The 72,089-nt window shown below is 35.1% G+C and overlaps 1 long non-coding RNA gene across 1 annotated transcript; it reads left to right on the top strand.

Moving 5' to 3' along the window:
* The first annotated feature begins 15,467 nt into the window (after positions 1-15,467).
* Positions 15,468-67,266, top strand: LOC310898719. The gene is made up of 4 exons (XR_014583590.1): positions 15,468-15,604; positions 44,715-44,835; positions 46,325-47,525; positions 47,989-67,266. It is a non-coding gene; the product is annotated as an uncharacterized lncRNA (long non-coding RNA).
* Positions 67,267-72,089: the final 4,823 nt, after the last annotated feature.

The following is a 72,089-nucleotide window of genomic DNA, read 5'->3' as shown; positions in this document are numbered from 1 at the left end:
ATAATCATTTGGGATGTTAGAGGGTACATTCCTACATATTCAGTTTAGTAACCCTTGATTATGGATCTGTTGTCTGTGAAAGTGCAACCCCATTTCATATATCTTGATGATAACCCTTGGTATCCAAATGCAAATAATTTCCCTCTATTTGAGGTGCTAAATATTACTCCCCTTTCTGACACCTCTGGATTTTTTTCTAACTTTATTCTTCTGCTAATTTTCAAACTTTCCCTTCTTCAAAAGGCTCCTTGAATGCAGTCCTACATTTCTGCTCTGTATTCTGTAGCAAATAAGACAAGTATGAAACCCACAGTCAAGGTACAAACAATAACGTAGATGATGACTGTATAAATATCTGACAAACTTCTGGCAAAATTGTCTTCAGAGATCCCTCACACAAAAATCCCCAAATCATGACTGCATAGATATTCTTAAACTCCACAAAAACTTCTTCCTGGTCTCAATAAAAATAAATAAATAAATAAATAAAAACAATCAAACAAACTATTTTATTTTCACTTCCATCCTAAACACTACATTTTTTTTTTTTTTGAAATACCCATGTTTCTTTCTTTCTTCTTTTTTTTTTTTTTTTTTTTTAAGGAAAGGAATTTGAAGTGTTAGATCTCCTCTGAGGATGCCATTCTCAGCAAAGGGAAATTCATAATGAATGTTCATTAATGTTCTTTATCAGTTCATTAAGGCTGCTTGTGCACTATGTTTATGAACATCTTTGATAAACATTTGGATTTGTTGTGCATGAACTGCTGATGAATAGTCATTAAACTGTCCCTAAGTTTATTCATTATGAGTGCTTATTAATTTCTCATGAATTATTATAAAATTCAAACTGCTCTAGGAGTCATCCATAAAAAAGAACAATCTTTCACAGTATGTATTACTTATTAGAAATAAATGAAAAATATAAAACTATTTCTAATGATTAATGTACTTCTAATTATTAATTTCTAATGATTAATGTACTTATTTCTAATGAAAACGTACTCTGTTCTTCAACTTAAATCTAAGGATATTTCAGAGTACTACTGAAAACTACATTATAGTTTGGAAATACATCTAACAGCTAAATTTGATCCATATTGCTGCAGAGTAACACTAAATTTCTTGAGTATGTGTGTAAGGATATCCAGATTTATCTAGCATGTTGAATATCTCTCTTCTCCATATAAGGGGAATTCTTTCTTTTCTGAGCAGAAGTAACACACACTCTTTGCACTTTTGTATTACCTAAATAGTAAGTAAAGCAAAACCTTGTGCTCAAAAAAAAAATAAAAAAATAAAAAAATAAAAAATAAAAATCCAAACACATCAGAATTACAGCAGTGTATGCAATTTTAATTTCCTTGTCCTGTGCATACTGTCACTGTTCAATCACATCATTTTTTTTCCTATTTCTATAGCCTCCAGAGTCTAGTGGTGTTATATTACTTTGACTGTAAGGCAGATCAGAAATTTGTGAATTAGATTTATATTATTTAATTTGTATAGTGGTAATAATTTTATCCTTGCAAAGCCTTATGCTGTCACAGATACATCTATGGCTAGCACCTGGATAGCTCAGATATAGATAAATTAAGGCTAGCACCTGGATAGTTCAGATATAGATAACTTAAGGCTAGTTCAGTTAAGTCTATACTATATGGTATGTGTAGTCATCTCCACTGCACTGCCAGCACAACCATTATAAAGCTGTTTTCATTAAAAATTTATTTTATTAACCAAAAAAAATGAATATTGAAGGTTTGTTCGATTTTCATTAATAAACTGTCTTCCACCCTGATTCTGATTTTTGGTTTTGACTGGTTATTGTAACAAAGAATATTTTTCACAAATGTTATGAACAGACCTTCTGTACTGTTTCTATTCAGGGAAAGAAAGAAGTAATGAAAAGACTGCAAGTAAAAGAACGTAGTATCTCACTGTATCAGTCTCACAGCAACAGCTGCAACTGGAAAGAAGTCAGGTAGGCTACTCATGATAAATGCTATAAAAAGGCCAAAAAGGTCAAAAAGATGTGCTAGTGAATACTAAATAAATGTTCACACATTGTAGTTTCTGAATAACTGGGCAGTAGCAAGAGATATGACTTGCAGAACAAAGAACACAATCAACATAAAGGGATCACAAACAGATAATTTAAAAAAAAAAAAAAAAGCTGAAGTTTGATGAAATTCTCTGTAATAAAACACTAACTGAGATGAAATCCTTTAGGCTTCACTGTCATTATATTAGTTCTACAATCCAGTATTTCTTCTGACTTCAATAATAACTTCTAATCTCCAGCAATATATTTGTGTAAGTAAATACTATCTACACTAATAAATATTCAGCCATTCAGAAATGTCATTGTTTTCTATTCCTCAATAGACTATTCTGAAGTCTACAAAAAAAAGTCATTATAAAACTAGCAGTTAGTATTCCCTTTCCTCCCTTTAAGGAGCCTACTCATTCACATAGAAAGGATGTAGAGCATGTGAGACAGGCTCTCTCATGACACATACAGGGCCACACACATCTCAAATCTTATACACAGAATGTGCATTACACAGACATTCAAAATCACTTGTAAAGCTGTACATCCATTGGAGTTTCACTAGATTAATGTAAATGAGAAGGAACTCAAACATAGTGTATTGGGGAGGATTCAATCAAATTCCTTCTCTTTCCCTTATATGCTATTTTGTAGCCTTTTTCTTTTTGGAGAAATTATCTTTTTTATCGGGAGTCTGAATTTTATTATTATTATTTTTTTCCACACAGTGACTTCACCTCTTTCCTCTTTTATTTTTCCAAAACCTAAATCAAAAACTCAAGGCTTTGAATCCACTCCTTCAAATCCAACACAATTAATAACCTTAATAAAAATTTGCAAACAGTATATTCATTAATAGTCTGTAGCTGAGACCATGCTAGGAAATTGAGTTAGGCATATGAAAACTAATAAGCTTATCAGCAATAGCGTTTCTGTAAAGAGAAAGATGACTTACTTCTCAGTTTCTATTCAGTTGCAAAAGCTCTGAATGGGGAAAGAAAGACAAGGACCTGCCAAGCAACCAGGGCAGTTGACAAAGGAGCACACATTAACATCCTACTTCAGTATTTAAGACATGAGGTTTTAGTAAGCCACCTATCTAACAGGATCTTGCAAACAATTCTGTAAGGGGACAGTCCCTGCTCACATTTTCTCCCCAGAAGTGTAATAAAGCAAAAAGAAAATTATAATAATTTTACTGAAAAGTTCAGTTCTAATACCTGAACACCTATTTCAGCATATGTTTAACTTCAAAAACTAAAAACATGTTGTTTGCAAAGCCTCCTTTAATAATCTAAAAGCTTTACAGCAGTTCAACATCTACTCCATAATATAGAAAAAAGGGGTATTTTCTCTCAATATTTGAAGTGAAAGTTCCCCTAATGTTAACAGGAGTTAAGCTTGTACATTAAAAGGCAGCATGAGCTAAAGCTACTTAATTTAATAAATTAAGCACTTTTGTCATTATTTAATTATCTAAGAGTAATCAAAATTGATAATTGCATTTTCATAGATAAGGAAGTAATTCAAGAAATAAGGCTGATTGAGCAAGACTACCTCATAGATTCTTTTTCTGGAATAAGCTAATTTGATAAGTAACATTTGCCAGAGCAAATCATTAAAATGTACACATGTGGAAGTGGTAACTGTAAATTAAAGTTGTGAAAAAAAGACAACCAATCAGATAAAATACTCGGAAAGAAAAAGAATAGTACAACTTTTTAACCCTTGAAGAGTTACTTAGAAAGATGCAAGTCCTTTTAGATGTGTGGGTGCTATTTTCCCTGTATTATAAATTAACTTTCACATTGGCTGCTACTTACTTTATTAGAGGCAGAATAGCTAATAGCTCTTCCATATTTATCTGACACTTTTTATATGAAATGTTTTTTCAGGCGCTGGGAGTTTTTACAAAGGTTGGTTTTCAGTATTATTGCAGGCACAGGGAGGATTTGTCTGACACAGGCTGGAATTTGAAATGTTTCCAACACCTTCCACATTGGTTTAGGGAAAATAAAATACTGGGATTTAGAGACACATTAGAGTTTTGAGCCTGAATGCATGGTTTATCTATATTGATAGTGTTTAGTCCAGAACTGTAGTGAAAATTCTGCCATATGTCTTTTAATGATCTAGGCAGAACTTGAGATAACAGACTTTCTTGTCTGTATTTTCAGGTCCTTCCTGTTCTACCGAGGAGAAAACAGAATGTCGTCTTTCTGGATCACAAGCTGGCCACAGGGTACGGAAATGGAAATGGGGGCAGGGGAAGATGGAGCTGGCATGTGGAATTTAAAAGAGACTGTCAGCAGGGCAAGGAAAGGATTAAGGAGACAAAGGCAAAATGTTTCTACTTTAAATAAGTTAAAAAGTGGTGTACTTGCATTTGTAAAAGCACCTTCTTGTACAGGCAAGGGTGATACAATGCATTGCTTTCATTTGCTTGTGTCAAAAGTATGCATTGTCTACCAGAAATCTAAACCTTATGAAGTCAATACATTCCCATGAAATTGACTTTTTATCCTCTTGGTATGATTTGTAAAAAACTACACTTAGCAAAAATTGCTGAGACGTGTACTCTGAGAGATCTGAAAATATCAGAAATACCTTCCGTACAGTAAAAACTGATTTTTCCTTATCTGAATTAGTGACTATTCAGTTTGCCCACGCCTTTTTGTTATCCATTTTACTCTTCAGCTACAGGCACTAAACATTCTCCAAATACTGATGGAATTTAGAATTGTCTCCTTTTCCATTATATTTCTAATCCTCCATCCTAAGAGATGTTGAGCCCCACACATGCACTCTGTAACACATAAAGCCAAATTAGGGTTTAGAAAGGAAAGGAAAGGAAAAACAAAACAAAACAAAACTGTTAGGAGAGATAGACTGCCCAACTGGGAGGATTCTAGGAGTAATGAAACTTTGGAAGTTCAGCAGTAGGCCTTTTGGTGGAAGGGGCTGGGTGTAATAATCTTGACTGCTCAGAGATATCTTCTTGGGATCACAGTAGAGAGGCATTGCTAAAGAAGTGTCTCTTTATCCTCCATGACAGCACTCAGAAAAGTCCAGAGCTACACCCCAACTCACACTTTTCACCCTCAGTTCTGGAGGGGCAGCCCTAACAGAGTCCATTGTAAAGCACGATTGCACTATGTAGGAGTTTGTACAAACACATAAAGAAAAAAAACATTCCTGGCATCAAAGAACAATAGTAGCTCTGTTGTTAATAGTGTGGGAATAGAAATGTTGTTTTTGCAGTGTTACATTGTTTAGAAGGAAGGAATGTGGTATTGAGATATGCTTACAGTGATAAGAAAGCTCAGCAGGTGACCTCGTAAAATGCAGACAACCAGACTCCTTAGAGCAATCAGGTGAAAATCATTATGTTAAGTCAAGCCAGATAAGGGGAGAAAACATTATCATCTCAAAAACAGGCCGGAAACTGAAGGCCAGGCATTGTCTGTGAAGCATCAGATAGATTGTGAATCTGGATTACCCACTCCAGTGGGGAAACAGGGTAGGGTCCTGTCATCAAAAAGTATATAAACTGTGTTTTGGAACTAGTAGGTGCGCTCTCCTGCTTGTGGGGCGCCCGCCATTGCAATCGCGAATAAATTACTATTTCACTGAGATCCTCGCCTGAGCCTAAGTTATTGGCTACGGAGTGTGTCTCACAATAGCATCATCTTTAGTTATTTTCCAGTCTGAAATTAATTTTTCTCTCCCTCAATGTTTGCCTCCAAGTTTTAAGAGTTCACTCCTCAGAAACCACAATTCTGGTCTTATCCCACAACTGACAGCACAGTATAAGAAGGCAAACATCTAGAAAATTATCTGGATGGCAGAAAGGACAATTTCTTTTGTCCTTTTTCTTTTTGAATGGGAGATTATCTGAGTGACCAAACACAGATAACATCATCCACACTGGCAGGAATACAAATGCAGACACTGCTGTGATTTACTTAAAAAAAACTGTTGACTCACTTCAGGTAGCAGGTCATCCAGCTGAGATGAGAACAGATAAAATTAGCCATCAACTATTATCTCAAGGATGAATGGACTCATGCACAAGGAGTGAAGTGAGTTCCTCTGCCCCTCCCCTGCCCCCCCTACCCCCTCATTGTTTAGATTTATGAATAAACAAAACTCTGAAGTCAGATTACATTAGTTTTTGAACAGCAAATAAATTTGTATGAAAACCTTTCAAATAAGCAGCTTGCTTATATAAAATTGATATTTTTTCTAAGATTTTGCATCTACTAGCAGTAGGAAATTTATTGTCCTAATTACTCTTTATAATGAAATATTAAGCCCTCCTCAAACTCTCTACATAATCTGATTCAATTGACAATATGTCAACCATCTATATCAGAACTGAACTAAATTAGTAATAAAATAACTGTTCCACAATTCATCTCTATCGTTTAGAGTAAGAGAAAGCATTAATATTCCCCAGCAATTTGAAGAAAACTATTACTCCTGCTTCCAGATCTGGAATGTGTCTAGTTCTAGAACAGATTAATTCTGATTCAGTACACAGAGCAAGTTCATATCCAGTGCAATATGCTCAAACTTTCACTCTAGGAGTCTGAATGTAGGTGTTCAGACTTTTCAGACAGGCTGCTCTTCAAGATGCCCAATCCACTACTGGTCCAAACCAATCTGGATTTCTCTCCATCACTGTGCTGCTAGTTAAGCTTAACTGAGCAGTCAAGAATCAAAGATAACTGCTTCAAGAACTAAAAGGGAGCCCTGGAATACATGGAACTTACCACATCCCACAACTGGGAACATGGGATACCTGAACTTCCCACAAATGGTATCAGCTTAACTACCCACTTTCTAAATCAGCCACAAAGACCTGTATTCACTTGTCTACTCCAACAATGTTCTGTTATCTGCTATGTGATTTCATATCTGATACTGTCAGTTAAGCATGAGGAAGATGTGGGAAAAACAAAGAAAGAAATTTAGAGTGGAAAAGAAACAACAGGATGTAACTTACCGGGATCTGTTACAAAAAGTAGGGACATGAAGACAGATTGGCACTAGAGATTAGGTGAACTCAGGCTTCTAAAACTATGTACAAAGTGACTGGTGGGTCAGAGATATCATGTATCAGAAAACAACTTTTAAAATGGTAGGATTTCCTGATTCTGATCCTTGTCCCAGATACTTTGGATGTCAAGTTCTGTGAAAGGAGGATAAAAACAAGTACAATTCTAAGATATTTTCTGTTAATATACAAAAATAGTCTTCTGGTATTACTCTGCTAATTCCAACCACAACAAAGCCAACACAGCCATAAAGCAAGGTGGACTGACATCAAGAATGTAAGCTGTAATGACAGATACTTCTCCAGCCTGCTTTTGTACCCCAGGGTGTCTGTCTCTCTTCATCCTTTCATCTCAATGAAAAATGGTGAAATTTCTTTAGGGTAGGAATTGTCACAAATATCGATTCCCTGATCTCTGTGGACCCATAAGATGGGTTCTAATTTCTACTGAAGAAACTATTCAGTTGGTGAAAGTCAAGAGGGGACAGTCATCTCAATTCTCAGTAACTGCCCCATTTTCCATTAAATGTGTAATTGTACAATAAAATGAAAATACTCTTCTTATTTTTGGTCTGACTATCCCAATGATTTCCACGACAGTAGAGACACTGTTCTCACATCTCTATATTTAAGTCCAATTCTCAAGTCATTCCTTTCTCCTCAAGTAGATATTGAGGCAAGCTGTCAATTAAAGATTTCTAGTAGAAGACTCCTAACTTCAGTATCAAACTTTTTCTGCTGATGCAAAGGACTTACAGATATCTATAAGCACTGGGCAGGAAAGAATGGTTCATTTTGATGTTTGATCTAGCAATGATCCCTTCAGAAACCTTGGATAATTACAAAAGGCTAATATCAGAAGTGCCTTTGCAAGTTAGCAACCCAAATTCCATTAAAAGATGAAAGAACTTCTAAAGCCCAAAGTTTTAGAAAATCTTCTTTTTAAAAGCAAAGGAAAGAGACATCTACTTTTCAGAACATGTTGCTCTTTATACTACTAAACACATCTGTCTCCAATGACTGTAGGATCTGGGCACACACTAGTCCATGATCTACATTGAGAAAGTTAAGTTAAAGAAGACTAATTCCTTTTTTAAACTATGAGTCATAAAGACATAGACAGACAAAGTAATTAGCACAAGGTCATCCTGTAGCTGAACTTGGAACAAAAATTGTATCATTAAAGTACCTAGTTCACATCTTGCCTAGGAATCTATCCTATTCCTCTCTCCAATACTGTCTTTTAAATAAATTCAAACTCATATTTCCATCTCAACAGAAGCTTATGTGTTAGAAGAAGGCATTCTTCAGCCACTGGACTCTCCTAGTAATTAGTTGATCTTTCAACCAGGCTCTTTACATTAGGGACTACCACTTTCTTTGCTTTGCCAATCTTAGACACCACCTGCACATACCTTTAAGTTACACCAAATGAAGAAAAAAAAAATGAGGGAGGTGGGTTCTACAGAGGGATTGTTTCATCCTTATTCCTGTGGTTCCAGTTTACACCTCGAGGCCCAAAGAACCACATTCATGTGTGGACCACAAGTCATGAGTGTAAGCCCTGGTGAGCCACCAGCTCAGAAGTACTGTGGAAATGCTGACCACATTGTGTGCGCAGGTGGAGCTTCTCCCCCCTATGAGTCTTCTGATGGAGGGTGAGGCTAGAGCTGCGTGTAAAATGGTCACCACACTCTGAACACTCAAAGATGCGTTCCCTCCGGTGCACCTCCTGGTGCCGAGTCAGAGTTGAGTTGCGGCTGAAGCTCTTCCAGCACTGTGTGCACTTGTAAGGCTTCTCTGCTGTATGGCTATGCTGGTGCTGGAGAAGGTTTGAGCTAGAGTTGAAACTTTTCCTGCACACAGTACACTGATAAGGACTCTGCCCTGGTGAAGTTCTCCCTGAGACCACAATGTCCTGGAATTCTTTCACGTTACAGCATCTCTTCTTGGACACGCCTGTCTGTTTGTCCTCAAAGGCTATTTTCAAACTGGCATTTTGAGCCTTTTCACCCTTCTGACAAGCTACGTCATCACTTTGGCAGATGTTTTTTCTTTGACCTCCTGATGACACCTTGTGCTCTTGTGCATGTGTAAGCCCTTCCTGTTCATGACTCACCACTTCTTCCCCAAATCTATCAACAACTGCAGATCAAAAAAAAAAAAAAAGTATTAAAAAACATGATAATAAACAATGAAGTCTAATCAAAAAATAAGTTTTGCCACCTCAGTGGCAAAAGTGAACCTTTTATCTTCAGATTTCAGAATTTAACTCACAGTTGCAGAGAACGAAACGGTTCTGGGGAGCAGACCTATTTTGTGTGGAAAGGAACATGGGTAGGAGGACCAGGAGACAGGACAGTTTCTGGAGAGGCAAAAACTAACTGACCATTGGCTTAACTATTTCTCCTTAAGTAGCAATTTAAATATAGAATCATAGAATATCTGCTCACATATATCAAAATCTGAACTGAATCCAACAACTAAGACCTCGACTTTCATTGTGTTCAGTACTACAAATGGAGTAGAAATCCATTACCCAGCTCTGGAAGGACCTGATGGTCTTCTTTAACAACAGAGAGCAGATTGCATTTGAGTTCTGATTCTTTGCTTTCTGCTGCCCCATTCTGGGATGGTTGTTCAGGCTGTGGCCTGTTAAGCTGAGAGCTGGAAGACTCCCATAATTTCACAGCATCTGCCATCTTCATACAAGTCACTCTTCAACCTTCAAACGCTCTGTAATGTGGAAATAAATCAAACACATCACTGTAAAGATAAGGCCTGAAATCACAAGGAAAAGTCAGATCAGGCAGAAAGAACACTGTTTCATTCCCAAACAAGGAATACACGCTGCTTTATCCTAAGCAGCATTTCTTCAACTGAATCCACACTGGAATATATGTCTTCTCTCAGTCTGCTGAGTCAAATTTGAATTCATTTTCAAAATACAGTGCATGTAAGATTCTGGTGCTAGCTTCTCAACCTACTGTGAGTAATGCTGAGTAGTTGTAGAGAATCCAAGTAAAGATTTCTAATCCAGATCTTCCCATCTCTGTCACTTCCTCACATGTGCACTCTTAGGTGAATCACTTTGGGATTTTATTTCCAAATACTTCTAAGTCCCAGTAAAGTTACTTTTTAAAATGCCCTTTTACTTTTTGTGCTTCCAACTTCTGCTTGTACAAGGGAGATGACAATCCTTTTACTTTTAGAATGTAATTGAGTTTAAATGCATGAATATTCACAAAGTGCAAAATATGACAGAAATAAATGCACAAATGAGGGGTTAGTTATATATTTTAGAAATTTTAGGAAAAGGAGTTTCATTTCTATTTTTCCTTCAACTTCTGGTTCTTCAATGAAAGAAGTAGAACAGCTCATCTTATATTTAAGTTTTCATCAAAGTGCACTAGGTAAATTCAAGTTACCTAGCTTGCTTCTTTGTGACAACTGGTATGCCAGAGCCCTAAACCTTTCTCTTTATTGCATAGGGCTTTTTCCATGTTTCCGCATAATTCATGCCATGCTCAGGACTCCAGTTCCATCTGGCAAGTAAGATGAAAGAAGTCCTCCTGTAGGTATTAAGCTGTCCTACTTCACTTTGTATAACGGTCATCAGGATCTCATGGGATCCTGCTACTTTCATAGCTCATTGAATTTTCAGTCCCTAAAGCTCTGAGCTGTCCACATGAAAAACTACAGATGATTGCACTTTGGGAAAAACTAAGATGGCAAAACTTTAAAGGCCTACTATATACAAATCATTATCATGGCAAGAAGGAGTCGCAAAAGCCTGACATTTCCATCGTCCTCCTCCTGCTTTAGGGATAAATACTCTCACCTTGGGCTTCTGGCTGGTCCTGGATGGGAACCTTAAGCCACAACAGTTGTCTGTATGCAGCTACCTAGACCACATTCCCAAACCCAGCTCTTCTAGGAAGATATGCAGGAACTGTTAGAAAATATGCATGTTCATGATCTGCTCCTTTGCATGTCTCTGACTTCAGGTTATAACTCCTTATAGTTGCTATAAGGCCCCCAGCCTACAGGCAGCATAATTGTCTGAACAGCTGGCATTGCTTCCCCAGGCTGACACTTTCCTCTTGCAGGATGGCTGTCTTGACTCTGCCATGATCTCCCCTGTCTTCAGTGTTTAGGCTACTACAGATCTATCAGCCATGTCTAGGTGATCAGCAAGCTCGACCCATTCAAAGTTGGCCAAATAACCATCACTTAGCTTAAGCTGTGGCAGCTACAAATTCACCCAAGCTGAGACAAAAGGAGAATGCAAGGTCTGAAATACCTGATGGCACTGAGTATCTTGACATTTTGCCATGCCAACAAAGCTTGACTAATTACTTCATTCATGTGGACCCTACTTTTCTCATAAATTAATGACCGTGTCTTACTGATCCGCAAGATTTCCAGTTTATGTCAGTCTCCTCCCACATTTCAATCCTGCCTCTGTTCTTCATTATTATGTTATATTAAATCATAATCTATCTCCCCTGCAATGGCATCTAGTTCTAGCACTCAGTCTGTGTGTCTGGTAGGCAGTCTTTTCTTCATCACACCCAATCTGCGCAAAAATGGCTGATCTTTTGTATTTAATACCAGGTGAAAGACAATCAAACCTACTCTTGTATCTTCAGTCAGCAACAGCAGGAACGAGTACTGAGGAACTGGCCAGGGCAACAAAACATATGCACATCAAGAAATGTTATCTGATTTTTTCACACACACAAAAAAAAGAAGAATTATAATAAAAACAATTATATGAGACCTTACTGTCACCTTCCACAAGATTAAAAAATTAGAAACAAACAAGAATTCCTCCATACAATAAGCACCACATGCTCTGAAACAGTGATCATAAGCTTTCAATGAAAAAAATGCTATCTACAATTTTTGGCTTCTTTGGATGTAATCCAAACATAAAGTATGTGTTAATTCACGTCTACAATTTATGAAGCACTATTTAAAAGTTACACCACATGAATTTTCATACAAAATCTGAATGACATACACAGACTTTACAACTCATCTAATATTTAGTGCATTTCTAAAAGCAATTCTCGATGGAATTCCACAAACATATTTTTAATTTATAGAATTAAAATTTAGCCTGATTATTTCAAACAAAAGCTTTAAAATGGAATTTAAATACATTTTGATAGAAAAGGACGATGCATAAACTAAATACAAATAACATCTTTTTTATCATCTCATTAATCCAGCTTTACAGTATTAGAACACTTCTTTCACGATCCCTAGAAGTTGTAATGTTATTTACATAATTCATACTACACAAATATAACTTTAAATGAAATCTCTAAGAGTAATAATGTTAAAAACATATATTCTTCTCTTGCTGTTATTTAGAATTTGCATTTGCAAAAAGCTGAGTGCTCTTCCACCTGTGACAGCTGGAAATCTATTAATACCAAACTGTCAGAGAAACTGAGACAGTGGATCTTCAGTCTCAGCTAGCGTGGTAGTTTTTATGAGCTGAACTTCGGAAGACATATAAAAACTGTCAGCAAACACTGTCACATGTACTAGCTATAGACTCCTCTATTACCAGCTGCAAGCTGTGTTTAAAAATACAGCATGTTATGCTGTCTCAATCTTTAAAAGGAAGGTACACTTAGTAAACTACTGCAAGAGCTAACATAAGGCCGATGCACGCAAGTCCTGCAGTGGAGAAGCATGTACAGATAGACTGGCAGAACAGAAACAGAAAAGTTTGAAAGTTCCAAAATCATTTCTACCTCAATAAGGAGAAACTTTTAATCTGACCTAACCATTAATTTATTCTACTTTTCTAGATGGTATAACTTGACATACGCAATATTTCCTCGTAACAGTTTGACTTCTAGCACATTTTAGGTATCATAGCATTAAAATTTGCTTAAAAACAAACAGAGATCAATATAATCTAGTATGCAAATACCTTGCTGAATTGTCTTCCAAAACTGTCATGAAATTTGTACTGCAGGAGAGTTTTTGACACGAAGGCCTGTGACTCGAGTACTTGCTGGGTCCTGTGTCGACACTTACATGAGAGCCAGGACTCCCAGACTTCAGGTCTGATCTGGGAAAAGGAGACCAAGATGGGGTGCGTGGGACATGTCCCTGCTAAGGCACATGGGACACAGCCTAGTGAGGGTGTATGGGGCCGTGGCCTGGGCTCAGTGTCTCTCCCTTGTGTGAGATGCAGGGTCCCAGGCCCCACAGGTTAGTGCCAGGTGTGACTGAAGGGACAGTCCTGGGTTCCCTCTCCAGGTGTAGGAGACCTGGGGTGGCTGGGTGAGGGTAACCAGGGTGCAGTACCTGCCGCCTCAGGAGGGGGTTTGCGGTGCCACTGGGAGAAGCTGCGTCCACCTCAGGTTTCAGCTAGACTTGGGTTCCTACATCTGGAAACATGGCTGGTATTCTTCAGATGTTCATATTAAATGCCATGGGGTGGCTATGACGGGAAAACAGGAGGTGCCAAATCCCCCTTCCTACTAATAGACCTAGGAATAATTTTTCAAACTGCTCAGCTCCTTAACACTTCAGTCAGTCACATTTTCAATTTTGCAGAGATTGCCTCTTTGAAGAAACTGTTCTGTGTCCCAGACAGAAAACATATGACCATGACAGGCCTTTCAGAAACTTAGGAGTGCTAATTATACATCCAACATGAGCTCTGAGTCCACGATATCTCTAGAAATTTTTCTCCTTTTTGCAGTATGTTGCTGCATCCCCTCTCCAATTCTCCCTCTCCTCAGACACTTTGGGAAAGCAGATTTGAAACTTTGAAAAAATAAGCTTGACTCAAGCTGTGAGTCAAGCTAATCTTGATGTCCCAGCCTAGCACAACTCTTCTAGCTGCCGAAGCGCCCACTGAGGTGCCTCATCTCTAGCTCCAGCTCCCCAGGGCGTGGGGGGATGAGCTCTGCCATGGGCCTGAACTCCTCAGTTCCTCCTGGGCACACTGCACAGGACTGCTTTTCATCTGCCTGCAGCATTCTGCCAACTAGCAGGAAAATCTCTATGAGGCAGTCTTATGTGAAAGCCAAGGTTACTTCCTTCATGAAGCACTTAATACTCGAGGGTATGATGAGGATTGGTGATAGATGAGTCTCTACGGCTAGAAAGAAGAATCCTGTTTCTAAGCCTAGTCAGGCTCCTCAGGCCCTGCGCTCCCCCGTCATGTTCAGCTACTTCCTAGACAAATCTTTCTTTAACACTTCACTACAAGATTTTACCTCAGTACAAGTGAAATCCAAGCCTCGATGACAAATACCCACACACACCCTCCCCCTCAGGTAAAGCAATGAAGGGCTACCCAAGCTATGAAAATAGCATTGTTGTTCATCATTAGTCCAGCTGGACATTCAAGGCCCTGTGTTGCAGGTTTTCTCTTTAAAATGGACAATATTTAGGCCATAACAGAAAGATCGTAGGATACGGCAATCTACACACAAGAGCTTTCCAAAGAGATCTCTTAACTCTGATGGAAAAACTATAAATAGAAAAGAGAGCTGATTATCACTGACAGAGTACACTCAAATAAACATATGCAGCACTTATGAAAAACATCGCAAAATCTGCAACACCATCACTTGGAGCTCTGTTCACACATCCTTAAAACATTACGAATCTTCCACATCTCGTGCCACACTTGTCAAAGCTTTTTTGCAGCCATTCTTCTATCTGTCTTACACACAGTGCAGTTCACACAGGGAACCAGGCATGGGACCATAGTACATCAGTTCCCTGTTAGGAGGAAATGCATAGCATTTTTCTAATGGTGTGAAGTACATTAGGAGCAAGACAAACAGATACAGCTGTCTACAAACCATATAAATGTTTGAACACATAAAAAGTTGTTGCAAATGAATATAACTACGTAGATATATATCAGTTAAAGAAATAGAGATTTATGAGATTGGCATGTTGAGGAGACTGACAAATGAGGCCACTTTTAAACATTAAAACCAAGCCTTACTGAATTCATCCACGCCGAGCACACTTACTGCCAGTGATCAGGTCTCACACAGCATTAAGCACCATCACCACAAACACCGACCTTATGGTCCCCAGTGTCTCGGTACCGAAGGGGGGTTGGAGCCTGGAGGAGACTGCAGGGCTGCGGATAGGCAAGCAGGGAGCCCAGGCTGGTGGACTGGGAGCTTCTTTCTCTGCTTTTCCTGCCTCAGGCCTGCTGCTTTTAGGCTCTGGGCCCCCTGCCCTGCCCTGCCCCCGGTGCTCCTTGTCTCCAGCTCTTTTGTCTTGCCAATCTCCTTCCTGTGTATTGGAGGTGCCCTCTGCCTGGTGGCCCGGGCCCCCTAAACGCCTCCCGCCTGCGGTGCGCCCATCGCTGTCTGTTGGCCATCTCACTGCTGCCCTGCTTGTGCAAAGCTGCGCTAAGTGGCTGTGCCACTGCAGCCTTACACAATACTTGCACGCTGCCCCTGGTTACACAGGCTGCATGCATGTTCAAGGTAAGCTAGTATTTGCACGCTGCTTAACACATTTTTATAAGGAGATATTACTGGCTATGTTTTGGCTACCATGCACATATTCCTCCAGTGAGTGAAGCAAATAGACTATACATTGTTATTTTTTAACTTCCCTAAAATAGTTTCTGTAACTGTCTGTTAATGTATTTAATGTTAATGAACATGAAACCCTGAATTTATGTATTTGTTAACACTTCCTATTCATATAAGCAGTTGTCTCATATGTATCGGAAAAAGCAAACCAGCATGCTACTGCAAATTGTAAAACAAATAGTTCCAGGGTCAGTATATGACATTACATCTTATATTCTGAAACATTAAGAGCAATCTTGGATCCTTTTCTTGCATGAAGAAAGCACACAAAATTTAAAATATTTATTATGGGTTTATAGTGGTTATGTTGCTTCTAAATTAGCAGCAGGTAGCAGTGATTGATTCCTGTTAATGGAGAAAGTCTTCTGAGTCAAATATGTGTATGGAATTCCATCACGCTTCAGTTTGACATGCTTTTTAAGGAGCGCCAGTGCAGAAGATCTATGATGGCAAATTTATGGAGTGATGTTTTCTACAGAGCTATAGAAACTGAAAATATCACTGGAATCAAAAATAACACACCTACTCTGTGCAGAGTATTCAGGGTTTAGACCTAAACTTGTTAATCAGTGAAGTTAGTAATGTGTTTCTTTGAACAGGTAGATACTGACCTTTATTTGTCAAAAACTGCAAAGGCAAGAAATATCTACGTATTATTCCTTTGAGATCTAGTCTTTTTATTTATTTATTTATTTATTTATTTATTTATTTATTTATTTATTTTGGTTGGTTGGTTGGTTGGTTGGTTGGTTGGTTCTTTTTTGTTTGTTTGTTTGTTTGTTTGTTTGTTGTTTCCTGCATGGAATGGTGGAATGGAAGCATGTGTCATTATGTTTCATACACATTCAAACCATCTATCCTCTGTTCAGTGTTGCATGTATGTATCTGTTTTCTTTCAGTTCATAAAGACTGTTCCTTCCCTGTTGATTGTTTCTACTTTTCTCGTATTACCTAACAAGGTTGGAACGGCAATTACATTCTTTCCACAAGTGTTCACTGAATTCTTAATCTACAGTCTTCACAAAATTTTTGAAGGTCAGAAAGTCTATGGAAATATTGACTTTATGAATATATTCCTGAGGTTTTTGTGTCAAAGTTACTTTAAAAATCATTTCTCTTCTTACTGTAGAACAGCAGAACATCTGAGAAAATGTGCCTTCAGTGTGCCCATAAAATGCGAACTATACCTAAAATGCAAAGGCGAGAAAATTGCATATGAATATAGTGTATGACAATAGCACTGGAAAATATAGCATAGGAATTAGCTATCCCATCCCACTGGAATTTCTATTGCTCAGAAATTCTGGTATCTTCTAGGCAAGTGAAGACATCTAATTTGTGATGCACTGGAACTCCAACTTTTTTTTTTTTTTTTTTTTTTAAGGCATGAAATTCATCATTTATTTTTATTCCTGTTAAGCACAGAGCTCTGCTAGTTTGGAAAGCAAGACAGATGCAAGATTGTTTTCTATTTTCATTTTTTTTTTCTTTTTTTTAGAAAGAATAGTTCCCCTGCTGTCATTTCCAACTTAAAGACTAATTAGACTTACAGAAATATAGCCAGGAAGATGAACATAAAATGTACGGGACCTGATCCTGAAAAAAGCTGAAAACTTGCAATGCCAGTGAAACCAATGCCAATTATAGGGGATCTGCTTATTTATTTTTTCCCTCTGGGCCCAATTTCATCTTCCCTGTAATGGGGACCATGCTGAGACAAAAAATGAAAGTCCAAATAGAACCTGTTAAATATTGGCAATTTCCAGGCAGGTTGCAGTCCTTCTTTACCTTGCAAGCATAGGGACTTTTTTTTTTTTTCTTCTTTTTTTCCTCCAAACAGGAAGATTTGTTATTTACCCTACAAACAGTTCTTTAATGCTCTGTGAATTAGGATTGAGATATTCCATCATTACAAAATAGAACCTATCAGACTGTACTATATTTCTGGCTAAAGGATTGTAATACTTGTTGTTGTCGTTGTTGTTGTTGTTGTTTTTCTAAAAGAAACCTAGCAATTGAAGTTGTTTATATTGCTGTAGTTCTAAAAGGCTCTTCAGAAAGCTGAGAACAAAACTTTTAATATATCAAGAAGTTTCAGAGAATGAAAAGTATTTTATAGGTTGGTTAGCATGTAAAGTTAGAAGGCACCACTGGATAATCAAATCAGAAATCCAGCATACCAAAATGTACGTATCCCCTGTACTTACACATTGTATCTTTGTTGAAGTAAAACTTCCCCATACCACATCTTTCAGAAAGGTCTCTGCCTCAAATTCTGGTTTGGGTTTGCTTCATTGGCTGACATCTCATTAACAACTTGACATTATTTCCAGTGTAAACCTGTCTAGGTCCTAGTCAGTGTTATTTTTTTATTATTACTTATTTACTGATTACATTTCTCTACCTACCTAGAGATGGTACCAGAATTAGCATTCTCTCCATGAGTATTTTTCATCTTCAATGCAATTATTTTTCAACTTTGGGAAAGTAGCATAAGTTCTTTTAAATGTCTTACTAAAATATGACTTTTTGTAACATCAATTTTTCAGGTTTTCTGTACTTTCTGCTATAATTCAATATCCTACCAGAGCTGTATGTTTTGTTCACATAATTGTAAAATTCATAGCATTCATACAAAATAGGTCTGGACAGATACTAAGCAAAGTTATCCAGTTCATCCACTGCTCCAGGGCAAGATCAGCTATACCCATTTTTGATCCAGGTTTATCTAACCTGTTCTTAAAAGGCTTCCACCACTGGAGAGTCTGTAACCTCTCTAGGAAATGCTTAACTATCCTTACCACCAGAAACTAAATCTCCTAACAAAAATGGGGCACAATACTCCAGATAAGACCTTCCTAATGCTGAACAGAGCATAAGGATTACTTCACATTCCTGTTATCCTTTACAGTAACATATTTGATTTTTGCAACAGCACAGCAATTCACTGAATCTTAGCTTAAAATTCACAGTAGGTTCTAAAGCTCTATTCTGTAAAATTAATATCCAGCCAGTAGTTTTCTTTCTAGTATTTGTTCAGATGACTATCCTAATACTGTTCTTCCAGCTTTGTATAAAGAGGTAAAATTACTCCATTCATATTCAATCTCTTTTATACATTTCTGGGCCTCAGCAGCTCCTTTACTTTGCAACATTGCACTAAAATTGAGTCGGTTTCTTTGCCTTATGCCTCAACTCTCCCCAATGGTTCAGCTTTTCAGGAATGTATGGTATCTTTCAATAAAGCATTTATTATTCCTAGGGATGCAAGTCAGTATTCTATAGTGGGGAGCTGTCGAAACTAGTCAATAAATGAGTCTTAAATTCTGCCCTCTGAAGCATTTAGGTGCATTATTCAGAATTATCACTTATGTGCCTTGCTTAGAATTATCACACACTCAGATTTCTCACATTTGTGTGCCTCACATTGTGTATTGAGAGCTTAAAATCTTTGCCTGATGGTAGGTGCCTACAGTCTTTCTTTGAAAAATCAAAGAGAGAGATTGCAGTCAGCAAGACATTTATGTACATGCTGTGGATTTTTTATACTGGCAGCGCAATGTAATTGAGAATGAGTTATCACTTAGCTTTCTTGGAACTTAAAAAAAGTTGAGGTCTGATACTACAAATAAATTGATATGGAGAATGTACTCTTCATAGAGCAATTTGCGATGTCAGGTGCCAAGTTAGCTACTGGAAAGAATCATGTCTGGTTCCTGTACAGCGTGACTACTTGAAGTATCAGATAAGTGTGTCATCCACCCACACCCTGGCAATTTACTGCAAAACTATTTTAAATCAGATGAATTAATCTGAAAGTATATTGAAAAATCTATGTTGATAAACTAGTTAAATTGCCATTTATCACATACTTTGCAAATTTAGTGCACATTTTCTTTACTAGACAAGAATTAGAAATAATGTTCCTGGCATGCACCAGATGTCCCAAGACATGATGGACATGGTTCATCTAAAAAAAGTTAACAACCTGTAAAACAGAAGCAGCTCTTTTATCAAGTAGAGAGAATATGGCAAAAGTGCAGGTAGTAGAAGATAGTTTTGGAACATGTAGTCATGAACAAATTCAGATCCTGCTAAATTGCAGGAATAATAAAATACTGATCAGTAACAAAACCCTAGCATTTTGGAAAGGCTAAATATGAGAAACCAAAAAATTGATGAGGCCAGCAGCACTTGAATTAAAGACAGAACACAGATAAGGCAGGGATTAAATTTATTCAGAATTACAAATGCTATCTATGGGGTTTCATTCCTAATAAGTGTGGGAAAAAATGCTCGGGAAGGATTTTGTTGGATCTGTAAGCTCCTTCTATAAACAGAATATTTAAAATGAGAAGAGAAACCAAGAATAATGGAAATAAAATTGGTTAATAGATATGTTCTGTGTTTTAAAGATTAAGGACTATAGAATAATTAGAAGATGCAAGAGATTCTGTTACTCAGAAAATTGAAAAGAATAGCAACGTTTTTTTTTTTACTCATAAAGACAAATTCAGTGTTACAGACTTGGTGTTACAGATTGAAGGCAAGTCTTTTGCTTCAGTTTTGCTTAAAGACTAGTAAGTGCATGTCACAGTGCATAATAGAAATGATAGGACAAAAAAAAAAAAAACTTGTAAGTGTCCAGGGTGCAAGCAAAACTTTGATTGCTTACTATGAAAGTACAAGGGACCCTGAATATTCTTAAACCTTTGATATTTCTTCTGATATTGAAGAATGGAACTTTGGGTTGAATCGAAAATACCATTAAGAAAAATAAATGTAAGCTTTTGTATTTTTTTTTTTACATTCATCTAAATGCTTGTTTACAGTCTTACAATTATTACAATGCAAATCCTTCACATTTTCAAGTGATGAGGATGATTAATAAAATAACATTAATACAAAAGCACTGTGAGTTTTTTTTGGTGGCTGGAACTACCTTTTAGTGGGATTATCTTGTCCATTATCTCACTGTGGGAACATGTGAGAACAATGCTTACGTACCTGTTGCAAGAAAATTCTTGGGAGCACCTCATATAAATTCTACACATTTACACAGACTAGAAATGTCCATAAAGAAGGGAGCAAATGAGATTTTCTGAATTCAAGGTATGCTTGAATCTCGGGTATTTCCTGAACCTCAAACAATTGGCAGCTATAGAAGAACCCTAGTGGTGTGTCCTATAAAACGTATTTCTTTCTATATTCCCTTCTCTGAACATCCACTTTTGGTCATATCAGGGACAGAATATTAGACTATCTGAACCTGTGAACTGGTGCAGCATTGCTATGTGGTGCTCATATATACGGTAACATCTTGTCTAGAGAGCCAGGTTTTTGTTGGTATGTGTTAACAGTTTTATCAAGTAGACAAATTTTGGAATGCCTACCTACCTTTCTTACTGTCATCTATATTCTAGCTGTATTAGATATGAATAATGTGACTCTTTCTTTCTAAAAAAATCTGTAGGATTTTTTTTCTTTTTTTTTATTTCTTTCAGTTTCCTTTCTGTCTTTTCTCTTTTCATTTTTCCTTCTTTTTTTTTTCCTCTTAAAGCTAAAGTTTCTTCAAAAAACAGCTTGAGTAGAATCACTGTTGAAACTCTTTTCCCATGAGAAACTAGCAGAGATTACACAACCTTTTGTTCACATAGTGTCTGTGTCAGAAATCTTTGTTTCACTATAAGAGGAAACTTTGTTCAACATGTAGGTTTTGGCCAGTTTTTGAGTTTGGAAGAATATTTCTGGAAGTGTAGAATTCTTTTCTTTAGCTCTTTAAAAGAGCCCAAAAAATGATCTTTTCATTACTTGGGTTGTACCTTTAGAAACCTTTTCTATGTAAAAGTCCTCTCATATACTTATACATATACATCTTACTGATAATACTTTTTTTTTTCTTTGTATCAAAAAAATTCTTTGAATGCCTTTGTAATACTTTAAGTGGTACTGTCATGAGTGTTATTCAATGTCATGCATTTTCAATAGTGAAACCTAAGGTTGGTTCTTCAGCATGTATTGTCAGGTCAACATTAACAATTTCAGGTTTCTGGCCCATGCTAAATTACAGTTTATATCCCAATGACAGCCATGGCAAACTTTCATTTTTAGCCGTGAAAAAATATTTCAAGGAAATGAATATGCATTATTATTCTCCATTCTAGTTCACCATGCTGCAACTTGTTCACATAGCCGTAACCCTATCTCCGAATTCTGCTTAGACACTGAAATTCATACATCATTTATTACTGACTGAACTCAGAAACACTACTTACAGTAAAAAAGCTTAAGTCTCCAATCCTGCAACTATTTCTCCACCTGGTTATAAATCCGCCAACAATTATAAATACTTTATGACAAATGGAACTGATGAAAAATGAGAATTCACTCCTTCATCCAAAATTAAAAGTCAGACAAATTAAAAAAAAAAATAATCAAATAGTTTCTTGGCTATTTTATCATCTACTAAAAAGCCCACTATATGAGCAATATTAATCTTGGGGGTAGCAGAGATCTGTCTTAGACAAAAAAGAATAATTTTGTATTGTCTTATAGGAGAATATCTAATAGGAGAATAAGCATACCACTGCTTAGAGAAAATATTGTCTGAGGGAAAGACAAACTGAAGTAAAAAGCAAATCCTAATAGAAAAAAAAATGTATCTGGGGCTTTTAGCAAAAAAAAAAAAAAGTCTGAAAGATAAAAATCTATTTTGTGCATAGGCATATATTTTAGGCCAGCAAATTTCAAAAGTTGATAGTATTTTTTTTCAGTCAACTTCATAGTCTATTTAGGCTCTTAAAATTGAGTTTCAAAGAATTGCTACAAAAAAGAGTGAAGAACTACCTAGTAATTTCAGCAGTGGAACAGGAAAGTCTGGAATTGCATCAGTCAGAGAAGTAGTAATGGAATGCAAATGCATTTTAGCAAGAGAGAAGCATTTTTCTATTGCTTTCACCACTTAAAAACTAAAGAAAATATATTCTATATAAATTTAAAAAGTCGTATAGGTTTAAGACAGAATGCTTCAAGTCATCTGTGTCTCTGACTTTCTAACCCTTCTTGTTTTGCTGCTGCTAAACAGCCCACTTACTGTGAGCTCCAGATTTCATATTCTGTGCTGGTACATCATAGCGCAAGTATTAGAAATGTAGAGACAGTACTGGTTTGATTTAATGCAACAATGAAAGCGAGGCATCCAGGGTTGCATTCTTCTCCTTGTCCATAAGAATTCAATCAGAAGACAGTTAAAGAGTAGTTTTATATGTATATGTGTGTAGAAAATGCTTCAGGTGAAGTCAATAAAAACAATCATATGGATCTTACATTAACTAGCTTCTGAATTCACTGATAGATTTGAAATGACTAAGAAAAGCATTATACATCTACATGTTACATTTCTATTTCTTATATAAATATTTATTATTGTTAACAAAAACAATTGTAGTAGAGGACAAGTAATCTAATTTACACTTAGATCCAGTCCTGGAGAAAAATAGTTTTAAATCAACTGTATTTATGATAGAGCAATGCAATAATACTTTATCCAAGTCATGTCTCACTAATGGTCTCAGTAAATTAGTTGCATTCAGAATGTCCAATTTACAGCATTTATAATTTTTCATTTCATATCTTGTTCAGCAGATATTTGTGAACTAGAAGAAATTCTAGTTAAAAGTTATTTTTGTAAACACACACACAAAGAAGCCTCTTGTGCTTATTTTGGTCTTGTTCTACTTAAAGATTATTTTCTTGCAGAATCATTAAATTGGATAGTTTCTTTTCTCTTTTCATATATGATCATTACTGATATGAACAAATGCATAAGCAATACAACTCAATATACAGTGATCACTACCGCAATCTTTGCCATTGCCATTTTTAAATTAACATCGTTTTGTGGTTGTTCCAACACAGAAAAGGAATTTATTTATAGATCTTAAGAAGCTTAAAAGACTTTTCAATCTGATTTGTATAGATTTGAAAACCAATGGAAATGTTTCTTAGAGAATGACTGTTCTTGTCAAAAGCCCACTGTCTGTTAAAGGAGTAGCATTCCAATTCAAACATCGCAAAGAAATTGGAGAACCACGAGGTGGTAAAATTCAAGAGTGGTCAAACTTTCAGTAGTATGAATCAGACATGAAAGTTATAGAAATCTTTGTATTTCTTTAATTTGTTCATAGGCTAGAGCAAATTCTGCTCTTGTGACTGGAATCCACACAGTAGAAAATCTCCAAATTCTGGGACTGTGTCTAGCCAAATACATGTCCAGAATCCACTGGTTTCCTTACCTATAGATTTTATACCCCAAGGAAGGATCTTCTGCAGCAATTGGCAGGGTCAGTGTTGAGCTGACATCTACTAATTCTCTCTGGAACCATGGAATGATACATGAAGAAAGTTTGGGACTCATTATCTATGCACACTGTGATAACTCTACCATAAGAATATCTAATAAGCTTCATTAGTATGAAATGCCAAAACTGGTTGTCAGAGGACATTTTAATTAGAAGATTGTCATCTGGCCATCAGTCAGATAACTTAAGCAACAGAATCAAAAACAGTTCTCAACCATCAGATGCACTGTAACTGCTCCTGTTTTCTGTACTTGGCCCTTTCTCAAGTTTTCCACCATGATTGCAGCAGTGTAGATCCCAGTCCTCTGCCTCTATACTCAGTAACACAGTAACTTTCTACTAATTATTTTGCTCTGTTTTACTGAGCACTTCTGACAGCAATATTCCAAGCTGTATAAGCATGAGCCAGCATGAGGAGAACTATCAGGTTCAACACACAGAAAGGGAGTTAGTTTTCCACCCACTTGTTAAATTGCAGAACTTGTTGCATCAGTATGCTTGCCTCAAGGCCTGTATGCCAGTTTGTTGAAGAATAGCGCAGGTGACTTCATGACTGAAAACTGTGTATATGCTGCTGATGGACAACAGTGCAATTCCACTTGGAAATTGTGTACCTCCAGAAGTGGTTCTCTAGAAGGTCAGAGGAAGAAAAATCAGATGCAATACTGCCTACAATATATAAGCACATTTGTAAGTGGTCTTCTAAAGAGTACAGCAGCAGCATGAAGAACCACTCAGTTCTTTGGGTACCGGAGTACATTTATCCATCACTGAAGAGCCTGCCAAAGGCAACAGGACTTAACCAATGAATCCTGAATTTAGTGGTTTGTATAATGAAAATGGAAGATCCTTTCTTAGCACTAATTTTTCAGAGTTTTTTACAAACACAGGGGGATATTACTGCATGAGTTGCCTACAGGCCACAGATTTAAGTTGAAAAGTGTTTGGTGAAACGAAGATGAGAGGAGATGGGATTCGTTATCATGACATCTAGAATTTTGGGATTCTGATATAGTCACATAATTCCAAGAGGCAGACTGTAGAGCTAGGAACATAGATGGTAAATTCAGTATTGTCATGTCAAATTTGTCTTTCATCCAAATTGCAACTTTTCAGTTACATGCTAGGCTTCCGTTTTTGTATTGATCTGAATTATTCTGACCAAACTCAGTTTTTTTACAAAACTTCCAGTTCATGGAACATGAAATAAGTATGCCTTTACATTTTTCCAAAGCCTAAACAAGACTTTATTTGATTAAATAGAATACCAGGTGTATCTGCACAAGTAAAGATACAGAGAAAATAGAGCCAGACTCATCTCAGAGGTTCATGGTTCATGAGACACACCAGACTCAAGCTGGAACACACAGATTTCCAATTAGATAGAATGACATTCTATAACAAGTGTAAGTAGAACTATATGGAGCAAGCAGGTTGTTGTTTACATATGTATGATCTTCTAGATACATTTAAACTGAAATTTACAAAAACACCTCTTGTTCATTTTTCTGTCAAAGTCACGCTTGGTGTTAGTTTAAAGAAAGGATGTATTATTTTCATTAATGTTCTTGTGAAGAACGTTTCATAAAGGAGCCTCTTCTATGTTCTGTTCATTGTTGTTCATTACTTTCAATTCAATCAAGTGGCTCATCAAACGAGACAGTTTCTTATTTATTACTGACCCAGCAAGTGGCAAGGGTGGGAATCCAACTTACTTGCTTCATTGTTCCTGGGATTTACAGAATGGAGGAGTTATTAAAAAAAAAAAAAAAAAAAGGAAATAGAGCAGGAAGTGTAAAGGAGTAAAAAAGAAAAAAAACTGTCATTATATGATATACATAATGAAAACTTCTTGTCAATTCTCTTAGTGTTATAGATAGTAGAAACAATTATTGTGTTTTTTATGTAGTCTTTTAGAGACAGGCTTTTGTAGACCATATGTAGACAGCTGTAAAAAAAGAATATCTTGGAGTCTATCACAGTATCCTCTGAGCTTGCCAACAAAGCTAAGTACATATGTTGATGATGGCAGTACCAAAAACAACAGCTAGTCCTGTGTTGTGTAACACATTGTGGAATGAGCATGCCTTTGCCATTATATATATGATGTATATTTGTGGTAGCTGGATAGTTTAAAGCTGTAAACTGAAACTTGAAATGTCGTATTAGGTAAATTCAGGAAGTTTGTAGTTCCTGATTTAGATGTGTAGAATTTGTTGTGTCCTGTACCAGTTTGTATAATAAATCACGTTATCTAGACAAATGTTTAAAACAACAAAAATAACAACAACAACAAACAACAACCACTTTGGACTAAAAATGCACAAGTAATCATAAAAGCCTTGGGACAACTCCAGGACTAACACTCTTAGGTGAACAGAATCAGGCTCCCTGATGGCCATTTGCAAACAGTATTATGTATTGGTTGTGCCACAACTTTATCGAGATGGGAAGATAATCACTAGATCAGATAATCAGGTAATTCATTTGCTGTAACTTGGAAGATGTGGATTTGATCCCATGGGCCTGAGGAGAAAAGTAAATTGGAAATGCTTCAAGTCATCATTTGAATGTATTCATGGCAAAACAGTTTCTGAAACTTCATAGTGTCGAATCTGTCCTGTATTTTTATAGAAGGGCTGTATGTATTAGTGCTCGGAACATAAATTCTAAAAATTGGCATCCAAGTAAGAGAAGGTATTTCCCAACACAGGTGTCTAAATAACAAACAGTAATTTTTATGTATGCAGTGTTTGCTTTTGGCTAAGTCCCTGTTCACCTGTTACCTGTTTTGAAAAGTCTTCTGAGATGTGTATTTCTGCTCATTCACTGAATAAGGGCTTCGCTCTCCAGGCTTTTGGCTTTTACTACAGGAGCTAGTTACTTAAAAAAAAAAGATGTTTTATCACCTCTTTTAAGGAATACAAGCCCTTTACAACATAAGCATTCTGTATTACAGTGCAATAACACACAATTAAGAACCCTCAGTGACCTACCTTATGAATGTAGGTGCAGAGTTTTTATCAGGATTTATCCCACAGTCCTCTCTGAAAAAAAATAAAAATAAATAAAATAAAAAAGAACTATAGTGTTTGCAAATATAGCTTTTCCCAAGGGTGGGCAGAAAAACTGACAATATAAACATAATTATTTTTCACACAGTATAGGGATACAATGGTCATCAGTGAAAATTACCATAATTCAGCAAGTATTCATTTCTGTGCTAGTGAACATTTTTCATCTCTTGAGCATTTTTGGTAGCTTAATAAATAATGATTTTCTAATGGTTCACATTGTGCTACTCTTCAAGAGCATTCAAGAGAGATCCTTAGTATTCAATCACGTTAATTCCTGCTCCCTCACTATTTTTTTATGTTAAGCTGATATAAAGTTGATATCCTCCCTGTATGCTAATACATCTGCTTCTCCTTGAAATCTTTTAACTTGTGTAATGCCTTTCCCCCCACAGTTTGAAGATAATTCATTACTTTCTGACTTTAAAACTCTAAGAACTGAAACAAGCTTATAGACTTTACCTTTGAGGTCTGATTCATTTTCCCTTTTATCCTTTATTTTTAACAGCCTTTTCAGCAATATGGTAATCTTTCCTGAAGGATTTTTTGGCCTTATAATCCTTTTTATACTCATATCCTTGTTGTAACTGGTGAACTAGTTCAGGTAAAAGATTTTTTTTTGTACTATTAAAAAGTAGAATTAAAAAAAAAATCCTTACTATCTAAGTTTAGCTTCATTTCATATATTTTTGTATTTACAAACTGCATAACTTAATGTATTTGGAAATTTGCTACACTCTCCCTCTGCCCATTCTCATTAAAGAGGAAAGTATGAGTCCAAACATTTAGGGGCATGACATCACACTTGACTTTGGAGGGTGGAATTAAGGGTACTAATGGCTAATTTACTATGTAATTTGCATGTATTCCTCTTTTTACTGTTCCAACCACTGTTCACCCTGCATTCAGAACACAAATAGGATGTATAAAATGGGTTGTGGAACAAGCACAACACAGGTCTGTTAGACATATTTTCCCTAACACAGGTGTGAAAGGAATGCTTCTATGACTTTCTGGAAATAGGAGGCTATAATTTTAGAACTGTTGCCTGTGACCATGCTCTTCATAAAATTCAGATAAAATGAAAGTCTACCAGCACTTCTTACTGTTCAGTTTGTTTCTCTTGAGTCTCAATAAAATTATTAGAAAGAGTCTCAATGTTATTTAATCATTAATCCAAAAGTAAAGATAAACTCTATTTTTAAAATCATAGCATGCCCAACAGCTCTTTGGAAGCATAGCAAAAGAGAAGCATAATTTTGGGAGCATTTCTAAGAATTGTTCCCTAAAATGAACTCTATATTTTGTCTATTTACATATTTATTTTCTAGATATCTTAATCTTGTATGTTACTACATGAAAACATCATTCTTTTTTGTTACTAGACCACTTTAAAAAAATTGACTTCAATACATACTGTCATATTATTTTACATTTCATCACTAAAATTTTTGTCACAATAAAAGTTTTGACAAATATTCTAACCACAAATATCATGTCTTTGTCACAGATAAACAAGACAGTTACAAATTTCTGGATAATAATTCCATGTAAACATGCAACTTGCTTATGTTGCATAACTACAATTGCATAATATTCAACTACTATATTTTACCTTGCATTTCTGCAAAAATAAGCATTTTACATTACTAATATCAGTAGCTACATTTATTTGTTATACCATATGTGTGTGTAATATATAATATTTATTACTGAATTTGTATACCAGTGATGACATTTGTAACATGAGCTGCATATCTGGCAGTTGGAAGCCACCATATTTTAATATGCCAATTTAAATGATAATTCTAGGCTTCTATGCAATATTTTTAAATTATCTGTAATTATATATTTATATATTTGTTTTCTTTTAATTTCTGTTTTGGTAATAACAGTGTAGCCTACCATAATATTTTCTCATATGGTCACCAAAAATAGTCTCCAAATATACACATATCTGTATATCTGTAAATCATATTCTGTATCGTTTAGTGTATAAGAGCACAGTTACACATTTTGACCTATCTATTACATGAAAGGGAAGCTTTACCTAAGGTAAAGATGAGACTACAATGCAGAACACACAAAAAAGCTTTGTTATGCATGTCTTATGTCTTGATTCATGACATTTAGTTTGAGTCTACAGACCTTTCCTGAAGCTGTATTCATGATCTTATTACAGTACTTTTTCATAGGAACAGTAAGAGTGGACATTTCTGTATAATGCTGTGTGTTTTCATATAATTACAGCACTTACTAGGTTTACATGTTGCTGGCAGGGTGGAATTTTTTAATCTTTTATAACTCACTCTAGAAAATTGAATAGGAACTCAATACAAAACCAATTTTCCAAGTTCCTTGGGCACTTAAAAGATACACATAGACTTGGATAACTTAAGAAAGAAACTGATTTTTAATTCCTTGCCTGGATGCAGCTCCCCAATGCTCATATGGGAGGTTTGTTTCACCAAGGAAACAACATCAGGGGAATGTGCATACAGAATCCTAAGATGAGATAGCATATGTTCTGACTCATACAGATTGCAGAATTGTCTTTATTTTTCTATTCTATCTTGCACATTTCTCTCTATCTACTCTATAGATGACTGGAATACTTCCCCTCAAAATAGTTATTTTATTTGGCAAGGGCCACCACAGAAAGTAGCTCCCAAAGGCATGATCAAGGCTTTATGGATAGGAAATCTCCTCTGAGCTCATTAGTCCATTACACAAACGAGAAAGATAATGAGCTATAGTCTCACAGCTTTCCTGAAAGAAAGTAGAACATGCTCTCACTTTTTTTGCTAGCCAATGTCATCAAGTAGCTTCACATGGCCTCTACATTAGAAGTATAATTCAGCACATTAATTTTATCTCAACATTTAAAATTAGCTTACAACCAGAATGCCTTATATACCCCGAGTTCATATTATAATATATTGCCTTTTTTATACTGTACTGCTCTTTTCTGTAACATGAATTAATGTGCCATGAGTCAACAGTCTCGTGCAATATTCAAGGGAACAAAATGTTGTTTATATCCATTCTGTCTTTCTCTCCAACCCATTTATTACATATACTACCCTGAAGATGTTTTTAATTAGTTGATAAGAATGGCAACTAATAAACTTCATGAACATTTTATTACAGTGTATGTGAGCATTAATTGTTGCCAATTCATCAACCCTAAAGCACATTAGTCCTGGAAAAAGATTTATTTTATCTGTTCTATGTTTATGAGTACAATCTCATTTTCAAAATATTGGTAAACAAAAAATATTTTTTCAATATAGATTTTAGCACCGTTATTCTTCTATCTACACCTGGTCTTAAATGCTATCCTAAGAAATATTTTGTTCATTAGTAATTGAGTTAAAATGATATCCATGTGATTTATCTTGTTCTTGGCCTTTTCAATTGCTGTACTGGTAATTCCTTGGACTCTCATCTATATTCCACCTGAGATTCTGTTAGTTATCCCAACATTTCCTCCTTAGCTGATTCATTTTACAGTGCCATAGATGTGTTTGTACCCAGTTTGTGATGCCCCTTCTAAGTATGTTCTATCAGCTCTGTGTGCATTATATACGTATAGGGGCAGATGAATGGATTCTTCATAACCATGTGACCACTGAAGAAAAGCCTGTGACCTGGAAAGTGCATGCTATGCAGCAGGGTGGCAAACTGTATATACAACCCTCACACTCCAGTTCATTTAATGCAATCTGCACCAGCCTGAAAAGCAAGACTCAAAGACATTTACAGAATGAATTAGAAGTAAATGCACAGCATGACTTAAACACTAGCCAGAACTGGTTAATAAATATGTTAATTCAAGGGGACTATATTGTAAGGGACAATGCTGAAGGAAGTTTTTTCTTTTAGCTTGAATCTTTCAGTAAACAATGTTGTTTTGTGTACAGTGAAAACCTTTTATAAAGTGTAAACCACTTCACGTTGTGTAATGCCCCAAGCTGCAGATATTGGTATTATATCCCTTAAGATGCCCCAGTGGGGGACCAGTTCTATGCACTTTGCAACATGAACAATAAAGTGCCCCAGCAATAGTTATGCAAAGAGAAAGGAGGGACTGTTAACAGTTTTCATATACACATGGATGTTGCAAGGGAATTTTCCAGAAAAGACATCAGTCCTCATTCTTTAGAGTTACTAATCCTTCTATAATATGTCTTCTTATGCAGCATTTACAGTGTGCTGAGGTCCATAATGAGTTCTACCAACTTTCCTTAGATAGTAATGAAAAATTGCCCAGTTACATGAGTTGCAGATATTATACAATTCATAATAATATTACTAAGTACAACAAAAAAAAAAGTTAAAAATAGTCTGTTAGAATAAGCAGCCTGAACTGATTTCCTGGATGCATCAGCCCTTTATCTAGTTACTTCCTTGGTGAACCCAATAAGTGCTGTACAGAACTTCTTTGTGGTTTGTTTTAGATATCCCAGAAATAAACATTTCGGAGCCTATTGGCTGTCACAGGCCACTGACAGGAAATCTGCTGTCAGAAGGGAACACAATACTTTTCAACAGTAGATTAGAAAGCATGTGAACTAACATGTAAAACAGCATTTCATCCCTTTCTAAAAAACTACCTGAAGATCACTAGCACTGGGAGTGCAATAAGATTGAAATAGCAAGGCCATAGAGACAATCAACACTCTAAAGCTGACTAAAGAAAACTTTTTTGTCTGAACAAAGGTGTTTTTTAATTTGTTTGTTTGTTTTTGTTTAAAGATAAGTGGTTGTCTGCTTTAAGAATTAAGATGATATTCTAAAATTTGGAAAAATTAAGGGGAAAATGTTACACTCATCCAAAATAGTCTACTTCTGATTATATTTTAATATACATTTGTTTTCCCTAAAAGGTCCAAATAAGTTGTCACTTGTACAGTTACTCGTGTTTTTTGGACACTGGGGCTTTACAGAAAAGAACATGGAAACCAACTCACAACATGATTTTCTTTCTCTCCAGAGGATGTTGAATAACAGCCTCTAAAAAAACAGACCGACTTTTTTTCTTTCTGCATGAATGTTTAGTGCACTTATACAAAACTCAGCTGTAAAGTATCATTTTATTTTTCCTTGTAGTGTTTTCAAACCCTCCACACTGTGCACAGGCAGAACTCCAGAACAGATGCTTAGTCATCCCAGCCTAGATTATGCTGTGTTTCTCCCAGATGGTTTCTCAACTCAGTTTTTATAATGACAAAAACTTTTTTGACTTCTAACCAGATCTTTACAGCACTTCTTCAAGCAGCAGGAAAAGTTAACAACACAAATATTTGCTGTCCTGCTATATGAAGAACACTGCAGAGTTTTTCCATAAGGCAATAATCCTTCCACAGCAAGGTAACTGCCTTCAAGAAGTTTATCCGCCAAAGAGGTGTATTATGTCTGACAAAGAAATATTGTTTTCTTGAATAAGCATGGACTTTCCAAAATTAGTTTTAGTCATTCCCTGAAACAGCTTCATTAGAAATATAACTTACCCCTTACTGATAGTTTTATTATGTTAACTGCTTATACATCTGCTGTTAATGCAATATTTACCTTTGAAATGCCTTCTAATGTAAAGTTGTTTTTACATGTTTGTAGTCTTTTGGTCTCCCTTGGGTGGATATACTTGCAAACCAGTTCTGTGCCTCAGTCTTCCTCCTTGTCTTTCAAAGAAAGTCATGTGTTTTTCAATTACATCAGTGCAAGAGGCCGGGAACAGAAAGGTGTGATGACTCCTTGATCCTGTTTACTTCAGCAGTGCAAGCAGAAACTCTGTATGAGCTATTTTCCCTCTTGCACTGTGACACAATTAACCCACACATTAACACGGGTCCTTGCTTCTCTAATCTCATTCATGCACAACTTTAAGGACAGGCCACAGTCTTTCCATTTACACGTTATACAAAGTTCTGGAGAAGACTTAGGCATAATTTGTCACATATGAAAATATTGTGTGATACTTTGACCACTGAGACTGCTCATAGGCTTCTCTAGCCATCACTGCATATTACCAGTTCTAGCACTGGTTTACATTCCAGTTAGCAATTCCCCTGATCAGCTAATACTAATGCTCAAAAGTATTTTTCCAAGATACTTTCTTCTGAGTAATTCTAAGTAATATGCAAAAAGTCTAGTAACTAATGTTACAAACTCATAATAAGTATCTTTGCTCACAGCTGTTTGGATTAAAAGGTATTTCAAAGTCATCAGCATCAGTGCACAGTAAATGCTCTTTTAATATTGAATTAAAAAATAGATTAGAGCAATGAACAGCTTTCTTAAGACAGCCATGATCCTTCTAATTTGTGCACAGACCGTTTAATGACTGTCACGTATCTTCCTTTGTGTTAACAGCATATAAGTTCAATTATGCCAACATATTAATATGTATTTCGCTAAATCTTATAAATAGTTTTCATAATGGAATTCCATCACAGATCACACAGGAGTGAACAGGAATGTCTCAAAATGCAGTACCTCATCTGAATAACTGTAGATAAGTTACATATTAACAAGCTTATTGAAGACTGGAATAGCGATTTTGCATACTAAATAGCAATGCCTTGTGTACATTGCTATCCCATTATTGTTAGTTATGTCATGAACTATATAAGTGTACTGTAATGTAGGTGAAGTCTCTGTAGCTTAAAAGGCTTACTACTGAGAAAATAAAACAAATAGAATTTCTAGTTTGACTAATTCTTTTGCATAAAGGTGCATATTGAGTGCGGAAGGAAGCTCACAAAGTGACTTAACCTCAGTTACAGTAAAAAGTACAAGGAAGATATGAATTCCTCCATGCAAAGTGACTAGCAATCACTTACAAATCTGTTCAGTTAATAAGCAGTTGCACTTCTGTTTCTTTTCAGGGAGAAGTGATATCGTTTATTGGACCAGCTGGTACAGCTGGAAAAAAAAAAAAAAAAAAAAAAAGGAATGAACTTTCATCAGAGGTCTGAAATAGATGCAAAGAGTTCCAAGCAAAGTACATTGGAATAATCACTTTCAAATGCATTTAGTTAAGTAACCAGACAATTTTAGAAAATAGGGTAGTTATTGGAGGAGATTGTTAACAAGAGAAGAGGTGATAAAATCCTTGGCCTTGTGAGGAAGAAGCAGAAACAGGCAGCTAGTCACTCTGAGACCAAAACATTGTATGGCTTTTTTTCCCCAAAAAATCTATTTCCCCATCATTCTATTAAAGATAATATCTCCCTCTGGAAACTTACCTCACTTATATCCCTTGACTATTACAGCTTCACAGCACTACACTTCTGATTGATGGTTAGTCCACAGAAGAAACATCTGTCATTTGCTCCTTGGCAGACATTAAAAACAAGTAAAGCTATAGAAATATCTTTCTGAAGCTGCATACTGCATAAAATCTAATATAAATCAAAGCTCAGAACCCAATATATTCCCAAGCATTATAATCTTCTACCAGAATAATCCTATACTTTCAGTTTCAGGGAAAATAGAGCATGCCCAGATGTAAAACAGGGAGTTAGTATTATTTCAGAACAGAAGATGTTAACTAATGGATTTGGCATACATTGTATGAATAAATAAGATTAGGCCCTAAAGAAAAGATTCAGTGAAGGACTTCATTATCTAAATCAGTACTGAAATGGAGAATAGGTGCATAAATCCAAAACTAAAATCCCAAATCCCTTTGCTTATGTTGCTTAACCCTGGAAGTCCTCCTTTTCAAATCACTTTTTTATTCGTGGTTCTTTCTACATAGAAAGCAGGAGTTTGGGTTTCAAAATCTCTGATGTTTGGGATGTTTGGGACTCCAGCAGAATGCCCTTCTGCTGGAATGGGAACTGAACCTGGATTTTCCATTCCTAGGTGGATGTTCCAGTCATTGGGGTGTTGTATAAAATAGTATACCACTATTGTAGGCTTTGCATCTCTAACTTTAGCACATTTCCTAACTATAAATCTTTGTCAGACAATGTTATCATAGAATCATATGAATCATAGAATGGCTTGGGTTGGAAAGGACCTTAAGGATTCCGACTTCCCTACCATGGGCAGAGATACCACCCAGGCTGCCCAGGGCCTTGTCCAACCTCCACCAACACGTCCAGGGATGGGACATCCACAGCTTCTCTGGATAACCTGTTCCAGTGCCTCACCACCCTCTGAGTGAAGAATTTCCTCCTAACATCTTATCTAAATCTCCCTTCTTTTAGTTTAAAACCTTTCCCTCATTCCCTTATCTCTGACTAAAACCTTGGAAGAAGACAGCATTTTAGACACTGCACTTGATGATTCCTGCACTTGATGTTTCTTTATCCTTTGATCTAAATCACTGCTAGTTAATGCTACAAAAACTTGCCCACTTACTCTGCCTTTATAAATTGCCTTTCACTGGTACAATTTTCTGTTCATTTGAAGACCTACAGATTAGCAGTCTGTAAAAAGTGAGATGCTTTATTCTCTTAGTACAGACCTTCTCTAATATAGGTTACATTTTTTTAAGGCTTTATAGGTATTCATTGCTGTCCTGATGCTTTGCTCATTCAAGTCAGCCAGTTCCTATTGATTTTAAGGTACAGTCCAAGAATAATATGCCAATTCACTATCTACTTCTCCAGTATTGGTGTGGATTTTGAATATGATGTTAACAGCAGGGAAAAAAATCATTAAAGCAAGAGGTTTAGGTTACATTCTTATTTCTATCAGGAAAAAATGGCTTAATTAGGCTTCAATACATCAGGTCGAAGGTCACACCAAAAATCTATGAGCTTTAGGGACTTAAATATAAGTCATGGCCACTTTTATTCATGGTTGATGGACAGTGTGCAAACATTCAAGAACTCAAAGACAGAACTATTTGAAGAAAAGAAGGATTTAAGTAAACAACACGATGAAATAAATAGAAATAGACCAACTATGAAAACAAATTTCAGGACCAGATGGAATATTACTTTATTTTGCTAGGTGCAATATTACAAGCCACAGAATTCCCTCCAGTTTACCTCTGTATTGTGCCAATAGCACATTACTCAAAAGGTATTCAGCTTTGACTTCCTGAGAAACTGCTGATCTCTTCATGCTTGGTTCTACAGGCAATTCATGTTTCCCTAAAGCAAGCAAGCAAACAGGAACAACAGCAACAACAAAAGGATAGTGAATGTTTAGCTTTTTCTTTCGTCTTAATGCATTTACATTCCTCATTGCGAATATCACCCTCTCTGTTTAAACTTTCAAAAGCTTCAGATTCTCGATCTAGTAGCAGCTGAGCTCTACAGAAACCAGATGAATATTGGAATTCCTTTCAGCTGGTGTTGATTCTGTAGATCATTCCAGACTAGTGATATCTGATACAGTCAATCAGTCAAGCTGCTTGAGCAATCTGCTCCACTCCATCAGTGCCATATTTTGTCTATTCCACTGTCATCATAAAAGACATTTGCCTTCTTCTCAGTGCAGCCCAAAATTATAATGACTATCACGATTCATTTTAAAAATCCTTACCATATTTTGCACAGTTTGGGTACATATGTCAGTCCTGAATATTTAATAATGTGATGTGTAATTCATGTAATTTAAGGCCTTATGATAAGCTATTAAAGAATTTTACTTCTGCTGTTTTTTGTGCATACTGGTACAACAAACTTCAAACTATACACAAGCAAGTATAGAGATTTGTAAATAGAAAAGATTCGGTAAACACAGAAAAAATGTCTGTTTGCTGAATTCCCTATGCTCTTATACAGTTTTGTACTGTGGTCAAATTCAGAATGAGAGATGTAGTTAAGGCATTGTCTTTGTCTATCCAAGATACACTGCGGAAAGGTTTATCATCTTTCTTACTTCCTATAACTATAATGGTACTCAGCTTTTCATTATAAAGTTGGTAAAGAAGTAGTTAGGAAATGAAGATTAGAAATATGATGAGTAACCTAGTTCAGTAAGAGGATTTTATACCCTGAAAAACAAGAGTGGTTTAATCCGACTTTTCATCTCAAAACATTGTGTCCCCCGAATACTTTCACTTATGTGTCATAAAAAATGACAAATAACACAGACAATCTGATAACTTGGAAGAGCAGCTGACAGTGCATAGTTTTGTTTATAGCTTTGTGTTTATAAACTGATTTCCTCTAGTTTATTTTAGCAATAAAATCTGTGAGAATGCAGAAACCTTGTCTTGTGATTTCAAAAAATGATTTCTATCTACACAACCATCATGGAAAAGCTGTGTAGTGTGAATAGCTATTTATTTATTTGTTTTGGTCACTGGCATGTTTAAAATAGATTAAAATAATAAAATAATAATAATAATAATAATAATAATGATACAGGGATTTGTCCTTTCCAATTATTCCATATAAATTTTACTCATTTAAGTGGGATCCTACTTAGTTCATATGCTAAAAATTAAAATATTAGAATATAACGCAAAACATTCAATTACTCAATGTCTTGTTTTTCAAGAATTATTAGACATGCCTTTATTAACAAAAAAATAATTTTTAAACTAATCTTTTTAATGTTCTACTGAATAGACTGCATGCTTTTCTAAAGCAGAGTCTTATAGCTGTTGATAGCAGAAAATTTACTTGTCAATTCCATTTATCAGAAATATGACATCAATCCCATATGATACTTCCAGCATTATTAGCTGCAGCTTTGCTGATTAGGTATTGCTATCTACTATTTCCATAAATTACACATCATTAACTGTGACAGACAGGTACAAGGAGCCACTCTGTTAAAGCACAGGTCTCACATAGGTCTTGAGCAATAAACCAGTAAAGAACTTACTTTGTAAGAAGCTGTATGGCCTTCGATCCCTCTGACATCAAGAGTCTAATAAATGATAATTCATAATTGCCACATCCAAATTGTCAGAAGAGGTGCTAAGGTGAGGGTAATTTAAAGATGCACCTCACTACTAAAAAAAAAAAAAAAAAAAATGAGAGAGACTTTTTTTTTTTGACTAAAAACCTCCTCATTTTACCCATTCAGGAAATCTTATTAATGACCTTGGATCCAATAAGACAATAAGATGAGTATAACTGAACCAAGTTCTATATTTTACATCAAATAAACCATTTGTATTTTTTTTAATGAAATAGCAAATGATGGATCATAACATATATTTATAGAATTATCCTAGCTGCTCAGCATAGTTCATCATCTATGACATTTTATAGATTTATAGTCCAAATTATCCAATTACAGTTTTTCACATTCTGAGTAAGAGTAACTAAAACTGATATGTACAAACCATTTCATATCTACCACTTTCCATGTTGTTATGTTGAGCCTTCCAATGTGTTACTATGGTGAATTATGTGTACCCAAGTTCTCCACCAATAGGTGTATAATGTTGATGGAGAATTCTTTCACCTTTCCCCTGGGTTTGTGTTTATTTACATACATATTTTATTTTCATACAGTTTTTTAACTCTCTCTGTTTGCCAACTGTTCATTCAGTGTTCTGGAATTGCATGCTACATTTCAGTTTTACTAAGTATATTTATGTATTACATATGGATATTGCTCTTAGATCTCTTTGCTACCCTAAGACCAGTTCTACCCAATTCCCACAGTTGCATTCCTTCACTGACCAATAATTGACCATTTGAGATTTTTATATATACCTTTGGAGTCTGCCTGTGCTTTCAAGGTCTTTGCTAGCATGCCTGTCTTGCACTCAACTACATTTTTATTCTAGGGTCATAGCTGGTTCGCTCTACACAGGGCATTAACTGATGGCTACTGTCTATTAGGAACAGATAGTTATTATAACTATAGGCATTACACCACACAAATGCACAAAACTGAGTTAGAACTAAAGCAAGTAAAATAGTCACCTTGTCATTAGAAAGCTACTGCTCATAAGGTAGTTCCAGAAGACCACATTCCAGAAGATCAAGGCAAGTCCTGAGGCCTTCAGTGCTAAGTTAATATCCAGCCTTTGTCCTGTTAATAGCAAAGGCAAGAGCATGCTTCCTGAGACCCAGGGCTGCACTTTCTCAATGGTAGAGATATGAAATATTAATTCAAGTAAGTGGTCTTGCTTTTTTTTTTTTTTTTTTCTTGTAGGAAACCAAGAGATTCAAATATCTTCAGTTACAGTAAGGATTGAAAAGAACTGTTTCAAAGGGAACTAATCCTTGGTTTGAGGGGCTTGACTATCAGGCAAGCAATGATACTTTACACGTACAGTAAATCCAAGTGTCTTGGACGAGCCATAAATGCATGTCATACATTCAGCAACTGTTGCACTTTGGTTGGAAATTTCTCTGAAGGAAATGCAGTGTTATCCTACAGCTTTTTTTTTTTTTTTTTCTGAAATAAGGTATGTTGGTTTGTATTTTCTGTAAAACTCAGTTCTGCTATTGATAGTGTGCTTTGTTCACCCTTACCAAATAAACTTGCTAGAGAATTCATAACAAAAACACTTAACACTTTAATGCAACTTGCAATACATACAAGGCAAATTGAGCTGAAACAAATCTTTTGATTCTCAAAGACTCATGAATTTAAAACTAAGTTTTAAGTTGCTTAGAAGATCTTAGAAGACTAAGTAAAAATTATGAGAATTGCCTTCTTGGATATTGCTGCCTAAATGAACACTAAGTGACACTTTGAGGATTCATATTTCTGTTTTGATTTCATTAAATGTTAGTTTTATATCTACTTTTTACTCATTGTTGTAAAGACGCAACAAACACTTCTGCTCCCCTCAGACCATTTCAACAACGTAATTTACTGTTTTTTTGTCTTAATCAAAAATGAAATATAATTTCTTTCTATTTCTAACTAATTTTGCGTGAATATGTCTACAATGGCAAAATTAAAATATGAAAGTCATGTTCCTTCTTAGGGGTCCAAGTTCTTATGATTTATTGTTAGAATTTGCCTTTGAACTCTCGAACCTGAAAGGACACTTCTGTATCATAACATTAAAGTTATGAGCTTTATAAATTATTTGCAGAGGTAAAAAAGCCAGTATGAACATAGCTCTCATTTATAGATTTTTCATAACCTGTCTTTTTGGTATATTGCTGCTTCCAATTTGGAATGGGATGCATAGTCTTCTACTTTAATTTCTGAAGTTCTCCATATATTTAAACCCATAAATATTTACTTGTATTTCTTATGTTTCATTTTCCAAAATGAAAATATAAAAAGTATATATAAAAAAAGAAAACCTACAATCTTTGTTATTTGTGAGAATTTAATAGAACAGTAGCAATTTATTGTCCTTAAAATAAATCATACAAATAAATGGCAGTTGAATGGAAATTTACCTTACAGGTATATACATATTTAATAATGTGTTCCATTTTTACATACAACTAAGGAATAGAGTAGAGGTTTGGGAAATTTTATGTTGGAGGAACTAAAACTGTTTTGACTATCAAAATCCATTCAATGTCTTTATACCTGTGAGAAAAATGTAGTTAATAAACAAATATCTTTCCCCATGGACTTCAATCTTAAATTAAGTAGTTTATGTTTTTTAACCTGTCAACGTGCCTCTAATATACACAGAGCTGTCCTAAAAAAGTATTTTATGGCGTTTCTAAGTTACATGCTCTTTCTGACCCTTGGCTGAAGCATGAACAAAATCATATAGCATTCTGCCCCATCAGCCAATTTTCTGCATTACAGGTATTGTTTTATTGAGTTATGGATTTTGAGGACTAAAGTACACTGAAAGTTGCTTCTTGTCAGGAGAATAACATTTAAGGTCATTGGTCTCTATGGACATTACCTCATAGTAAGAAAAGCAATTTACTTAAATTACTTTTCACACTACTTTTGTTCATATTGTAAAATTAAAAGCAAGTAAAGGGAACGCTTTGCAGGAAGTAGTATTAAATTGGTTCATTTGGAATCTAGAGCAACTGGTTAACCAGTGTTAAACAATACCAACTGTAACAGAAAGGAGATCTGTCCAATTACTGTTCTGCATGTTCTTCAAAGATCTCATCTACAATTTAATGTGATAATGCATCATTACAATACCATGGCAAATTAGATACAGTCTAATGTTTACCATTTCCACACAGACATTACTTCAGGAAAAAATTCCCCCAAAGGTAACACAATTAATTTAAATATAATGCTCAATTCTTAAAGAACAGTCAAAGAATTCTGTGGAATTATATGAAGGGTTTTATCAGTGACTAAACATCCTACAAAGAGGTCTGTCTGAATCAGTGATAATTCCAAGATCATCAGAATAATGGGCTGATATTTTTCATGTAAAAAACTTTTATTTTGTTCTCTTCAAAACAAAACATCCAGTTTTACTTTAAAGACAACTTTGTATTTGAAGATTTAAGCTGATTATATTTTAACAATCAAATGTAAATAACTAAACATGAAACAAAATTTTTAAACAGTATCTGAAGAAGCACCTCAATGACTTTTTTTTTTTTTACTCTTAATTGACTTCTCATATAGACTCCAAATGAGAAAAGATTTACATATCTTGAAAATTTTGCTAGTTAGAAATAGTGTTTCTGCCCCAACTGCCTATTCATCACTCTATGCAATTATTCTATGCCAAGATGACTTTCACAAGCAGGAATAAGCTCTGAGTATTTCACATCCACTATAAGATTACCTTTCTTCTAGAAAAGTTTGATAGCACAGTAAATTAGCAAGACTTGGTTTCACAGGGTATTATTTTAAAACAGCAAGATAATGAGAGATTACATTTATTACAAAATTCTGTGTGTATACTCCCTGCAAGATTTAGGATGAAAACAGGTCTTCTCCTTCTAAAGTCAGTCACAAGATGCTCTACAGCTGGATATGGGAAAAACAGCTATGCGGTTAAAATATTTTTTCTTACAGCTTACCATGTCTAAATATACTGTTATTGAAAGTATTCTGACTAGAAATCTTCTGTTATGCAAAATATTTCCCATTGCGCTAAGAGCTTGGTACATAAGAAAAAGAAAAAAAAATCTCAGAAAGTTAAGATCATGAGGCAGCTGGATTTCTCTGAAGATACCACAGAAGCATTTCATTTGTTAATTGTGAAGGATTTAATGGTTTCCCATGACATGGTCAAATGATGGGACATCATTATCCAGAAAAGGTCACAGACAATTTTTCTGAATTGTAAAACATGAAAATACTGTGATGACGGGGGATGTAATTTTCCTGCTATAATTTTTGAATGCCAGATGCTAAGAGCTATTTGTTTTGCAATCCACAATAGCTGCTTTCAATGCAGTACCACAAAACTGATCTTAACTATACAAACTAACATGAACACTGAAAATGTAGGTGTTTACTTGACTCTAAAGTGTGATAAACTATCAATTAAATGTTAATTATCTTGTACAGCTACATGTGACTCAAAAAATGATATAGTGTACTAAATACCTGCTGAACTATTCTGTCTAGATCTGACCTTAGCTTGTAATGAAATTCTGATTAACATACAGCATAACAAGTATACCTGTGCAACAGAATATTCATCCATATTCTATTTAAATAACCTTTGAATTCCTTAATAGATCATCTCAATGTTTAATCATTCTAACTAATAGATCTGTAAACTTACAGAGCTGAAACAAGCACTGTTAAAATAAGAATTTGAACAGCAATGATTAATGACATGGCCAGGAAATGCATGTCAGAAGAGTTATATTAATTAAACAATTACAGCCATTTCTGTAACAAGTCTAAACCTATGGATGAGTCAGTGATATAACTTACTTTTCAATTATCTTGACTATTTATACCTGCCATTGAAGACCCTTTTTGTCCCTTTAGACAGCTTGAAAAGGTACAAGCTAACTTTTATATGCTTACACATTTTAGACCTTTGAGCACTCTAGGTGTAATTGCATTATGTTATCATCAGTGGTGAGGAATCATCTCATACAAGGTGCAAAGAAACAGATTCTGTAACACTGATGATGAAACTCACTGAAATTAGGAAGAGTTTTCCACCAACAATAATGAGCTTGCTTATTTTCTAGGTCCTTGATTCTCTAAAACTATGCACTTCCATTTGCTTTTGTTTTATATTTGTCCAAAAGTTGTACAAATAAGGATTGTAGTGTTTCCTGTTTAATTAGATTATTTAGGATCTAAGAAAATGTAGATTATTGCTGCTCTGATGTATCTGATATGTTATTATATTTCTTGTAGGAACAGAAGTCCATTCAGTTTTATCAAATTTCTTCCCCTGACACAACTCCATGCCATTTCCCCAGGTCCTGTTGCTGTCACCAGAGAGAGGGGATCAGTGCCTGACTCCCCACTCCGCTTGTGAGGAAGCTGCAGGCCACCATGAGGTCTCCCCTCAGTCTCCTCTTCTTTAGGCTGAACAAACCACATGAATTCAGCCACTCCTCATACATCTTGCCAGACCTGTACATCTCCAGACCCTTCACCATTTTTGTCTCCCTCCTTTGAGTACTCCCTGATAGTTTTATGTCCGTCATATATTGTAGCATCCCAAATCGCACGCAGTACTTGAGGTGAGGCCATACCAGAGCAGAATAGAGTGGGACAATCACTTCCCTCAGTTGGCTAGCAATGCTGTGCTTGATGCACTCCAAGGTACAGTTGGCCCTCCTGGTTGCCAGGGCACACTGTTGACTCATGTCCAACTTGCCATTGACCAACCCCCCAGATCCCTTTCTGTGCAGCTGCTCTCCAGCCTATTGTCCTCCAGTCTGTGCATATATCCAGGTGCAGAATCGACTACTTGCTCCTCTTAAACTTCATGTGGTTGGTTATTGTCTAGACCTCTAATTTGTTAAGATCTCTCTGAAAACTTTGCAAATACTTTTGTATGTGACTGGAGTAATTTAAAACATTCAGAGCAATCCAGGAAGTTTTCAGATAGATTTCTGGTTTCCATCTATAATTTACCAGCTGTCAGCTGATTGTGGATAATGTGTGCATCTACTGTTTTCTTTTAATGTGAACCAGAATAGGTTCATTTAAAGTTGTCATGACTTAAGGGAAGATATTTCATCCAGTATAAGAATTGAAACAGAACACTCATCTATTAAGACAATTCACTTTATCAGATAATGTTGAAATTTCCCACTAAACAAGACGACATAAATAAATCAAATACAATGAAAAATCACCATTTGAACCGATCTTTCTTCAACTTAATACAGTACAGCACATGTGTATTCTTAATACATGTTAATGGAAATAAACATTCTCAAACTATATTTCTCATCTGTTTTTTTTTCTCTTTTTTCTTTTTCTTTTTCTTTTTTTTTCTTTCCTTTTCCTTTTTTTTTCTTTTCTTTTTCCCAGTTAATGAAATTTTTCTACAGCTATCGTCTAGACAAAAGTTAGACCATGCAGATACCAAATGCAAGTGTTCTCTGCTGTCAAGACATAGTATATTTCATGTAGTCTAAATAATTCTGGCTAAAAAGTATAATGCAGCATAAGTATAATGCATTTCTTATAACCCAAATCTATAAATAAAGATTTTTTTTAGAAAGTAGAAATTCCAGTTTGTACTTGGCTGTACTAATTACCTTCATTCCAGATGACTGAAATGTGTTTTTCTTGCAGGTGTTTCATTCAGTAGAAGAGACTTGGATGAACTGCCTTAAATATAACCGTTTATTCTGGGTTTAGGAAAAGAGCTAACAAGTGAGCTTCAAAGTAATCCTTGCCATTCCTTGGAGAACAAGTGAGTTTCCTCTTTCATGAAACTTATCTGGTTTCCATATATTTTCTTTGTGAAGATACTGTATTTTCAAAGAGTTGCTTGTGTATTCATCAATACAACTACCACTCAAATGAGGGCAGGATTTATTTAAACCCTGAACAATGCTTTGCCAAATTAAATGTATGAATTTTGAGAATATTCTCTTTAAAATACACTTTCAGGCAGAAATGTTTATTACTTTAGCTGATGGCAAAGAAACTTAGAATTGCAAATGAGGCAAAAACTAACTAAAGGCTGTTTTTTGAAGACAAAATGCAAAAAGAAATTATTTTTATTCAAGGAAAATAGAGATAATCTGAAAAGAAGTTATGCTTTACATAAATATTAGGTGCATATAAAATATATATTTTTTCTATCGTACTCAGTGTCATTGCTGACATTTATTTTTCCAGTTTGGAACATCAGTATTGCTGATTCCTTTGAAACTGATGAAGCCTGCTGTTTTTCCCATTTTTATGTACCAATCTATACAGTAATCACTGTGTTTCAGAGAGGGAATAAGCTAATATGAAATTAGAGAACTCTCTTAGGAACTTATTTTGGTACAGTGAGAGGATCCTTCATGCTGCTTCATTGGGCACATGTAAAGGTTAAAAAAAAAAAAGTTAAATAAAAATACATTGTTTCCCATAATTTCTCAATATATGCCTTTTTCTATGCATTCTGCATTCATGAACTCTAAGGGCAGGTGTTTAAGTTGGGAAAGCATTTTTGAAGGAGTTTTCTTCCACGTATTAGAAATATGCCAGTGCTATTGTCAATTTCATATAGATTGTTAAATATATGAATGGTAAGAATGACCACCCACAAGCAAATATGTTTTCTGAAGGAACCTTACTAATAAAAGATGTGAAGTTGTCATTAACCATCTTGCAGAAGAAGGGTGATTTTGATTCTCATCATTACTAGCCAGGAGAATGTTCCATTTCAAAGTCTGTTTGTGTATTTTGCTTTGCACCAATGTTGTCTAACCACATAAATATTTTGCTGGTTGGACACCCTAGCTCTAGCAGTCAGATTGCTGATTTCACACTGCTGGGACCTTGCAGGTAACATACTTCATTTGGAAATAGCACATCTCCCACCATTAGGACAAAGTGCTCTATGTATAAGCTGTTTTCTATATACTGTGTGTATAGTGCAGAAGGAGCGCAAAGGATTTGAGAACCCGGCAAAATTCAAAAGACTTCCTGCTTACTCCTTTTCTCTGTGAGTTATTGCAATCGGCTTCTTGCTTGCAGTGTTAGTCCTGCACTCTCTTAAGACATTTAACATTCCTTAAGCAATACACTGTCAAGGAATTCAGGGACTATAGATTTTGTTTTATTCAGGCTTTATTGATTGGTACTGAAACACTTTACTTTTGATTGCAGCATGAATTACAATACTTAATTTATCTAAAGAATGGTCTTGTGTGCTAAGCAGAAAAGTGTTATTTTCCATTTTACAGATGAGAACGGAGTTGGAGTAAATATGAAGCACAGCTCTTCAAATATACTTGGGGGAATCCATCCACCATGTTGAAGATCAATCCTAGGCTGCCACCTTAGGCCAACGGCATCTTGGTCTCATGCAACGTCAAAATTTTTGCTAGATGGTATTTGCAGAAATCACTGAATATCAAGCCATATGAAATGGCACAGAAGTCTGTTGGGATATCTTTTGTTTATTATAGAAATGGACAAAGAAATAGCGAAAGTTCCTTCTCCAAATCAAGCATAACTTGTCTTTGAAGGTGAATCCCATGTATCATAGCCATTATAGCTGTTTAGGGAATAGCACAGCTGCTCCAGCTTCACACATGGTAAAAACAAGTTCAGACTTAGAAAACCAGAATGTTACACAGATGGAAGCTCCTGGCTGGCCGTAAGCAGATGTGTTCCTCTCTCCAGTCAGTCTCTTAAATCTGCCCAGTTCTTTTTGTAATGAAAACTTCCCTAACACAGTTTCCTATTAGCCTGAAGGGTATGCTCCCCTTTGGTGGAGCATTAACTATGAATTATGGGGAACCCAGTCACTCCATTCAGGACAGAGGGTTCCAGTAGAGCTTTTCCCTTCTGCCTGCCCTCTCCATGATTAGTCATCAGCAACAGAAACAACAATAAATGCTTTCTCAATCTGAAACTTTTATACAGTAGATACAAATGGTGTGTTTATTTTTACCATACAACATGATGGGAAGTGAGAAAGAGGTGGTAAGGAGAAGCAGAAGACTTGTGCATTTATATTTTCCTCAGAGGTTTGAAATATTTGAATTAGCCTATACCTTTTCAGAGGTACTGAGATTTCTGTGTACATTTATAATGATTTCTGCCAAAACAAGTACAAGCAGAATCTTCTAATAAACACTCCTTATTTTGATCAAAAAAAAAAATCCTGTTCTAGTCATGACATTCTCACTAATTTCAGAATTAAAATCAGATAGTCTTTTTGAGATATATCCTGAGACATGTAATACAGGTTAGTGAGTTATAGAAAATCTTAGTTCTCCATATTTTTAATGTCTGTATTTGCAGAGAACCCTGCAGAAAGAGAGCTGCCAAGGCCCTTGTAAGACTGTTAGACCTTCTAAATAGCCAAAATTCTGTGAAGCATACAAGACAAATTGGTGTTACAAAAAGACCAGAACAAAACTATGGGGTTAACTTAAGGTAAATTCTTTAGAATTCACAAATTGTATTCGGAAATTAGCCAAATACCAGTTCACAAAATAATATATTTACTCTTTTTCAGCTGTAGATATTGTTGCAATGACTACATTCACTGAAATAAGCAGAACTTCAGCTTCTCTGATCAGTTTTCAGTTGCTAACATTTTAAGAATATAAAATTCATCTTGATTTGTTAAATTAAATATTATGTCACTTGGGAAAAAAGCAATATGGTAACAAACATCTGAAGAACTGTGTATTCAGAAATATTATTTTAAGTGTTATGATTTAAAAGCAAAATAAACAGTTTGTATGCATAATAGAGTAAATAGACCTTATTTGCTCTAAGCAACATATTGACATCTTAAAATCAGTTCTAAATGTAATGCCGTTTCTAACACTTTCTCCAACAGATTATTATTTCCTCAGTGATAACAATTTTCATCATTTATTGTACTTCTCAGATATCTACCATGAGCTTATTTGATCTAGAAAAAGCTTCATTAATTCATGTCTTGCAATCAGCACTCTAAAGCACTGACTTTGAATGACATTTTCTTCAGCTCCTTTCAGAGATGACAAACAATGGCACTATTAGATGAAGCCTTAGTACGTTGCCTAAGAGTAAGTCTTGGGACCATAGGTCATTCAACAATTCTGCTGTTACAAATTATGATATCTCTTGTATTAGATGATTTCCTTGCTTGTCAGAAATTATTCTTGTCACTGGGCTAAGATGCAGTTTGGAATGAAAGTGATAGTGTAACATATGGCCTTTGCTGTAGGATGGCAGACACATATTCACTCACTCAGAGGCTATTAATCAGCTCTTGATGCAGCGCCCTTAACTCAGTAACCTCACTTTTGTATTTTGCAGTAGAGAAACCACTCAACCAAAGTATTTAAAGAAACCTCTGCTTTGTATTTCAAATTTCAGGAATGCAAGCTATCCTACAATTTCTAATTTCAGCTTCTTATTGGGGGCTAAGCATCATCTAGTGACCACAACAATAATTTTCTACAGCAAAAAGTTACAATATCATGGTTGACTAATTTGTAATAATAACTGATTTGGTATTAACAAAACTTGTAAAACCAGTTTTGATAGATATATTCTGCATAAGGAACAGGAATCAATTGTACACAGTAATTTTTCCCTTCACCTGGTTATTTCTCTTTTTAGTTATTTGGTCAGTATAATTTATTAAAGATCTTAGAAAGGCATTTCTGCAGATGAAACTATTCCTTGGACAGAGATATTATATGTGGGCATGTCAAATAAATACATATTACAACTGTATTTAAAATATATAAATTATCTTAAACTAATATTTTTACTTCATTTGTCTAAAAAATAAATCCATAGGCATTTGAGTTTTCAGGAAGAAAAAGAACTAAAGCTAATGATGAGATTTACTGTGCCCATAATCAAAAAATAAAAACACATTTTCCAGTTAAGATATAAATATTTTTGCCTGACATTTTGCAGTTCAATTAAAAGTTTAGTCAAATCAAATTGAATCCTATGGAAGGATGTATATTCAGACAATCACAGTATGATAGCCAGATTTCTTTCACTACTTTATAAAACAAGCCCCGCTAACAACAATCATCTGGTAGCCCCGCTATCATCTTACAGAATGATTAAAGGGATTTGATTTAAGGGATGTGAAAAATAGTGTATTCTCATTTAAAGATTTTTTTTTGAACTTTTATAATATCTGCAGCCTCTGTTTTTAATTTGGTACAGCACCATACTTTATCTACAAGATGCAAAGTATGTAAAGGAACAGAAAAACGTGCACATATTTGGTTTCATTTTGGGCATGCAGTCAACCTATATGTATGATGACACCTGGATAACTGGCTGCTATATAGATTTTTATTTTTTTTTTCTATTGGATTAGGTACTTCAAGAATAAGAGGTATTCATCTTTTCTAGTTTATTTGTCTAAGGAAATATTTTGTTTTCCTTTTCCATTTTCATTAAAAAAAAACCAAGCCAGTAGCTTAATTTTTATGCGTCCAGCAAAAATACTCTTCCCTGAAGATAATCATGCACATATTTCTTTACAAGACTGAAATCTGTATAAGAACAAATTAATTTAGGGTTGGATATGAGGAAACGTAAATGTATTTTTCACTATTCTACAGAAAATACTTGTCATAACCTTGAAGACTGTCCTGAGTAACACAGCACTCATTTTTAAATGACTTTCCAGAAGCCAGCCTCAGCTAGAAACATAATTTGGTCTATGAAGTTACTTACTTACCTTCAACTGTTTCTGTTATCAATTACATAGAGTAATATAGTCCCTATATCACACATTTATTATCATCAGTGCTGAGAGCTGATGGTCTTATAAAAAAGAAAATCTACCAAAGTGGTGTAGAGGAAAATAATGGAGATTTTTGGACCTGGAACTTGACCCAGGGAACCCCTGTTAAGCTGTCTCTGATTTAGATAACACTGTTGGCAGCCCCTAAGGTTTAGCAAGGACTGGTATCAGAGAAGGCTGTAAAATTTTTTATGTCTGATGATAGAATCACAGAATCACAGAATCGTAGGGGTTGGAAGGGACCTCGAGAGATCATCGGGTCCAACCCCCCTGCCAAAGAAGGTTCCTTAGAGCAGGCTGCCCAGGTAGGCGTCCAGACGGGCCTTGAATATCTCCAGAGAAGGAGACTCCACAACCTCCCTGGGCAGCCTGTTCTCGTGCTCTGTCACCCTCATCGTGAAGAAGTTCTTTCTCATGTTGGTGCGGAACTTCCTGTGCTCCATTTTGTGGCCATTGCCCCTTGTCCTGTCCCCACAAACCACTGAAAAGAGGTTGGCCAAATCCCTCTGTCTCCCACACTTCAGGTATTTATAAACATTGATCATTGATTTTTATGACACCTATACCCAGATATGGCATCAATGTGTAGTATCAGCCATATATAACTGGTATAACTGCTATGGCTACATAGGTGTTGTTGGCCTTGGAATATTGTGCTCCTCCAAAGGTTCCCAATATTCCTGTCCAACATCCTGTGGAGTTGGCAGTTTTTAATTCCTTCATCAGCACATTTGAGGTCCATCCATGTTTCCTGGAGTTACCCAACTCTGTCAACCTCTCAAATCATATTTGTTATATTTCTCTATATTTCAGCAATTTCTTATGTTATATCTAGTACCTTTCCACAGTTAGATTAACCTCAAGGTAGTCAATGGCCCACACATTTGTCTGTGGCACTAACGTTAACCCTAGAAATCAGGAAGGCACCTTTTCCAGTGAAAATCCACTACCAAAATCTTTTCTCAAATGACATGGAATAGCTACAATTTTTGAATTGTAGAATAGAAAAAGTATATCAGCAGCCCAATAACATAGTGATTCCTCTATCCTCTCAGTATACAGAAGTTTTACCTGAAGACAGGAAAATGTGCAAGATCCATCTTCTTTGATCATGCTTTCACTAAAAAACTATATGATATTCTGTTGTCCTCTGTCCTTTCTGTTGGATCACTTGACTTTTTATAAACTGTATTTAAATTTTCATTGGAGCAATTACTGGAGACCCAGTCTCCCTAATCTGTAGATGCCTTAGTAGGGGAGAATATTATTTTTTTCCTTTTCAGGGTAAAATATAACTTGTGACTCTCCGTGGACTGTGCTGTGATTAAAACACCTAGTCAGATAGTTTTTTTTTTTTTTTTTTTTTTTTTGTTTGTTTTTTAAATGGGCTAATAGGGCCAGTGATGCACCAATGTAAATACATTCAGCAAGTATGACATGGCTGATACAGGATTTTAGCAGTAAAGATATTTTGCAGTCAGAGCAAGTTATATTTGTCATTATTGGGGGTTTATATGGTTAAAAGCTACAGCACAGAAAGAGCTTCCACTGGATTAAAGATGAAAAGACATGTTGTTGAGGATATTTAGAATACTTATAGAACTTTATACATTTTCAAACTCAACCTCTTTTTTTCTTCTTCCTTTTAAATGTTTCACTTTAAGATCCTCAGATGACACTAATTATACTTCTTAGGTTAATTAATCTCAGAGACTTCAGTAGCATAAGCCAAATGACCATAGGATTTGACCTAAGTTTAATCAACTCCATTGTCAAGTTGCTACAGCTTGATACACAATGAACTGTAAACACTATGTACTTTCATTTGTTGAGTTATGATTTGATACATAATTTACATGTTTTAACATGTAAATAATACATATGAACAGTATTTTATCTTTTTAGTGATATTGTGCTATGGAAGGAAGGTTTAGAATGCAGCAATTCTTTGCATAACTTTTTGAAGAAAAGAACTACTAATGAGGCCTTACTGATAACTTTTAAAAAAATCTATTATATATTTCTTTTGTGTTTTTTTTTCCCATTACTCTTTATTTCTAAGCCAGTTTTTTTTTCCTACACTGTTCACAGCTTTCTGAGTTTCATTTCTCAATTCTTTACTATTATATTCTACTCACAAGATATCATTTATGATTAAATAAAGGGAAGAACAGTATCTCTTAAATTTAAATTAAATCTTGACATGAAATCATATTACAGGACTGACTTAAATCCAGTGTTCTGAGGATATAGAACTAGAAAATATTCCTTAAACAACTTCATTGTTTCCTGCTTCACCTCTGCCACTCCATTTCTGACTTTATCTATTTGCATATATTTTATTATATAAACATTATTTTTATATATTTCCAGTATGCATCACAAGATGAGAATGCTGTTCTCATCCTGACAAGAAAACATGAATATTGTTCTAGAGAAAGTGAGCGTTAATTGCATTAACTCACTAAAATTGTAGGGAAAAGCAATGGCAGAATTAAGAACAAAATGTAGTAATATGTGAAAAATATTGTGATTTCAAATGTGAAAAGCATTTGAAATGATTGAATGTGTGAATCTTTATAGTGATAAAGACCAGAAGAGAAATACAGATACAATGCATATCAACTAACATACTATTTACTCAAACTTCTGTAGAAAAAGAAGTCTGAAAACTGTACACTAGATGGCCCTTTGTTTTTTACCTTCAACATATTGCATGAAAATTAAATATTTCTGAAAGGAAGCAATTTTATATAAAAACTGTGGTGTCTCTAGGTTCAAATAATAAATAAATAAATATAAAAAATACAAAATCACATTAAAGCCTGAGTTGCTGTAAAGACAGAAAAAAAATGTTTTTTAAATATTGTAATGAGTTGGAGCTTATATTTCAGGTGCTCAAAACCACAGTTCTTTTGCATCTACTGTGCTTTTCTTGTAAAGTTGACATACATTTATCTGATAAGCTTGTTCTATATTTTTGATGCCTGTTATGCCTCACCTTTTCTTGTATGAATTTTAGAGTAAATCTGTAATCTCTGTGACAAAAATAGAACACTAATCAAATACATATATAAACAATGCTCACTTATTTGCTATATTTCATTTATAAATACAAAATAAGAAAATCATTCATCTCCCTTTTCAATATATTATATTACAGTTTGTTTTTTGGTTTTTTTTGGTGTTTTTTTTCTTTTTTCTTTCTTTTTCTTCTTTTGGTCCCATAAAAATCATATACTGCCTCTTTACTGGATAAAGTATGCTTGATTTTGACTTTTCAAGGTACGTAATGATGAATATGTGTATCGGAAGAAACAACTAAACTATAGTTGTTTTTTTTGGCTGTCTTATTTGTTTAGCTGTGTTTAACTCCTGACTAACCTGTCAGAAAAAAAAAAAAAAAAACAAAAAAAATCCCAAACCTTCACAGTAACAATAGAGATAAAAAGACATGATTTATCTTCCTACTGATATTTATACAGTGAAGGTATTTTTACAGAAGATTGTGTGAGAAAGATGACACTTCAAGAAAATCAATCACATTACTATAAGAAATATGATCTCTCAAATTCTTGCAATAAAATCTCATTGGGAGACTTTGCTTTCATACTACAAATTTTCAGGTCTAGGTAATGATTGTTACTAAAGTAAGTAATTGCAGTTGAGAAGATGACATCTCATTTTATAGATTGAAATTAGAAACATTGAAATTAATTCATTGTTATGCATGCTTATTTTGTAAAAAAGATGAATTAAATGCATTCCCCTGTAATACCTGATATTAGTAAACTCTGGGCTTTTAATGAAAAATGTGAAGGTAATTTCACCTTTTTGAATATAGATTTACTAAACTGAAAAATGTAATTCTAGTTATATTTGTTGTCATTCCTGTACATATATGTTTTTTTTAAATGCATACAGAAGTATGCATGAACATACGCAGAGGTAACATAGCTGAATTTGAATGACATATATAGAACAGGCATGAAGTTCAGAAAAGCTGCATTACATTGTCATGGTTTTACAAAGAAAGGAAATATTTTCTATATAACACCTCAGCAAGATCAAGAAAAAATAAACAGAAGCAAAGTTAGAAAAGACAAGATAAAAATGAAATTCAGAAAGGCATCAATAGTAACAAGAGGTGACTTCATAAGCATATTAAAAGTCAGCGAAAGAACAATCATAGTGTTTTATTAGGCACTGAACAAGGATATCCATCCATGATGATGCCAAAAGATTTACCTTTTTTTTTACAGAAATCTTCCTTAGAAAGAGCAACTCCAAATATCTGGATGCTACTGTGCTACATGAGTAGCATGAGTAAAAAGTGTGAGTAAAAGCTCATCCGAAACTTCAGAAATTATGTTAGAGTACTTCCATGTAACATAGACTTATCAAATTGGTTAGCCATCTTGAAAACCTATCTGAAATGATCTCATAGAATCACAGAATCATAGAATGGCCTGGGTTGGAAGGGACCTCAAGGATCATCTAGTTCCAACCCCAATGCCATAGGCAGGCACGACACCCACTATATCAGGTTGCTCAGGGCCTCACCTAACCTGATCTTGAACACCTCCATGGATGTGGCATCCACAATCATCTTTTTTTTTTTTTATATTATATCTCAAAATCATTTTTTTTTCAAAAGTTATGCCTAACTACGCCTTTCTCTCCATGACCACGTCTCATTAGTTTACTGCCAAAAGTAAGGGATATTTTGAGATGTATCTTCTTTATTATTATTATCATTTTATTTTATTTTTCTCCCAGGGTCTACAGCATCAGTATTTTCATTAATGACCTGTGTGATACAACAGACTTTTTGTATTTGTGCAGAACAAGAAGAGAAGCAGACATGCTAGAACATGACAGAAAAAGTAATCAAAATTACTCTTTTTTCTTTGTCAGCATGAAGAAATGTTCAGAAAAAAAAAAAAAAACTAAGATGAATTTCAAAAGAGAGCACAGGTTGCAACAGATAAGTTGAAATAATCAATTTTGTAATCAGAGGACAAAAAAAAAAAAGTGAGTTGTTCACAGTTTTTAGAAAAGCATAAAGACATTAGAAAGTTCCAGTGTTTGACAGTCCTCATAGTACATAAGCTTTTCGTATGTTCTTATGGTATTTCTTGTTATTTCAACTTGTGCCTGTTCCCTCTTGTGCCACCAGGCACTACTGAGAAGACTTTGGCTCCATCTTCTTTAATCCCTCCCTTTAAGCATCTGTGCACATTGAAAAGAGCACACCTGAGCCTTTTCTTCTCCAGGCTTATGCATCTTCTCCAGGCTCCAGAACATGAAGTTCTAGGAGACAGCATGAAAAGTAGGATAAATACTGCTCTCCTCTCATCCACTAGCCAGTCATCTCATCAGAGGTTATATCTGCACATTTCAGTAACATTAATTACTTTATGATGACTATCTAGGTGATAAAAACAGTAAGAAATCTGATAGTAGCAAGGCTAAATCTGAAATAAGTCTGCTAAATCATTCAGCTTCTGGCATCTTTTTCTTCTCCTTCACCAATCTCATATTATGTCTTCAGTTTTTAGAGGCAAATCATAACACCCTGAGTCAAATGAAATCAAATAAAACAGGTAATGCTGACTCACTATATTGAATACAAGGATATGACAACATCATTTGAACAGGTGACTCTTTTTGTATTTCTTCGTGCTTAACAGACCATGAAATAGAGAAATCTATATTGTTAAAAGTTATTTTCTAAGATATAATGTGAAGATGCAGAGTTTAACACAGCTTGATAAATGCAGGTTATGAAACAGATATGCAAATTATTATTTTATTTCGTTCTGGGAAGAAGAATGTCAAGTGGAAATGTTATTTCATAGTTATTTGTTTTTTAGAAAAAGAGACACATTTTGAAAATGAATGACTAAACCTGGAATAGGACTTAACTACCATTAAGCACCATATAGGACTTAACCACCATTGATAAAAAAAAATCATTCTGTATAACTTAGAGTTTGATGATTAGACACTTGCTGGGCTGAAGGAGCCTCAGATTCAAATTTTAGTATTATCTTGTTCTGAAATGTGACTGAACTGCAGACTCTCAGCTTCATAAAGAGTAACCAAATCAGTAGCTGTTATGGCTGTAATAATCTAGGGTTTTCCTTCCCTGCAAGGCCTACCCCCTAGGTGTGTTTCTCAAATACAGGCAATACCACCAACCTGCGGAAGGTTATTGTTACATGCTATCTAAGCCAATAAGTAATAATTTGTAAAATATATATATATATATTATAATAATAAAATGGAAGAGCTACATCAGGAGAGACAGAGAATATTTCCCCTTAAATTTAGAAGCCACAGCCTCCTGGCAGAGCTGAATTCATTCTGCTGATGAGAGGTATTTTCATGTAACCTGGTGGAATGGAGATGCGAAGAAAACAGACACATTTTATGATAATCACCCTTTCTGCTGTTATCTCTTCCACTTGGCATTCAGCTACAGGATGCTAATCTATTTTATATTATGCCAGTACTTATCTGGTACTTAGCTGAAAGTGGCTCGTATGATCTGAAGTTTCCTTTAAGATAAACTGCTATGTAGCAAAAACAGAGGCCCGTGACACCTGTATAATTAATACTAACTTGCCTTGAACATGCATGCAGCCTGTGTAACCAGGGGCAGCGTGCAAGTACTGTGTAAGGCTGCAGTGGCACAGCCACTTAGCGCAGCTTTGCACAAGCAGGGCAGCAGTGAGATGGCCAACAGACAGCGATGGGCGCACCGCAGGCGGGAGGCGTTTAGGGGGCCCGGGCCACCAGGCAGAGGGCACCTCCAATACACAGGAAGGAGATTGGCAAGACAAAAGAGCTGGAGACAAGGAGCACCGGGGACAGGGCAGGGCAGGGGCCCCAGAGCCTAAAAGCAGTAGGCCTGAGGCAGGAAAAGCAGAGAAGGAAGCTCGCCAGCCCGCCTGGTCTCCCTGCTCACTTCTCCGCAGCCCTGCAGTCTCCTCCAGGCTCCCATCTCATCAGCCCTTACCTACCTGGTACACACAGGTGTGTCTGTACGTGTGTATGTACATATATATTCACCCCTTGCAATTTTAAGAGGCTTCATTAACCCTGCTGTGTTTGGGTTTGTTCCTGCTTTCGGGAAAGTTTCTGATCCCCTCCCTTTCCTCTGTCTAATAACATGCACGGTGCTACATGTACACACCTGGCAGATTATGTGTATGATTATATCTTGGATGAAGAAGGTAATTTTCTGCTGAAATACTGGAGTTACACTGGGCAAACACCCAGAATGGATATGGATCTTAATGTTGTTTAACGTTTTCCTTCTATTATATTTGATCTCCTTTGAAGAGTCACGGTAAAATCAATACAACTGAAGAATGTGAACTGAGTAGCTTGCATACTATTACGAAAATTGTTCATGCTGATCTATCTGTTAAAAATAAAACTACAGCCATCATCAAAACAGTAAACTTTAGTATCTCAAAAAGTAATTGTCAGCTTGGAGTAATCGCACTTTTATACTGTGCAGCTATATAATGAATTTGTTCCCTTTAGGTACAATATACCCAAGAGCATTTTCCAATGCAATAACTGAAGAACATCCCTTCTATTTTGGTGTAAAGAAAACTGGGAATATTGAATGACTAGCTAATGAAAAATTACAGATCCATGCCAGCAACATAATGTATCAGTAGTTAGAAAGCTATGCTGTGTATTGTGCCAACAGAAGCTTTATAGAAGAAAATTGAGTTCACTGAATCCATATGAGGAATTTTAAAGTTGCAAATATTGATTGATATGCTTTAGATTGTCTCCAAGGTCCTGATTTTTCCCCCAGTGTGCACTAGGGGAACACAAATTCAGTTACAGTGAATTAAATCTGAGTGCTAGGGCATGATATTTAGGTGCAGAATATCTGCAGAGTTGCTGTCAGAGTATTTTTTCCACTATACTGTTCATTTTCATTTCATTTTTTTCCTTTACCATCTGTATAGACCTAATTTCAAATGAAAAATCAAACAAAAAAGTGTTCACAGTTCTATCAGGAAAAAAGCAAATAAAAAATAATTGAATGGCTGTGACACAGAGTACAGGCAGTGCAGCACGCACTCTTTAACTGCAGTTCTGTGGAGGAGCTATTCAAAGTGGAAATTACATGGTTACAATGGTGTCAGTGAGTGTGGGTGTTAGCTTGTGTAACACCCTATCTAGGGTGCACAAGGACAAGCCAGTAACAAGAAAAGCAATCTACAAAAAGGTTGCATTGTCTACACCATGCCTTTATGCCAGGGCTGAACTCAACCATTAATACCAGCTATTGCTGTGTAATCCACCTTCTACAGCCTTCTGTGTTTAGTTTATAGAGTTCATCTGGTAGTTTAAGGAATAAATCTGGATGAAAGGAATCTGCTTTTCCTCAGATTTCAAAGTCTTTGCAATTCTTTTGAGTTTTAAATGCATGGATTGCAAGTGCTCAGTTTCTAAGGATGTATTTTCTCAATAGTAACTGGTACAATGCCAATGTGCAGCAGGCAGAACCAGACTGTGAAAATTCCTCTCTTTATATAAACACACATACACACATATGTATGCATGTAGATGTCATTTATTCAAGCAATACAGTGTCACAAGACATCAGGAGGTTAATGAAAGGTAAAAGCAAGGACTTCAATGACACTGAGTATAAAATATATAAAAAATTTTGTAAAAGAAATGTTAAAAAAAATGTATTCTAGCATGTCTGTCCTGTTTATTCTTGGAGAGTTTAGTTATTCCAAACAGACATCAGTGGTTCAGTGCTGAATTTATCTATTGCCTGATACAAAATTTATTTGCTGGACCCTCTAATAATAATAATAATAATAATAATAATAATAATAATAATAATAATAATAATAATAATAAAGTGTTATTTAATAATTAATAATTATTATTATTATTATTTAACATATTTATTCTTTTATGTCATTGTTGCATGAACATGAACCTAGTTGCGGGGTTTATCTTCATATAATCCATTGTATTCTTTTTTTCCTTTTTTAAACAGTACCTCCCACCACCCCAGTATTTTGATACTTGCTAAAAAGTAAGCATTAGTGTCGTGTAACGGTTTGACCCATATTCCTCTGTGAATTATAGCCTGCAATGGATGTTACTACCACAAGACTCACAGCTGTGAAATTTTTATGGAGAGCCTAAATTGTTGAAAATTTCTTCAGTATGTTAAAAATGTATAAATGTTCTTAGTGAGATCTTTCAGAATCTGTTAATCTAGAAGTGAATTTCTTCTACAGCAGGATGACGAAATATACCAAGCTAGGTGTTCTATTTACACTCATAAAATTGCTAAATATTGAGATTTTACGACAAAATTTTCCACCTCATATTCTGTGGTTTTCTTTCTAAGGAAGTTTCATAAATGTCTTAATTTTTCCCTGCCCAGGATCATGGTTTGTAGAAACTCAATCTGCCTTTCAAGCTAGCCAGGAAATGTGAGGTTTGGGGCTGAAGCACAAATCAGAAAACAATTCAGTGTATTTTCCTTTCTTTATTTCTTCCTTCATACCTTTAGTTATTTAACTGGCTGTAGCCTTTAAATACAGTATGCAGGTTCATTGAACTGGTTGATCCCATTCAAATGTACTATGCACAGATGGGGCACCATGATCTTCAGTTACCTATAACCCCGTAAAATATTGGTAAACCCCAACTGGCGGCATGAGTCACTGAAATGTCTGTTGTTCCAATAGACAGACCCAGCTGGAAGTTTGTGCCTCTAAAAAGGCAACTTGCTTTCTGCAGAGCAACACAGTCACAACTCCTCTTTTAACTCGTCAGAGGGTCAGAGTGCTGTGGGCATGGAGTACCATCGACCTCCAAAGGACTCACACACCGGGCAGCTGCAACCTACCTATTCTCGTGACTTACCAAGCCAGGCACAGATTTCCAGCTCCCCATGCTGTAACACAGGTAACTTGTGCTCACTGAACCAGTTCCTTCCATCTGTGTTTGAAACAGTTCAAAGCCCAAAGAGCAATCTGTGTCACACACCAAGGGCTCATGAAAACACCAGGCAATCATGGTGCCATTTGCACAGTGAGAGGAATGATTCCCTGGCCTTTGAAGGGACAATGCAATTCTATGGTGGTGCAGCATGCAGACGCTATGTGTTGCTCGTATGTCTAATGAAATGAATAATTATCTGTCATTAAAGGTAAAACCAAACAGTGGTGTACCTAGAAAAGGCAGGATGTAAAAATTACTATCTAACAAAAATATCAATGACATGGTAAAATGCAAGAAAATGTTATATTTCTGCTCACACATTTGTAACAAATTTCCTCTGGGAATTTACATGAAATGCATTCCTGGCAAGCCTGATGCTACTCAGATGCTGGATAAATTCTCTGTTGCATCCTTTCGGTTGTTCTTCATAGTACGTGTCAGGTATGTACAGGACATAATAAAATTGTCCCTTCGGAGTCAAAAAATCAGCATCTATATTCAGGGACACCAAGGAATACTAAGAAATTGCAAGGTAAAAAGAATATTTTCTGGTATCTATATTTTCTTTCAAGGTAGTTCTAATGTGGCCTTCAACAGATATATTGCCCCAAACCATAGAAAACCACCAACAAATCCTACAAGTGCATACGTATAGGAATTGCTATTTCTTGAATCCACCTGAACTGAACTTTGATTATTTTAGTCAGAATCTCATTTTATTTATTTTAATAACTGTTTTAGTTTTACAAAATGTATGTATTTGTTAAGTGTCAACTGATTTTTGTACTTCCTTGGAAATCTTTCTGAAATTTTTCCTTGTTGCAAATGTCCATTCCTATAGCTCACTCTTGAATGGTACACTACCATCTTTTTCACATAAGTGGAATGACAGAATGATGTACTGAATCAGCATGTTATGAAGCAATTATGTTTGATGGTGCAGATGTGTTCAAATTAACTTTCTTCCCTGACTTCAGAAAATCTACATCAGAGACTTAAGGGAGCATTTATTGTATTATTAAAAATAAATTACTAGCAAAACAGGGCAGAGATTGATCCCACTCTAACAGTTTAGAGCAGTGAAAGGGAAAACAAGCCTCCTTTTCACAGTGAGCAATTTATTACAGTCTAGTTTTGGCCCTGGATTGCATTTCATAAGCAAAAGTATTTTAAAGTAATACACGTCAGTCCTTTAAAGGCTTGCTATTTTGAGAATTAATTAGATCATATTTTATTCTCCTCCTAAATTTCTGTAATGATTAGTTTGAAAAGCTTGAACTATGTACAATAAAGCATCATATGCTGAAGCGATGATCTTAAAACGGGATGTTGTCTGAGAAGTACTGGCAAAAAAATATATCATGACTGCTTTTTGAACAGAAAACTAATATTAAAATCTGTGAAGATACTTGTCTGTAAAGAGTAGAAGCATTAATGATGGCTTTCCTCTTAAAAGAGGCCCGTATAGTCTTTGAAAATCCTTTAACAGGACCACTAGTCCTGTCAGATCTGTTTATTTTTGTGTGACATGAATCAGAGTAAGTTTAGCTTTTCAGTATATTTTCATTCAAACAGAATATATGGTATGAAGACTGTTTGCATAGTATGTTCAAGTAGACTCAAAACAACCTGTCTAAAGGCATAAGCAAAGTCGCCTTGATCCAAGTGGCCTAGTCTTAAATATATTTATGGAAATATAAATTCTCATTTTGAATGTGGAGTATATTCCCTTTGAGATGTACTGATAACAAAGTACCTAAGCTTACTTCTGCTGAAATCAATGAAAAATCTTCTGAACTCTCTACAATCAGAAGTAGAGCTACATTTTCTTCAGGTAATTATTTTTCAAAAGGTTGAGTTAGCTGTTACGTCACATGACTTTAGTGCCTAAAGCAAAAGCTTTTATAAGTGACTGGAGATTTATTTTGCAAGCAAGATCCTTAAGAAAGGATAACTCCAATATATTAAATTCACTGCTTACCTGGAAAGTAGGTACCTTACATTAACCTCCTGAAGGATATATACATGCATGCCATCAAAGACAAGCTGTCAAAACAAGATCAAGTGCTGCTTAAGTTTACTTAAAAGTCAACTTTCATTCCAAGGTGATATACTTTTTCAAGATGAAGCACGTGGAATCACATACAACTCTGTTACGGCTCAGATTTTGCCTGTTAGGAAATGTCACCAAGGCTTATGTAATTTACTAAGACTAGTTAGACTTAAGTGATTGAATGCATTACTTCTAGTAAACTTTGGGGATCGTATATTCCTCAAGGGTTAATTAGGCATGGTCAAAATAAAGCAGACAAACAAACGAGTGTACACAATAAATCATTAATTCTTTTGTCAGTGCTTTAAGTGAAAAATCATTATTATTACCTTAGTGCTTGCAGCTTTTTCATCTTTATATCAATTATTCTATCAAATACACTTATATAAAAAGAAAATACTGAACCTCTAGACAAAATTGTTACTAGGTAATAGTCAATAAGATAATCAGATGCATAAACAAAATTAGAGGATAGCTTTTCTTTGTCAATTTGGACACAGCATATTCTATGGGTAGTCCCAATGAAATTAGCGGAACATTTACATTCAATTAATGTAAATTCTTGTTTTTCAGAATGTGTTTTATAAAGAAAATGTATGTTTGAGTGAGAAATTTGTCCTTTTTTATTCAAAAAAAATGTAGTTGTAACAAGAATTTTATGTTTAAATTCCAGAACTGAGAAAAAAAGAGAGATTTTTTGTATTCCTTCATATTGCTGGCAGATGTTATTCCAGAGAGCATTTATTATGAATATAGGTTGTTGTCTGGGTAATTAATACTTTTTATTCCCTTGTTATTCCTTTTCTTGTTACCTGTGATTATCCCCTGATTACCTGTAACTAGTTTTGTCAGCAAATTGTGCATCTGTGTCAATGCACACATGTTGTTTGTGCATATTGTGGTTTTCATATAATCACTGGGAAATACTGGTTCCAAAACAATCAAGATGAGTTTTGCTCTTGACTTCATAGGGGCAGAATTTTACCTTCTGTGCTCTTTTATCTATGGCAGTTTAATAACACAGAATTGCTTCTAGTTCTGATGGGATGCATGAGATTTCTTCGAGAATCAATACTTGAGATTTTTAATCTTCAAAATTCTACAATTAATTATCAGGTATTTGGTTGAGATTTTTGTGGACTCATGCACGTTTACGCAGATATCTGTCACCTTTAAGGATATTTATGAAGAATGAGCTACGTAATTCTTTATAAACTATTAAGTTCATAAGGTGGAGTCATGCATTTATCACAATTTTGGACAGTGACTGGTTTTCCAGCTATGTAAACTGGGCTGATGTCCTCCTCTAGGTGTTTCAGCCTGGCATCTACTTCACTTATATAAATTTAAGCAAATTCTTAATCCTTTGTTATACAGACATCAGGTTCGTTATAGTCCCTTTTCTCACATTCACCTACAGATTTAATTCACCTCACAGTGCAATTGTATTCTGCACATTTATCTTGATGAGGACATTTTAAAGACTCTCCAAGTTCAGTGGCCAAAGTGTAGTTTCATGACATTTTGTTATTTTTTTTCCAGATATTGTAACTTATCTATGCTTACTAGTACCTTTAGATCTGTATTCCTAATTCTTTTAAAGACTGTAAAACAATATGAGTTTTAACTTTCTGAAGCTTTATCTTCTCTTTTAATGGGGATACGTCAGACATTTGTTGAATGTCTGACTTGAAACCCAGTGCTATCCATATTACAGAAAAACAATTATGCAATGGTATTATTATCTTCCCTCTTCAGCACCTCATGTATAATCATGCTAATAAGTCTGACACCAGCTAGTACATTTTCTAAGTGATAATTGGGGATTTAGCCATGCGGATGCAATGACGTTACTGGAGATAGCCAAATCCGAGGACTTTGTTTTGAAAACCCTCACCCTGCAGCATATTTAATGAATTTCATTTGGTTACTTACCTAGTTACAACGAATGGGAAGAGAAAGACAGATTTAATTTTTAGAAAACAGCAGTGTAACGATAGTGTCATCTGTGAAAGCAGTAATCTGTACCTAATGCAATTTCAGCTAGTCAGGCACTTTTACTAAAATAACATCTCAGGCTTATTAACAGCTGCAGTATCATCTATTTTAAACTCTAAATAAAAGAGGTACCTGTGCCTAATCCATATTCTCCTGAAAATAATATCCATTGTTTACCTTGTATCCTTTTAGCTGAAGCTAAGACTAGAAAAATTGTTCTGAAGTTCCCTTTTTTTGACTGCAGGGGACAAAGTATACTGGAAAAGTGCATTATAGATTTTTTTGTTTGTTTGTTTTACTTTTCACTATTGCTTTTCTTGCTGGCCTGTATAGTTAGTGCTATTCTGCTCCTTTGCTACCACAGAGAATGTTTACTATGAAGAAGCTTCAAACTGTTTCTCACACACACACACACACACACACACACACACACACACACAAAGTAATAAATAAATTAAAAAAAATCACAACAAAATAAAACCCATAGAGGGAAAAGAAAAGAAACTGAATAGGTATGAACACAAGAATGAAAATGCAGAGGGAAAATGCTATATGAAAGGAAAGCAGAAAAAGAGAGAAAATGGAAGCAAATTTATTGCAAAAAATGATGGTCAAAGGTGATAGAGTGCCAGTCACAACACTTCAATTCTCAAGTTGATGAGGCAAAGACAGAGTAATGTAAATGCTACAGTTAAAGTAACAGTGAGCATCAGTCAAGAGTAGGGTGTAATGTAGTCACCTCCCATTGCATCTCTCACCATCTGCTAAATCTTGACATATAATATATCACAGAATGAAGAGTAAAGTGCAAGGTCAAGAGCCAAGATATTTCTCTCATCAGGGAACTCCAGACAGAAAGTCTTTATTGATCAGTCACAGCAACCTAACGGCACCTTTGCAACTCTGTAATTGGTGCTGAAAGATTTTATGTTTTTATAACATACAGCTTGTGATGCTATCCAGCACGGCAAGGACATGCAAATGGTATAGTGGCTTGCAGGCAGATTTAATACCAAAAGGCAAGGTATAGATCAAGGAAAGGTGTTTGGTAATGCCTCAGCATGATTTAATCTCAAAGCTGGGAGATGAGATGGCTGAGCAGGTAGAAAATGGTATTAGTTATGAGATTGATAAGAAGGAATTGAATGTGTTAAAAAAATAATTTGCTTCACAAAAATCTCTTTTCAAATGATGGCAATTATACCAAACACAAATTGCTTCCTTGGGTGTCATACTTTCAGACGGAATTAATGAGTGACTTAATAACTCCTGTATTAACATAATAGGCTAGTTAGACTAATTCACTGGAAAAGTTGAAGTATCATTATATGTTTTAACATAGCATTGTTATTGGTAAGGGTATTTTATTAAGTGACAGGAAAATGAGTTAAATCACAGGTAAAAAGGATTAATCATGCAATCCACCTCTAGAGATCTGCATTTAGCCAGCATCAATCCAAAGGGATATGAACAACTAATTTCTAACCATGTGTCTGCCTTCACAAAGTCATATAATCTGGCAAATATAAGGACACTTTTTGCCTTAAGTACATACACCAATCTGCAAAGAAGCATAAAGTTTTATAACACCAGCATCATTCACTCCACCATCATTAAGCTTCTCTCATCCCTTTTTTTTTTTTTTTTTCTTTTGTCACTCAGTGTTATTACTTGGCCATTTCACGTTAAGGTAAGATTTGTCATATGTGTTCCTAGTAACTAATCCAAATTGGTGCTGAGCACTTGAAACCTCTGTTGAATTCTTCAGCGAAAGTTACAGGTGCTATCACCAGTCCCAAAGTTAAGTTTATTGTCTCTCACTGAGTCTTTGAAATCATTTCCACTGCTCTTTTTGGAACATAGCAGATCAAAGCTAGGCAAACGAATAAACATAGAAGTAAAATGCTCCCTAAGCCCCAAATAAATTAATATTCATTTCTTAATTTCATTTTTTTTCCCATGTCCTCTGAAGATAAGGTCTATTTGAAAAGAAATGACACACAGTTCCAAGATGTAGAAAGGGTCCAAAATGTACAGATTAGATAAACAATAGGTCAGGCAAATTTCAGTGCCAAAATATGCTCATTTTTCATCTCCCTGTAGGCACTGGGTCTGAAAGGAGTGTGTTATTGGTTGCATCTGCTGCAGATGCTTTTAGGCCCAACTGAGGCTAAAATCCAACTCCTACAGACTATTATTGTTAACAAAAGTTTACAGTCTAAACAAGAAAAAATGGCTACATATGTGTAAAGATGAGTCAATACCGTTACTTTTGAGCAGACTGCATCCCATTTGGAAATGGGAGGAAGTTGCATCCCATTTGGGAATAGGACCTGGATGACTTGTTTACTTGTCTAAGAATTGTGCATACAATATCTATTCATTTCTACAGCTGAGGAACAGAGCAGGTGTGTACCAAAGTCTACCTTAGGTTAAACTGTTGCTCTACTTAAGTATTTCCAGTGCTTAATAACCTGAAGTTGATATTAAATTTATGTCCTGTGTCAAATGAAACGAGACATTTTTTCCTGTATTGCAATCCTGTTTATTTAACTGCATAAATCCTGCCTCATATCATCATGATTCTTTCTAATGATCTAGGTAGGCACAAGACATTGGATTGTTTAGAATTATGATGGACTTCAGGGGGTGCAAAAAGAATTTCCCCTTTACCATGTCCACATGAAAAAAAAAATCATAAAATATCTGGTTCAGTCTTGAGTTATATCCCAAAGAATAAGGCTGTGATCTGTGAAAAGTCCATCTGAAGTCTAATCTGGAGTACATGCTATAGGACATGAATGTGTTAATTCTTCCCCACAGACAGATACAAATTCAAAGATACATGAATAACTGAAAGCTTAGCTTCTGATGATAGATTTTCATTGTGAATGAGAATTGTGATGTTCTAGTATGGTAAGGTGATCTTTCCTCTTCCCACAATAAAAGCAAGCCAATCTGATTTCTCTTGCCAAAAACGCAATTACTATTTGCAGTTCTTCTGTATTTTGTGTTTCTATGAGAACAAAAATCTTACGTAATATTAAAATGCAAACCAAAGAGAATACAGATCAGTGTTTCAATAAAGCTGCAATTGTGCATCATATGCATCAAATCATACTGTAAGAAACAGTACCTGTAAATATCAAATAGCCTCAAAAATCACTGGTCTGTAAAATCTTGGAAACAGGACCGCTGCAGTATGCTACTGTTTGCTCCTGAGTCTAGCAATCTGTTTATTTGAGGCAGCTGCTGACCCATATTACTTTTTGTACTTTTCCAAATGGTTTTTGTGTAGGTCCAAACAGCCTAGAGAATAAAAATATGTGGTATTGAACATTGTGTTATGTCCTTATCACCAGAAAATATATGGACCGACTCTCGATGACATTTCCCTCTAGCATGGATACTAGCAGAAATTACACAAATCCAGTATGAATGTTCAAAGCGACCACCTATGGAAACAGTAACTATATCATCAGAGACAAACTAAGTCAAATTAATAATCACATCTGGCATGAAAAATAACGTGAGTCTTACCAGTGACTTCCTGATCCTGATTGCACGCTTCCTACACTTCAAATGGGTTCCTCTTGCCTTCCAAAAAAAAGTTTTCCACAACCACTCAAATTAAATGAAATATGGCATAATAAGTAATAGGTAATGTTACATGTCTGAAATAATGCTTGACACCATTTCTTGCAAATGTCTCAATGCTGCATGCTGATATGATGGTAGATATGGTACCTTAAAGTCTTTGTCTAGTCATAAAGAGAATCAGTCTGAATTCATTTTTTGGAAGAACTTATTTCCTCATATCTAATGTTCTATTGCACATTTATGCTGGATGCTTTATACTGGAAGAAGTTTTTTGTCCCCATTACATGGTATTTTGAGATACATGTGCTCTTAGGTTATGCAAACTACCTCTGTCTTGCCTCCCATGTGGTGATATTAGGAAGAACATCACACAAGTTTTCACATAAAAACACATCTTTTGGAGTGAAGACATGCCAGACATATAGTTCCACACTTTTAAGCTGTTTAATAAACTTTATTAATAATTCAAATCAAAAATTTATTTCCAGGAAACCCATTTTATTTTTTCCTTTTAGAACTCCTGAACAACAATGTGTCGGTTTCTGTAACAACTAGATGAAATAACAGTTCATGGACTTTTCATGCTCATTGAGCTTCCATTTCTAATCAAATGCATTAAAAATAAAACATACCTTACAGCAAATTTGCAAGTCTCCTGACTTCATTTTGCATGCAGATGCTGAGTTGCATCAAGATTAGATTAATTTACAATCCTGTGTTCAATTGACAGTTATGGTCAAGACAAATGTTCCAAATGAAATGGTCACTTTTCCTTAAAATTTCAGCCAATGATGTCAGTGTGTTTTGCATTATTTTTTAGTATGACTTATGAGTTTGTATCACTGGAATCTAGTCCTGTTAATTTCACTGGAGCCTATATCAGCAACTTTACAAATAGTTTCAGTCTCCTAGTTGGTACCCAAACTTGAACTAATTTAGATAGTTTGTCAGTGCAGCTATATAATTTACTTTAAAATCACAACACATGGCTCAAGTTAATAAACTTAGAATTACATTGCCAACATTTTTCTTGGCTAGCCCTCTCAGCATCCTGCAGTAAGATATCCATCCACTCACAATCAGAAATTATATAAAAGAAAGTGGTTGAGATTAATTTCCCATGGAACATTAATAAAGCTAATGGAAATACACAGGGGGCAACTTAGCACAACAGCACAAAAATAACTACAATTCAAATATTACTCCAGATTATGCTCCAGTATGAAGTAATCTGCAAAGATTTTTTTTTTTGTAACTATTATTGAAATCAACAATAAAACTGTAGACACAGCAGATTTTTCTGTACAGAATTAGAGATATTTAATATAAGAACACTCATGCTGCTAGCAATCTAATTGAGCAGAAGAGCTTTAAATTCTTTAATGTGATTTCCCTAAAAAACAAACAAAAAAAAACATTTTTTCATAACAAAGATTCCTCTACCGCTTCTATGGCAATGTAATGTATTCTGGGTCTCCTTAAAAATTTCTACACTCTAAAAGGATTTTAACACACCTGGGGGCATGTCTTTAAAACCATGTATGTTACTTAGGAACAACAGTCCGTATACTGAATGAAGTTCATGGCTTAGCTACATGAACAATTTATCACATAGCAATTTCTGAATGGTAAATTTTAATGTATGGAATCTCAGTCCATCATGAAAAACAAAGTAATTGCAATTACTTCAACCAACTGTGAAATATTTAAAGAATCTTGAATTGTTTGCTCTTACCATGACACTCTAACATGTAGACATCACCATAGTCCTGCTGCTGTGTACCAATGTTTTATACACAGCAACTTAATTGTTTTTCTAACCTTTTGAAAACTTAGAAACATCAGAAAATATGCCTATTTATTCAGATACCAAGTATGAAAAAGCTTTTTCATTCTTCTAGACATTTCGTATCATTTATTAGGTACTGAGGTGGGTATTTCCCATAACTTTATAGTGTTTCAGAAGAAACAAACCAATGACTTTATCTAAGTGTCAGCAACAAATCAGGTGTCACATTAACATATTTAAAATCTTTTTATTAGAAATATGCTAACAATACTATACTTTGATGAGTCTGTGCTTTTTTTTTAAATATAAATATAGACTGTTCGCAGTGCCAGTACAACTAATTTTACTGCCTCCATTCCTACAAAGAAATATTTAAAAACAGATACTTCTGAAGAATTTCTGAGTATTTGCTTAATGAAATGAACCTGAGTGAAGCATTCATCAGCTGGGAATTCCTGATTGGAGATTCTAGTTGCCATTGCATACAGTATCAACTTGCCACAAGATCTAGGTATAAAGGTTTTAAATCAGTCTCAAACCTTGAGATACAATTCATCCTCAGCTACAATTTCTTTTTTTTTCTATCAAACTCTTTTATCACCACATAATCTCTGTAGAGCAAATTTATACTATTTTGTGAAGGTCCTCTTGGACATTGTTATCCACTTATATCTAAGACAAATTAGTGATAAAAATGTGAGGGATCTCTGGAGAAATTTGTTAGAATTTAATAAACGAATGAAAATCCCAGCTATGATGCCAGGTATGGGATCAATAATAACATGTATTTGGTGATTTTTAAGCCACTTAAACAATGAAGTATGTATTTAGCAGTTTTTTTTTCTTTTTTTTTTCTTCCAGAATCAGTTGTGTGTGACAACCTAATTATTATACATTTAGAGCCATTTTAGCAGACCATTAGCAGACTAAGAAGAGCTAAAAACTTATTTTGCTCTTTTAGGAATAAATGTAAAGAGTTCTGTTAGTATGATGAGTCTCCAAGCTGGAAGACAAAACACAGTGCAATCTTTTCCGCTGTTTGCAAATGGTTTTCCATGTAGATAACAAAGTTACATATAGCATTCAGATAATTGTACTACAAATTCAGAAACACAACAACATCTTAACAACTCAAGATTTGTTCTTTGCTTTGAATTCCCTGCTGTCTTTCAACATAAGGAGGCATCCCTTTTCATCTCTAATTCCCATTCCTTCCCATCCTTAAATGTATATACAGTATAAATAAAACATTCAGATACTACAAATTCAATTTATTCAAATAATACAGTATATACCTTGCATATATATTGCAAAAGTAATAAGGATTAATGAAGACAAATAATATAATCATTAACCTCACTTACAAGCACTTAGAGAAAGCTGTTACTTAAAAAGTTCACAATCAGTCAATCAAACAATCAGTAATAATAGTGCCTCCAAAATAATAGCAAGACATCATGGATCAGTTAATTTCAATGGAGAAGAATTTTTGTATAAAACAGATCGATCTTATATTTCTTACTCCTTAAATCACATTATTTCCTCAAAGACTAAAGCCTTCCATCACATACACAATGGACATTGTGCCTAACATGGGTTAATTTCCTCAGTGATTTGTTCCCATTTGTGGGGATAATTAAACACTGCAACAAATGACTTTGGGATATAATGTTTGTCCTTCAGATTAAGTCTTTAAAAAAAAAAAAAAAGTTGTAGTCTTTTTAAAAAATATGCCTTATCACAATGTGTCAAGTAATGAATTTCCATAAAATGTCATAACCCACGATATGCAGAAAGGAATCAGGCTTGATCAGCAATACTTTCTGAAATGATGACAGGCATCAATTACAGCTCCAAAATTTCTTGAAGACTAGCATGCACAGAATAAATACAGACCGTTTATTACAGCCTCACAGACTGCTCACCAGCACACAGACAACATTTTCAGAATCATCAATAAAGGTGACTTGAACCCTCTGCATCATAAAAATCTGTCTGTGCCAATGGCAGCAGAGAGATCAAGGTGAATGCCTTGCCTATTTGCCAAATTAAATTGTATACATCTGTGCAAATAAACAAACAAATAAAAATAAAAATAAATAACTATATTTACAGTACGTATCAGCATGGCTCCTTTGGAATTGGCTATTTTATGCTGATCTACATTGGCTCAGCACCTGGTTTTTTTTAATTTAATTTGCTTAAGATTTTTCCCCCTTATCTGGACAAAAACTATAAAGACTGAAGCATATATAAAGACTAAGATTTTTCATCTGTGCATGGATTTTTTTCTTAAAATATATATAGTTATTTTTTTTTATTATTTCATCTTATTCATATCTCCTGATTGTTCTGTTTATTACTAAGATAACTTTTCTGATATTAATAAAGATGTAATTGACATTAGATCTTCTACAGTGATTTTGTCTCACATAAAAATGAAACAAGACAGGAAAGGGAGTAAGATATGCTATGAGAGCAAAGAAAAAGAAAGGCAGCCCACAATCCAGGTCAAACAATAGCTCCCCTAAAGCTAGTGTGTGACAATGACAGAACATGAATCACTATAATTTAAATCATATTAATAATTAATAAGCTAGTTACAGTGTGCTCTCCCACCATTTTCCCCCCAACATCGCTCTTTTGATTCTGGAGTTTCTACTGATTTCAACTGACATGAAATACAGAAGACTAAGACCACTATTATTTTACTTTGAATTTGCTTGCTGTTTTGTTACATTTATTGTGGGAAGGGGAAGGTGGGGAGTGGTGGTGGTG

Source organism: Anser anser, assembly GCF_964211835.1.
Source record: "Anser anser genome assembly, chromosome: 4".
Taxonomy (NCBI): Eukaryota; Metazoa; Chordata; class Aves; order Anseriformes; family Anatidae; genus Anser; species Anser anser.
The sequence above is the reverse complement of the archived record's forward strand: the minus strand, read 5'-3'. Positions and strand labels throughout refer to the sequence as shown.